A 72089-nucleotide genomic window follows, 5' to 3' on the forward strand; every position below is an offset into this window, starting at 1 on the left:
GCTTATTTTTCTTCTCTGAAGAACAACTGGAGAGAGATTCTTTGTCAATGGAGGTAGACTGCAAATGGAAAGAAGAAACATCGTTTTCCGAAGGGTGTATTTACTGGCCACTGTCGAAGATTTTTTAGATGAACAGACAGCTTCTACAAATTTAGTGAAAGGGTTGAGAAATGTCAAATGCGCTGGAAGTGTGATAATGCTAGAAATAAGTCTTGTGTTATGAGAAGTGTGGAAACTGAATTCCAGAAACATTTGGAGAAGGCGAGAAAGACAATCAGACTTCAATGTGAGGATCGTCAAAACGTATATGTTCCACATAGAGAGATTCTTTGTCAATGGAGGTAGACTGCAAATGGAAAGAAGAAACATCGTTTTCCGAAGGGTGTATTTACTGGCCACTGTCGAAGATTTTTTAGATGAACAGACAGCTTCTACAAATTTAGTGAAAGGGTTGAGACGTTGTTTCAGGGTAGGGTATGCATTAAAAGAACAATCATCTTTCATAACCATCTGTTTTTATGTAATTTGAAATACGTTTAAATTAGCTTGAGCTTTGGCAGAAGAGCGGTTTATGTGCCGTCCGCCTGCCTCTTATAGGGCGACCAAAATATCAGCAAAGAGGTCGACATTCTTGCATACAGATGCTAGTACTACTTAGTTAATCAACACCTTCGACCACAGTAGACTGGCCTTGCTGTGCAGAAGCTATATGGATGCTGTGGCTCCCACATAAACCACGTGACTGTTGGCAAAACGTGGCGGGATTTCAAATCAGCGGTCTGCCGTCCTATGTTTGAACCGTATTTTCCCCTCATTTCTGCCACACGCTTCCAACAAAAATTACTTTTTTATTTGCGAAAAATTATGCCAGAACTACATTTGACCTGGATTTGTTCACAGTACCATTTATAAAATCTAACAAATACATCGAACGCCTCTCTGGTGGGCAGTGGGACGAAACTACTATAAACTATCAATTAAAGTAAAACGTCGTTAAAATTCTTTTAAACAGTAAGAAGGGGCTCATGTCAAAACTTTAAACATTGGATTCGCCGCGTTTTGAGCTCTAGTTACTTATAAAAGAAAATGGGATATGGGAATTATGGCAACTATAGGTGCCAAAATTGTCGACTTTAGGAGCAGGTCCACTTTAGAGCATCAATTTTAGGACTTCAAAGGTTCAGTTCCCACTATTTTTACAAAACTTTAAACTATCAGCTTAAAAAATTATATTTTAGATGAAAGGTGAGACTTTGAGGTTTCAGAAAATAATTTTGGAGCCTACATTTATTTAATAGTATTAGAAGGCAGAAAAAAAGTCTCTTCATGTGTCAGCTATAGCTCTTACCTCATTATAACCTCTCTTGTATATACACATCCTTGGTATCTGTGGGCTATTAAGTGCCTCATAATGAATAATGCATATACCAAAGTGAATATTGTGCACTGTAGTAAAAGCTGTCAATTATGACTCAAGAAACACCTATACACTTTCAACTGAAACAGTAGTTACAGCTCTCAATTTAACCAGGGCAGGCCATAAATTAAAAGTTCCAAGAGACTATGCAATGATTTTAATTTTTTACAGGTATTTCTTCACAGTTGATGAGAACAATATCAAGAAAAGCTCCTTTCAAGAACAAAACACTTTTGTCAATTTCTGTCTTAAGATAGTCATTCTGTGGGGAAACAAACTGCAAAATAATTCCCACAATGAACTGTGACAGTATATAATTTTTTAAGAAAACTATCTAAGGGATACTTCCCACTGCTAATATTGCAAAACTGTACCGACGCTCATCCAGATTAAGAGCTATTTTCCAGGGCACAAACACGTTAGAGCTCATCTGCCGAAACAAAATCGGTCTGCTTACATTTGACAGTCTCTCAGTACAACAAGAATAGGGGCTCTTATTTTAGAAAAATAATGCCTGTACAGTGACCTGATTTTGTTCTGACACTGTGTGGGATCATGAGGAAATTTTTCCTTGCCTCTGCATAATAATCATGTGAGCATAAGTTAAACTCCCCTTTAATTACATATTGATGTTTATCATTGCAGTTTGTGAACAATTTGAATAGCTTACTACAAATCCAGCAGAAGACAATTAGTCAACCTAGAACTTAAAAACTTACTCTTTTAACAGAAATTTTAGGCTTACCTTAGGAGTAACATTTAAAGATAGGAAAAGTTGTTCTTACACTGAAAACGGATGTGTTTTCTGCAGAGTTCATAAACTGCCAATGCCATGCACAATTTCACATTTTCATGACGTTTTGTACCAAATTTTGGAAACTGTTGCATATGAATGAAATATACAGACCTGTACTTGCTTCACTCAAACACCATTCTGAATTTTTTATTGCAAGCTCATGCGACAAATCCTTAATACCTGGTGTCTGCAGTGGACGTATTTTGCCAGAGGTGAAAACTATCCATTGCAGTAACAACTGAGATAATAGAAATACTTTTGTGCTTGACACTCCAATGATATTTACAAACATGCACTGCCAACGCCATGCACAATGCCACGTTTTCACTAAGTTCCGTGGCAAATTTTGAAAGCTGTTGCATATGAATGAAATACATGTACCTCTACATGCTTCACTCAGAGCCTACTGAATTTTGTATTACAATCTCATCTGACAAATCGTTACTACCTGGTGGCTATTATGTATCTATAGCAGACACATTTTACCGAAGTGAACACTATCCATTGCACCAACTACAGTTGACTAAGAATCAAGAAACTGGTTTAAACTTTTACGTGAAACAACTATTGGGGGTTTGAGTTTCTATAGATAACAAGAAAAGAAGTACATGTTGATTCTTCCAAGTGCTTTTCTCATTTTAAATTTATTACACTTTTTTCTCAGTTGCTGCATGTATTCAAAGATAACTAACATCTCTTGGGAAAAAATAGATATGCAGAAAAAATTAACTCAATACTTTATTTCACAACATTACTTTATTTCTTACAAAATTTTATTTCACATTTTCTTTCTTACAACACAATATTTTCCAACAGATTTATTTCTTAAGCCCATATTCTAAGAGGGCAGAACAATGTTTAACAGATAAAAATTTATAGAAGACACTGACAAGAGAATAAATGTAGAAAAAATATAAGGGCCCAAACAAATTAACAACACAACATACAGATCTAGAAGAAACAAAAAATAAAAAGTACTTAAATATATATTCTGTTAAGAGAAAAAGAATATCTAGGTTTACATAAAAGAAATGAATCCAATTGGTATGAAAACAGAAGTAAAGTCCAAACATATACTGAAAAAGGCTTTGTGAATGCAATATGGGCACTTAGAAAGGCTAAGAACTCCAGGTACCTCTGTCTGTGCTTTGTGTAGACATCAAGGTTCAAACATTAATAATAATAAACAACATCACCTTGGCAATTATTAACTCTAATGTAATAGGGATCAGGCATAGAATATTTAATGTACCTTAAACAACACAGTTTTTGTGTATAAAGTCCTCACACAACCTTTCTGGAATGTTTCTGTCACAGTCTTTCCAAAATGGTGATTTCTAATTTTAAAATACTCAAATAAAATTGATTTAATTAGAGCATTTCTGTGATTTTCTGTGGACTCAAAGTCCATAATATGTTCGTCAATGGATTGAAAAACACTACAATCAACATCTGCCATAGCACATGAAACAAGAACAAGCATAACATTTTTCTTTTGCAACATTCCCTTTACCTGGTGCAACCGATGAGCTTGCTCTGCTGCTTTGCAATTTTTAATAACGTCAGCAGAAGTCGTAGCCAAACCTCCCACATTCTTTCTTCTGATTAGTCCAATGTCACTGTCCACTGCCCCACATAAGGAATTTGCACGTTCTACAGAATGTACTGACTTAGTCAATTTACGTACAATGAATCCTTCTATGTATGCAACAACATTCCGTACATAATTTGACAGCTGTTCAAATGGGACAGCAGGAATGCTGTATGAGTGATCATGACAGACTGATGCAACATCTAGGCCTAACTTTTCTGAATTACAATTGATAACTGATGTAAATGGGTTAGATTGCGTCACATCCAGTCCAGAAGATGCACTGAGAATGGGACAATCTGCAGTATCAAAAGTAGAGCCAAATTCTGACCCTCTTACCTGCTGATGGATAAGCAATAGTTTGTAGGCTGCTTTGAATTGAGCTGCTGTGGGGTTGTTGTTATCACCACCATATCTTCTGACTGAGCTGAAAAATATCTCTCTGTTGTCCTGTAGCAATTGATACGTAAGCAAGAAATTTAGTTTTGGTTGAGAGCTGTTTATGACAGAAAAATATGATTTTCTTAGGCTCTGTATACATACAAGAAAGCCAAGGAAACCAGTCTTTCTGTTAGTATACAAAATAGATGGCCCATTAGCCTCAAGTCTCAGCTTCTGAATATATTTTTCCACTTCATCAAGAAATGGTAAAATATGGCCAGCTGTCTGCATTGACAGAGGTGATTTGGACAGGAGATTCCTACTACTGAAACAATCAAAAAAGTTGTTCATTGTCCTTATAAATTTAACTGTATGTTAACAGCCTTTAAAGTCAGCTAGCTGCAAATCTTTGTCAAGGAATTCTAGAGCATTAACTACACTACCACTAAATGTTTGCACAGCAAACCTTACATTCATTTTATGACGATACCACTGAACGTGTTTTGTTCTTACTTTTGTAGCAGTCAGAAGTTTCTCCATTTTTTGCAGCTCATGTAATTTTAATACATAATCCCATTTTATTGGATTTCTATTTACAACAAAAATGACACTTTTACCAGCTAATGTATTGCATATTAACTTGAACATGTGACATGGATCAAGGAATATGCAAACATCATCCTTACATAGAGTGTGTTTAAAAAAAAGATTTCATTCTGCACGTTGAAAGACAGGTCCCTAGCTTGTCTACGATTGCAGTGTTTACGTGAGCACCATCAAAAGTACCAGAAATTACTTCTACTCCAGCATCAAATGTAAATTTCAATGCCTCTTTAAGTAGGTTTGATTTTTCAACAGCACATAGGCCATTCACTAAAAAGTAGCCAATTGGAATGTTCCATGAACCATTAACAGCAGTCAACATGAACGTTATTGCCTCATTTGCAACAGGCATATTGTCATTGTCAAGATATGTACCATAATCTATGTAACCAATAAACTTATTGCCACGAATTTCAACATGCTTCCTTATGGCAATCTCATCAAATGACAGGGTACAAAGCAATTTCTTACCTTAACTAATGAGTTACTGACTCTTTATTCTAAGCACTATTGCTGCTTCTTTACTGAAACCAGGACCCCCATCAACAACACTGTACCACTTTCTTAATGTTCGTGGACAGGCAGTGATGTTTTAAGATTTTTCCTTACATAGCTATATACCTTGCTACTGTGAAAATTTAGTGCTAGAGCAAATGTCCGAAGAGCTGCTGAATACATATTGGCTTCTTTACCTTTACTGGCATGTTGGAGCAACTCTGAAGTACCAGGTGGTAGCATCTGATAGCGAAAAGCCACAATCATTTAAGCATAAGTATTCCAACCTGCAATCAGTCATACATTTTAATAACGACAGGCATTCTAAATATACTTGCCTTTAGTAAATTAGCCAGGGATTCATTTATAACACGATTATTTTCAAGATTATTTATCAAATATTTCAAAGATAAGACTTCCTTCTTCATCCCACGAGATGACCGCTGCAAGTTCTTTAACTTTCTGGCTTTGGTGCTAATCTGCCGTTTTGCCACACCTACCACAGTTTCCGCTATGCCAGGAGTACACAAATCGCTATTCGAAAAGTCCCCAATATACCTGGAACTTTTGTTTTTCGGGGCTTCGTTTCCATATCGCATAACGTCACTGTAAACAAAACAAAAATGCATGTTTTGAGGTATAATTTGTAGGCGAAGCATGTCCGAAATGACACTTAACGTAACGTGTTACAGTTCTATTCTAATACAATATTTTACTAACTAGAGTTATCACAGACATTCTAACAACATTCAGACGTACAGGCATTGGAAGCACAGATTTCAGAAGACCAGGCATCATCTGACGAACGCCTTCTAGTGTGTGATTTACGGTGTTTAGGCCTCTTCGATTTCATATGCTCTGGAAAATCAAAAAGTGTTGGGATAGCATCACTACTTAGCCAGTTCCCTCCAGTTTTAGCCCTATAAAAACATCAGGTTTAAAAATGACAGACACTGTAAATATAAATTATAAATATACATTGTAAATAATAACTAACCTATCAAAACACTTCTCCTCGAAGTGCTTCGACCAAAGGCGCGTATGTGCAGACGGCTTAAAGTTTTTTCCGTTTCAGGGCATGTATCCAAAGCTGCCTTAGGTTTTCATCCTTAGCGAACCTATGAGTAGGAACGAGAAACAGTTACCTTACTTCCGTAACCGAATTATCACGGATACTTTCCAAAATGTAATATGAGTATGACTTTACAGGCATCACTTTCTACACTTTAATTTACATGATACTCTATTTCAAGTGTAAAAAACATATAAAAGTCACTTCAGCAGATTTCAATAAACGGATCTGCACTATCCTAGAAACACTTACACCTGAAATGTAATGCCATTTCCCCCGACAAAACGCAGAGTACAGACATAAGCGCAACACGAAAGAACCATGTTTTGCCAACATTCACGTGATGTTGGAGGCACGAAAATGACGTCAGGGCGAGTCTACCATATTTATGGTCGGATATCAACACGTACTGCTGTGAGCAAAGGACCGGCTACCGCTCTGCCATCTCTTGGCGACGCCCGGCAACAGCTGTGTGGGGCGCCGTCCGCCGACCAGTAGCAACAGACAGCTGGCAGTCGCATTTAATTCGAATTTTGACGTCTTGTCGAATAGCATCTGAAGTAACGCTAATCTCAACAACTGTATATACTTTGTTCTGTAATGACGTTGATGTAAATGAACGAAGGTTTACAATACTTCTTCCAAGAATGTTTAATACTCGTTCTGCTAGTCTGTGGCAAATGCTATACAGTTTACAGTAACTTCAACGTGAGTCAGAGATTGTCAACTCATAACTACCATTTATTTTTGAACGGCACAGATAGAGTAAAATTCTGTGCCGCACAATGTATGGGATAGATGGTATTTAAATTCGGCAGGTCACGTCCATCACAAACTGTGAATTTACAAAATGAGTTTCAGAATTTTTGTGTTTCTTGAATGTATCTGGGGCAGAGAATTTTCGGTATTGGAATATAATTTGATAAATGAAGAACTTCGGCCCATTAACATAATGTTCATTTGAGGGCGATGCTCGAACCACCAAACCAGGCAGCCCAATGTCACCTTCAACTCTGGACAGCCAGGCCTGCAGAAGAGAGCAGGGGGCTCAACCCTCACCCTCTGATACACAGGACTCACGGCGCAACTGTGAGGTCACTGCCTCTAGGTCGCTGCTGCAAACAAGCAGCAGCGCAAGAGCGCTCACTTCTTTCCCGAAAGTATAACGACTTTGTTCTCGACTGTCAATCGGTGCGTCATTTATGAAGAAATGGTGCCGATCTTTATCATTTACAAAGAAACTGTACCGTTGCCGTATGCTACGATGCAAAAATGCACTAAGCTACACTCCTGGAAATGGAAAAAAGAACACATTGACACCGGTGTGTCAGACCCACCATACTTGCTCCGGACACTGCGAGAGGGCTGTACAAGCAATGATCACACGCACGGCACAGCGGACACACCAGGAACCGCTGTGTTGGCCGTCGAATGGCGCTAGCTGCGCAGCATTTGTGCACCGCCGCCGTCAGTGTCAGCCAGTTTGCCGTGGCATACGGAGCTCCATCGCAGTCTTTAACTCTGGTAGCATGCCGCGACAGCGTGGACGTGAACCGTATGTGCAGTTGACGGACTTTGAGCGAGGGCGTATAGTGGGCATGCGGGAGGCCGGGTGGACGTACCGCCGAATTGCTCAACACGTGGGGCGTGAGGTCTCCACAGTACATCGATGTTGTCGCCAGTGGTCGGCGGAAGGTGCACGTGCCCGTCGACCTGGGACCGGACCGCAGCGACGCACGGATGCACGCCAAGATGCCGGGTGTTGGCCCTGTGTGCCTTGGTCGTATGCAGTCCTGATTGTGGCGCTCACCTGCACGGCGCCAAACACGCATACGACCATCATTGGCACCAAGGCAGAAGCGACTCTCATCGCTGAAGACGACACGTCTCCATTCGTCCCTCCATTCACGCAGTGCCGTAGGGGACCGCACCGCCACTTCCCAGCAAATTAGGGACACTGTTGCTCCTGGGGTATCGGCGAGGACCATTCGCAACCGTCTCCATGAAGCTTGGCTACGGTCCCGCACACCGTTAGGCCGTCTTCCGCTCACGCCCCAACATCGTGCAGCCCGCCTCCAGTGGTGTCGCGACAGGCGTGAATGGAGGGACGAATGGAGACGTGTCGTCTTCAGCGATGAGAGTCGCTTCTGCCTTGGTGCCAATGATGGTCGTATGCGTGTTTGGCGCCGTGCAGGTGAGCGCCACAATCAGGACTGCATACGACCAAGGCACACAGGGCCAACACCCGGCATTATGGTGTGGGGAGCGATCTCCTACACTGGCCGTACACCACTGGTGATCGTCGAGGGGACACTGAATAGTGCACGGTACATCCAAACCGTCATCGAACCCATCGTTCTACCATTCCTAGACCGGCAAGGGAACTTGCTGTTCCAACAGGACAATGCACGTCCGCATGTATCCCGTGCCACCCAACGTGCTCTAGAAGGTGTAAGTCAACTACCCTGGCCAGCAAGATCTCCGGATCTGTCCCCCATTGAGCATGTTTGGGACTGGATGAAGCGTCGTCTCACGCGGTCTGCACGTCCAGCACGAACGCTGGTCCAACTGAGGCGCCAGGTGGAAATGGCATGGCAAGCCGTTCCACAGGACTACATCCAGCATCTCTACGATCGTCTCCATGGGGGAATAGCAGCCTGCATTGCTGCGAAAGGTGGATATACACTGTACTAGTGCTGACATTGTGCATGCTCTGTTGCCTGTGTCTATGTGCCTGTGGTTCTGTCAGTGTGATCATGTGATGTATCTGACCCCAGGAATGTGTCAATAAAGTTTCCCCTTCCTGGGACAATGAATTCACGGTGTTCTTATTTCAATTTCCAGGAGTGTAGTTACAATTCACAGTGATTTCTATGTGTTCTGCTGGGGGTCACATGCAAACTTTTACTACTTGCTAAGAAAAACGTTACGACAGAAACAGACACCATAGCCTGTAAATTACACTAACAAATTTACTGTGACAGTGGTATCTACACTAAAATTTAGTAGATAATATGTCGTAATTATTCTGGTCATTGTAAGTTTAATTACTTCGACAAAAATGTGATTGACTGGGACATAAATGACTCATTCACTCGGCGAAAGTAAAATTATGTTCTAGTATAATTTAAAAAGAAAACAGCTTCAAATATCTACCGAAAATTTCGAAAAAAGAATATAACAGACATTTTAAATAATAATAACTAAAATAAAATAATATAAAATAAAATAGTAAAAATAAATTATAGAAAGTCAATAGCAAAAAAGGATATAAAATAAAAACATCGGAACTCGACATAACCGTTTTGATATAAATATGTCGATATGTCGTTGTTGAATTCATGTCGGTGAAAATCGATATATTTTGGAAAGGATATCGATATTTTAGAAACAGCTCTACATTTTATGGCCGCACTCCCTTACCGTTTGGCAGCTGTTTCCATTTGGCAGTTAGAGCGATACTAGCGCCCCGAGGAGTGAGAAAGCAATCACATATGGAAACAGGACAAGTGTTCTGAACTGTGAAAAAAAAAAGTACAAACAGGGAACAGACAAGTGCAGTATTGATCTAGTTAAGTGGTCATAGTGTTGGAGTATCAAGTAAATGGGTCATGTTGCAAACTCCCTCGTGCCATTTACTTTTGCTTCTTTTTCTCACAACATTATTAACTGTACGTCCCGTCAATGTTTCTCCTCTTTCTGTTGGTTAAGCAGTTGTCATACCATACGTTGGTTATAGAATATGAGTCATGTGGTAAGAATACGTTACCATTGCAAGTAAACGTGATGAATAGTGAGAGCAGTTGAGACACCACACACACGTCTCACAGAAATGAAAACAACAAATAAACGGGTGTGAACTATATTACAACAAGGGAATTCAGAGTCAAAACTTCCAACATGGAACGCAACTTAAAAAACCGCTAAAAACGTATGTTTTGACAGAGCACAGAGAAACTGTGTGCTTGTGAAACAGTTGCGTTGATTTGTTGCAGTTTATGTGACAAATTATTGTATTTTCAGCACTTCCTTGGAAGTGATTACATTCATATGAACACCTATACCGCGCAAGGAGGCATATCTCACTCACTCATCAGGCATACAAATTAGGTGCGTCGGTAAGAGGTTCTTATCACATGACACACGTACTGTGACTAACGCCGTGGATGACACACCAGACGTGTTTTCGATGGAGGATTCGGTTGCCTTGTCCTCAAACGTTTGCAGGTCCCATTCGAAAGCCAATTCCTTTCCGCTTCTAATAGAATACTTGTGCGGAATCAACTGTCCCTTTCTTTAACGCTGTGGTTACAAACGGACGTTACACCACAACACGGACACAAATTTGAATGTAGCGAACAGCGGAAAAAAAAAATAATAATTATCCCGAGGTAGGTTTGAACAATACTCTCCCGCCGTGACGGTGAGCGCAAACCGAGACTCGTACAGCACGTGTGACGTCACACGACACTACAGCGCGACGCGCACGTTCCACACGTGTCGCGCGGATCCTACGCGTACTGAGACGCGTACACATACTTTGCACGCGCCGGTTGGTGACGTTCTGCGCTGACAGAAACGAAGCGCGCGCACACTGTATTCTTTCTAAAACTATTTTACAGAAACTATTCGTAGCGTTATATGTCAGCTTCGTGGCGAAGTGCACATCATCTCGCTAACGTTCATACTTGTGGTATACAAATTTTAGTAAGAGGCTACGCAAAATTCTAAAAGCTTGCAATGAAAATTAGAGGTCGCTATGATTTTGCGTTCTGTGCGTATTACACCATATGTTGCTGCATATGAAATTTAGCTAACATGCTGAATTTTTCTTTAGACTTGGAAGGAGGTCCCTATCTGCATCCGATCTCGAGAAAATGCATCCTGTATAGCGCACTCACGCCCGCGAGAATTAAATATTCAAAACATCCCTGATATCTCCTAAACGCTGGAGACATCGAAACGAGAGTTTGGCGAATGACGGCACACGAACGGGAGAGTGTCTCGCCAGTTAGTAAACACACGGAACATTCTTATATGTGGCGATATACCAGTAGTTACACACCCTTTCTTATTTTTTTCACTCCAGTGAAATTTTTTAAGAGTTATCGACAACTAGTGGAACGAGAGTTGCCGTGTATTAAAATAAACATGAAATCTCTTATGTTACTGCAAACCGACGCTATGAAGTTTTTCGTAAGGTCTTCAGCTCTCTGATTGCTAGTTACTTGTTTAATGAGTGGCTCTGTTTCAGAATTCTGTCCCAATAGCTGCTGTGAGATGAGTTTGTGCAAATTGTGCTTTTTTTTGGCAAAGGAAGTACAGTTAAACCTGTCAATAAGAGATATGTGTCCATTACTCATAAATGCTGATGCTTCTTCGAATGGGAAAAGGTTAATAATTGACACAAAAATAAACTGCCAATTCTGCTGCAATTTTGGTTGAATCCTCGTAACCAATCGTATTTTTAACCCTGAACGACTAGGGCGGAAACTTACGAAAGGATTTTCTTCCTTTTCTTCATCTGAGCAGTATTAAAATAACGACGAACTTACCCTTCAGGCGGAATGATAGGCACATGCCAGATGCTGGTTACTCACCTATGCACGGCTAAACTGACAATGTGTGATTCGCGGATACAGTAGTAGTTACTGAGAAAGGTAAACAATTGCTACGTGGCAGGAGACTGATGACCTCAGAAGTTAAGTTCCATAGTGCTCAGAGCCATTTTGCTACGTGGCACAACACAATGGTCCATGTATTGTTCAGCAGCCGAGAATAGTGCGCGCGACAGAATGCGGAAGTTAGCCAAGTGTGCTTTGTGGGAAGAAGGGTTCACGTCGTTCGTGAAAGTGGATCTGCCTTTGTCAGCAATACATTTCGACAAATTAAATGTATCAAATCACCACACACTTTCAGGATACTGATACTTTCGGAATAATAGCGATCACTACTTCATTTGTGTAGCCTGTTGTATAATTTATTTATGCTAATAGTGTATATACAACCACTGAAATGCTTTTTCTCGTCACGACGAGCCGATTAAAACGTCGTTATTCGTGAGGACTTGTCGACTGTTTCTAGCTTGCAGTGGAAATGTTACGTCCACATGCAAATAGTATAATGTCTCTCATTACAGCCGTATCCAGATAATGATAGTGGAACTTACGTCAATCTTGGACGATTTTCGCCAGGAGCACAAAGGGGTCATATCTGTAGCAATTACACCTCTTCGACTTTTTGTAACAGGTCGTAGAGATACGTCAGCACAGGCGACAAGTACATAACCTTGTTTTACTTTCCTGCCTTGCTTCCAGATCACATGATTTTATAATGCTCCTTACTTCCTAATTAACTACCCTTACAGTAAATCGTCTGTCCCTTCTTACCATCTGAAAACATTGTGGAGGCAGAAGATATAATCCCAGTGGCTAATGGCTCACCACTGAGTGAACTGTGCATTGGTCTTGCGAAAACAGTAAACAAAAGGAAAGAACTGCACAGATGTCTGTAAGTGAAAACTATTACGTACTAAAGAAAAGAGATGGGGCACTTAAACGTCGAAAATCGAAACACTACTCAGTGAAAATAAACTTCAGTACACAGTAAGGCCGTATTTTTCCACTGCCCATATGCGCCGTGCCGTGCCTAAGCAAGCACACACAGCCCCCCCCCCCCCCCCCCCCGCTCCCCGCCTCACCTTCCTCACGAGTCGAGAAACTGCTGGCGCAGGGTTGTGTCGCGTGGCGTCCCAATTTGCGCGGCCCCATTTGAACCTGTGAAGTTACAAACATGCGCGATGCGCTGCGCCCTGCCACACTCGCTATACGTATCACAACTTGTGCTTAGCGTGACCCTACTTTTTGTTTTTCGTTGTTCGTTGCATTTATTCGGGGTCGATGACCCATCACACACTTCCTAGTTCGTCATTGATTGATTCACTCCATTTTACTACAGAGGGCACTTAATCCTCTTCCCAACACACTCCCTTACTACACTGAAGCGCCAAAGAAACTGGTATAGGCATTCGTATTCAAATACAGAGATATTTAAACAGGCAGAATACGGCACTGCTGTTGGCAAGACAGCGTCTGTTGCAGTTGTCAGATCGGTTACTGCTGCTACAAAGGTAGGTTATCAAGATTTATGTGAGTTTGGGACACAGCTTCTCCGAGGTAGCGAAGAAGTGGGGATTTTCCCACACGACCATTTCACGAGTGTACCGTGAATATGAGGAATCCGGTAAAACATCAAATCTGCGACATCGCTGCGGTAGGAAAAAGATCCTGCGTGAAGGGGACCAACGACGACTGAAGAGAATTGTTCAACCTGATTGAAGTGCAACCCTTTCGCAAATTGCTGCAGATTTCAATGCTGGGCCATCAACAAGGGTCAGTATGTGAACCATTCGACGAAACATCATCGATATGTTCTTTCGGAGACGATGGCCAACTTATGTACCCTTGATGACTGCACTACATAAAGCTTTACGCCTCGCCTGGGCCCATCAATACGGACATTGGACTGTTGATGACTGGACACATGTTGCCTGGTCGGACGAGTCTCATTTCCATTTGTAACTAGCAGATGGACGTGTATGGAGACAACATCAAACCATGGACCCTCCATGTCAGCAGTGGAGCCTTCAAGCTGGTGGGGGCTCTGTAATGGTGTGGGACGTGTGCAGCAGATGGGATCCCTGATACTTCTAGATACGACTCTGACAGGTGACACATACCTAGGCATGCTGTCTGATCACCTGCATCCATCCATTTCCATTCTGCATTCCGACGGATTTCGGCAATTCCAGCAACACAATGTGACGTCCCACACGTCCAGAATTGCTACAGAGTGGGTCCAGGAACACTCTTCTGAGTTTAAACACTTCCGCTGGCCAGCAAACTCCCCAGACGTGAACATTATTGAGCATATCCGGGATGCCTTGCAACGTGCTGTTCAGAAGAGTTCTCCAGCCCCCGTGCTCTTACGGATTTATGGACAGCCCTGCCGGATTCATGGTGTCAGTTCCCTACAGCACTACTTCAGACATTAGTCGAGTCCATGTTACGTCGTGTTGCGGCACTTCTGCGTGCACGCGGGGGTCCTACACGACATTAGGCAGGTGTACCAGTTTCTTTGGCTCTTAACTGTAGTTACAAGAAGTTTGAGCATGCATTACTGGCTCAATTATTAAAGAGATCAATAAAAATGTACCGACTTTTATGCAGATGTCAAATGTATTTTGGATGTAATTATACTGTAAATTATCGGGATTTCAGTTTTGAAAGGAAAAAAAAACAAGTTTTGACAAGTTGAAGACGATGAAAAGAATGCACATGAAATCCATTTCGCCAAGGATAGCCCTGTAGCTTGCAGTGAGCTTCGTAGTATTGATCTCACTGGTAGCTTGTCACTGTCATTCATCTGTCTCGATTGTCGCTGGGAAGGAATAGAAGTTCTAATGCTATCAGCAAATGTGTTGCATGCCTGGTCTGAATCTAAATCTGGGACTACTCTTCTAGACATGAACGTAATGCTCTCGCCATGTAAAGTCCACCTACTCTACGTGTGGGTTCTTCTGCTTCGTCACAGTGCATGGCATGTTGCGAGTCTTAAGGGAGGAGTGGAGGTGGTAACTACATTGCGCGTTCTTGAAGTTCGATTGTCAACGTAACAGTTTAGTCTTGCGTATCCAAACACATGAAACGTACATGTATAAACGTGAAATACACGTTTATCATCGTGGAAATGTGACGAATATGTAGTGCAATAGTGAGTCTGCCATTTCGCACGGAATTTCTCAAGGTCTACAAATTATAATATTAAGAAATAAAGTCGTTTCTCGATCGAGTAACTGATCATGTGGACATCTATCGCAATTTAGCGTAGTTTAGCAATTTGTATTAGAGAATAAGTTTGTTCTTTTATTCGTATCGTTTGCTGTGATGTCACTACAACCTCAGTCTAATACAATCGCGACATTCATTAGTGTGAAAATTTTCACTGTCTTGACAGTTGATGCGACACTAGCGCCCCAAGCGATGAGAAAGGAGTCGTAAAAATAAAGTAGGTTTTTAATTGCCTTTATAGTTAATTAGCGAAATAATTGCTACATTTTTGCGTTCGATGCATTAGTAAGCTATCAAGAGACATGAATGACAGTGAAACATATACAGAAACAACCGAATTATCCTGGTTCAATGACGTAACCTACATCTTAATGATGAAGTAATACTGTCGAATACGTGTATAATTGTAGCTTACTCTGCAGAAAACAAGAGAACAGAAATATATATTTCATGCATCTTGTGTGTTCTAATTACAACAGGCGCTTTCCTTGACGCGTAACGACCTTCTAAGGAGCCGAATGTTTCGCATAGTCTTACACGTCACTCGGCTGTCTAATACATAAATATTTTTGTAAATCTTATATTCTTCAAAAGCAAAACTGCTGAAGATTCATGCTGTTTCAAAATCAGAAGCAGCAACAATTGTGAAGTTGGTTTCCTCTGTGTTGGGAAATAGTTTTATTCCAGAATAACAGTTTTATTGCTTTTATTCTTTTATTGTCACTCGAGTCTGGTTTTTACTTCAACTACAGTTGTGGTACTTTATATCTGCTACTTAAAATAATGTAGGTATTGCATTCGTTACATGTTTCCTACATTCCACATTTACTGATTAGACTGGAAGTGTAGTGAACGAAACTTCACGTTTTTGAGTAGATATATATCTGCATCAGGGGCGACGATTCTAGAAGTCTGTCGGTGGGGGGGGGAGTAAAATTTGGTGTTGCTCAAAGTAGTTTTTGGTGACTGTTTTGAAGTTCAAGGTAAAAACGTTGCAACGTAACGTTCCAGTACTGGTGGTGGTAAAAGTCTACCTAAGTAGGCAGATTACCGTCGCTTTGACATGTCCTACCGCTCCTGCAAGCTACCGTATGTAGTAATTGGTTTCTTACATTCGTGTGGTCCACGAAATTACTGACCCCCGCGAGTTATTGCTGGGTATTAATAATTTCTAGTGGAATGTTTTAACGAAATGGTAAAAATTTGAACGCTACGGATAATGCATTTTTTTAACCACTACAGAAGGCACCTACACAGGGCTTAATAGGCAGTATATAGCTTTTATTTGCTTTCATGACCCAGAATTAGACTGTGGTACTGACTGCCACCTATTCTTTATGATGAAAGGAGTAAATAATCAGTCGACGGTAGAGATTAATTGATATTTATTCAGTACTGATGGTATTTCAACAACTAGTCGTGTTTCTCTTATAATGTTCATCATCAAAACCGGTCTCTAGTTAACATTAGTTTCGCCACGTAATTATGCAATGGGACAGAGGAGCGCAGACCTGGCTTCAATGTAATTTTATATAACCGCACAATTATACCTAAACCCTCGGTTATTACATTCAGTTGCTTTAGGTTACTCAGAACAAGTTCCGCAAAGACAATACAAGCAAAACTAGGTCAGGGTGGAAGAGTATTTCGCAAATGTTTATCAAATCAGTGGGCATTAAAATCCGATACTTTTCCTAGTGGCACGAGTATTTTACTTAACGCACAACATCGCCAACAAATCAACTCGTTATGGGGGTGCACAAGAAACAACACTTCAATGCTTTTCAACCCACATGGCCAAGTTTCAGTAGCCAACAGAAACCCAGAAAAAATATGGACACACACGATTATTCCTTCCCTATTTTACACTCGCTCACTATCGTATGATTATTCATCGTGTACAATATATTTTCAGACCGAAACTTCAATTTATCAATAAGGCGGTTGTTCCAACCGACCACGTGGTGCGAAAGCAAGTTCATAAAGAAAACATATGGAAAACAAATAAAAATCCCCAAAATATTACTGTAAATGGAAGAGCAGATTAAAATACATAGAATGGGTGAATTTCCGTTAAGCACAGAGCAATAACGTGACCGTGAGCTTAAGGCACATGGTGCGTTGCCTGAACAAGGCACTAATGCAATGTCAATTGAAATACGAGTAAATTGAGAAAATCAATTCCCTTATGGAGTTCAGTGGTAATTTCTCACCTGATTTCAACATCTGGACTTCATTACAGAGCAGATTCCAGACCATCTAATACCTATGTTAACATTACCAAAACGAGAGCTGCGTCTCCATGTCTGCCCAGCACCACGACCCTGGAACAAGTGCTCTTCCAACCGAATTCGCCTAACTGTTCCGCTTACAAACGTGGTGGGGGTGGCGCGCCAACCTGACAGAGCCAATACGCGCTCCTTCGTGTCATCTTTGCCCTGACCTGCAAACTTGGTCTCTGCTAAACTTGTTCACGCTTTTGGGGTTGGTACTACCCTACCCCAGAACGACCATTCACGGAGTGTTACAATCTGTGCCTAAGGCTTTCTGCTAGTTCACACACTCACTCATTTATACCGTCCAGGCCGCACAAAGGAACCGAAAATGGGAAACGTGGTACACAACAGAAAAAAATTCAATTAATAACCCTGTTTAGTCCATTCTCTCCTTTTGGACACCAGCTAATGGTATTACCTGCAAGAGAAGAAACTCTTGCTAATAATTTCTGCGTGCTAGGAATTTAATAAAACATTTGAACGATACTACAATTTCCGTTTCATCACGCTCGGGTGTCTTACAAGAAAATGGACTTGGGGCTGTCTTTCCGATGGAACGACAGTCCAGAACATTTTTCAATTGATGCCACGGGGAGGAGACCCTAATCTCCACGCTGCACCAATACGCTTTATATATATATATATATATATATATATATATATATATATATATATATATATATATATATATATATATAACATGCTATGCTAGGCACTGTTCAGAGTACAACATTTGACAGTTAGTCTGCCAAGACCGCACAATATAATCTCATTGACACAGTGACAATTGCCACAGATATTCTCATCATTGTGAATGTTCTGTAAGTGAAATCATCTCAGGTAATTAATCTCAATCATATAATACAGATGGGTACACACTATGCAAACACAATGAATTATTGCAACAAATATTCAGACCATCCTTGAAAGTTCTAGAAACGATATCACCTTAAGTAATTAATCACAATTGTAGAATACAGATGGTTACACATTATGGAAGCACACTTAATGGTTTTAACACACTGTGAATTGGAACACTCATAACAAGGGTGGCAGTTAGCGGTTGTCAATAGGCATCACAGAAGTTCCGTTCAAAATATTACAATGAGTAAATATTCACGTAATTACAAATACAAATATATACACATAGTTGAAAAACTCTTAGTTATGTCAAGACACTGTGAGATTAAACATTTATAGCAAGGGTGGCAGTTACTGTTTAACAACACATCAAAAATGAATAAACAATCACTTAATAAAAATATATCGCCTTCAGGGGCTGCAAAACATTTTCTATTATTCGTCTTATCAGAAACTCTAATAAATACTCTAATTTCAGTTTCATTAGTTATTGAGTCTGCTAGCCTATAACTAAACCCTTAATAAAGTATTCTCATTATTTATTGCAATAAAGCTACGTGGGCCATGAAAGCAATGTTATGAACAATTACATAGTCACAAATAGCTCACAAAACAATATCCCTTTACACATGTCTTAGGTCCAGTTAAAATAAAGTATCTTATCTCTGCTACACCGAGGCTTATGGCCGCATTGTCATGACACACGCTTAATTCTGGCCAGACAGGATTGAGAGAAACATTGTCGACCTAGGTTCTGATTAACTCATTAGACGTACATCTTGCTTTGGGTCAGAAAATTTACCTCATCTTACATCCCCAGTTTCAGACTGGTAGATGACAGACTAACGACATGCACCTTACTATACTTCTAACTTAGAGATAATACTTCATGTTAAAGCCAATGGTCCTCTCCTTTTCCTCTCTGCTCAGAATCCACTAAGAAGTCATCAAAGAAGGATACACTAATGACACGACTAACCTAGGGCAAGTAACATTTTATACATCTTACTCATTTACATGAATAATATACAAGATTCTCTCTTGAGTTTAGAGTGGCATGATACAGAAACACTTGAAAGAAGGGGCTAGCTCTCTGTTTAGGTCGGTTATCACTGGCACTTGCTACACTTAAGCAGTCACACGCCACTGCTAAGTCACACGCACACAATCTACGGTTATCTTCGGGGAGGGCTTCCTTCCAAAGTAACTTGGGGGGGGGGGTAGCCTATTACACTCTGCCGACTCTCCTTCCTCACACGCTGTCTCCTTAAGTTTTACTGCGCCCAGCGCAATTGTCTTCTGGGAAATTCTGGCGGGAAGCTAGTCGTCCGTTGGCGGTGAACACACAGTTAAAGCGGTTGCCTTTGTTGTCCTGCAAGCACCCTGACTAGTGGAATGGGCTGGACTAAAGGTACTGCAGTTCCCGTAAGCCCACTTAAATCACCTGCCATACACTCGTTCTGAACGTTTGTGTCCCTTTATGGCTTGAAGTTTTCCTACTGTCCTCATTCAACCGCTAAGTTATTGCGTGGCAGGTTTACTAGCGTTTATTGTCTTAATTTTCGGGGGCGAACAGTTTGTAGCTCTCTCACCAGGCACTGCAGGCAGTGTCTACACCTCAACGTCATGGATCACTGAAAATGCAAGCGATGTTCATCACAACACACTTTTCTTAATTAAATATTGGTGGGTCCATTTCCTCTTTACGTCAAAACCTATCATGGATCACGAAAAGTGCGAGTGAAGTTCACAATGATACCATCTACTTAGTTAAATATCGGCGAGGTTATGTCCTCTTTGAGTTCGAAACCTATCATGGATCACTAAAACTGCTAGTGTAGTTCATCATGATCTAATTAAATATCGGCGAGTTTATGCCGTACCTCTAAGTCCGCAATCCGCTGTCTTTATATTGCCAGTCTTTCACGGGTTCTCCCTCATTTCCGTGTCCATAGTCACTACAGGGGTTACCTACGAGACTAGGAGCCTTCAGTCTGTACCCCATCATCTCTTAGCTCCGGAAACAAACCGAACAGCAACCTACTCCTCCACCTGACAAGTTCGGTGACGCTAATGGCTTCTGCTAAAGTCATTACGACCGCCGCCTCTTGCGTCCTGTCATAACATCATGCGAGTCGCCGCCTGGCAAGATGCACCGGAGCGATAACATCAGGGCCTCTTTAGTAGTTACAGGCTTAGTCGCTCCGCCTGGCCGTGAATCCCCGCAGGTAGCTGCCCGAGGCCGTCGGCGCGTGCCAGCAGCTGAGAGTGCTGCGTCAGCGCGGGCCTCCGTGGACGACGAGCCACGCCCCGGCTTAGCCCCGTGGGACGAGGGTGGGGGGGGGGGGGTGCAAGGCTCCATTCATACCGCCTGGCCCGTGCGTGCGCGCCCTTCCACACTCAGCTGTAGCACCGGGACAGGTTCTCCCCTGTCCTTGCCACCTGGACTCGAAAAGTCGCCCTTTTCTCGCCATCGCCTTCCAACATTCAGACAGAACAATTGTCATTCTCTTAAATTTTAGTGGTCATCACCTCCTCACTTGATTACACCAAGTACGTTTCTCAATTAACCTACAGTAAACAAAACTTAATTATTTACAGGTTTCACCAGGGCTCTACAATGGATGGCAAATAGTTACTAATACAAAATAATTCTTAACCTCTACATATTACATTTCGTTTATACACAGGCCTCTCTGAAATCTCACGCTAATCTGTTTGGCAATTTACAGTAACTGAATTCAAATACAGGTTTCTTCATTCCTGAATAATAATTACGACAAAGGAAAAAATGCGTCTCCAAAAGGCGTTACTGCGTGGGAGACGTTTTATAAAAATTGCTAGCCTATTTTTTGGTTACAGGTGATTTACTTCTCTCTGACAACTGTTAAATTCTTATGGTTACTTCCTTAGATACTAATCATATTTGAGTGCCCATAAAGGAGCAACCCTTCTGTCTCGATTGTGGAGTAGGGCAGGTATCTTGTGTTTTGGGGACTGTTGTGTAAACCACTACACCACCACCACGATCTACCTCTCTATCTTCCTTCCTTCTTGCATGCTAGCATTTCCAAACTACTCGAGTATTACTCCAGACATTCAAATGTCACCACAACGTTTTAGATATTCCTTTCACCATCAAAATTTTCTAATCTACTATTATGAGAGATCGTTAGCAGTACTGACAGATAGCTAGAAGCATTATCCCAACGTTTTTTTTTTTTTGTTCCTTTAACACACAGGCAAAGCCAACACAGGCGATGTAACTGCTCATCCATTAGGTATGACCAGTTTAGCACACCATCAAACACTGAGTAGCTAGTTACACATCACAAGAAAAAACACTGAATAAAAGTTCATTGGAACGATACCACCTGTAGTTATTACCTCTCGTTACAGTTTCATACTTTACCCGAATCAGTTACTTCCTCTCCGTTTTGTCGTTCAGTCAGCCAAGAACAAGTTACGGCTGTTTTTTACTTGGAAAAGACTCACAGAACATTACACCAACAACTTTCGGTCATCACATCAGTCCTCTTTACTCGCAATTTCATCTGAGGCCATTCTTATCAGAATCTCGTCCCTTTTAGTGTTATTTATTCCCTGGGAACAAACATTCAAGCACAGAAACCGCATACCACTACTAATAGTTATAAATCTAAGGGAACACTTTACATCTTACATCTAGGGTGTCATCATCTTACGTCAAGGAGATATCATTCATGACTGCAACCGGTACTCCCTCCTGTTACCTCTCTGGGGCTTCCTCTCCACTCAGTCGTGCCTTCATTCCTCTGGATCGTTTACCCCCAGGAACCTTAACTTGCCTTCATCTGATTATCCTTGCTATGGTCTGTCACATACTCCTTACCAAGTTCAGCTCGCTCTCGGGGTCTCTCAAAGTCATCACCGCATAAGTCTGTAAGACTTCATAGCGCTGCGTCTCTGCACAATACTAAAACACAAATACCACAAGCACACAAAAAATTCGGTGCCTTTTGCAACCGACAACTGGTCCTGTCGCTACCTCGGCGCGAGCCATTACTACCACACAAGCGCATCTATGGCGCGTTTCCCCATCAATATACTTTGCAAAGGGTTACCTTTCCCAGGGTAACTCCTTCTAGTTTCCCTTACGAGTGATCCTCGCTTCTCCAGAGCTAATCACCACCATAGCGTACGAATATCTTCCTTCGACACTCGTTTTATCCACTTAGCTTCTAGCTTATGACCAGGCAAGAACAGCAAGAAGAGTACCAAATCCATTGCCTAAGATGTTGTGGAGTACTACGATTATACTAAACTAAATGGTTGCCTGTAAAGGATGACCCTCCTGTCCCTTGTTCTTACTCTATCCATTTTTTGATGTTGGATATGTGGCGCAAGCCTCTTGGTTTACGAGACCTGACAGTTTCGATTTCAATGGCGTTCTGATGTGCGACACGTCTCCCCCTAAAGGGTCCTGAATACACGTTGAAAAACTTACTGCTAATATGCCGGTGTCTTTTGGATAATCTATGAGTCCTCATGAGAACTTTATCGCCAATTTCCAGTACTAATTGTCTAACGCGTCCCTTTTGTCGCCTTTTTCAACTTAACGCCTCCTTCCGGATATTTGCAATTCCTAACTCTACCACTACCCTGTGTCGTTGTCGCCTTTCTGGTGGCCAATCTACCAGTTCCCTAATTCTGTTGGGAGGTGCCTGATTCTTCAGGACCAGTGTAGGACTGAGCTTCATCGTCCCATATGGAATTTCGTTCACGATTCCTTGGAAGTCTGCCAGATATTGATTCCCTGTTTTCGCGTTCCGTTTTAGCGCGGGAATTACGTGGCTCCTCTGGTCTCCCGTCCGCTACGTGCCGTGAATTCTGCTCGTTACGGTGGAACCGCTCTTTCCTAGAGCGTCCCCAGCCTCTGTTGCGTTGTCGTGGGCTCCAAGAGACACGTTCACACCTGTCATGTCCACGATCATGATTATTATTACCGGAAAAAAATGGGGTCTCCAACTCTGGTTGTGCCTTCACCCGACATTCTCGTCGTGGTTACCTTCAAATCCAAATACGTTTTGCTGCTCACTTATATTTCTTTCGGTAGCCAACTCTTGCAACACGTTCTGAAAGCCACTAACTTCGTCCTTGCCTCTTCCTGCAATTGTAATTTCTTTACACAGTTCGCTCGGGAGTTTAGTAAGACATATTCTATTGAGTTCGTACGGATCATACAGTGCATCAAGGAACTGATTGCTCTTGACCATGTCTTTGTAGTACTCTACCGGGTGTCTGAACGTACTGTCAACGTAGTTCTCTCGCATTAATATGCCCAATTTCACCCGCTCTTCCATGCTCCGGGACCAGAACTCGCTGAGGAAAGCCGCCTTGAAGTCCTCGTACATTCGACAGTCCTTCAGCATTATTTGCATTCGGTTAGCCGCTTCACCTCTCAGGTGGCTGCACGCGAATTTTATTCTTAGCACATCTCCCCAGGAGCGAGGCAGCGACTGTCCAAATTGATTGAGCCACATCGAGGGCGCTACGTCGTGGGTCGGGTCGGGGAAAAGAAAATAAGATTGCACTGAGACGAAGTGTCTCCTGCATTCTTCCTCATCAGTATCAAAATTCATACCATGATCAGTCGTCCGAGTAGGCGGCTCCGGATTACGCCTTAAATTACCGAGTCTCTCTTCAAAATCACGGTATTCGTCTTCTTCTCTACATCTACGTTCACTGCTGGAACTTTCTGCCCCATTACTAACAGAATTACTGCCGTTGGCGCTTTCATTTTCCTGCAGCTTATTATGCAGGTCAGCTATCATGTCCCGATTACGTTTGTTAATATCCGCCTGTACCCTTTTAAACTGAAGAAGAGACTGAATTTCTGCGGATTCCGCAACAGGAACCGGCTGTGTCCTATCCGAGTCCGTTTCCTTATTCAGCGCGATCTTCTCTACCGCACTCGTCAGGACGCCTACCTGATTGATGACTTTATCAATCTCGTCTGCTTGCGCCGTTAGCTGCTTACCCTGAGCGGCCACCTGTTCGCTCATACGGGCAACCACTTCTCTCTGTTCTGTGCAGACGCTCTCTAATACTTCTCTAAATTGCGACTCGGAAGGAAGCACTATTTCTCGCAAGGACAGATCACTTTCAAGCACTGTGACCCGATTTCCGAGTCTGCTTGTGGCCTCGCTGACTTCGGTTTGCACAGACTGTATCTGCTTTAGCATGAGTCAGCCAGTGCCTGGTTTCCAGCAGTCGGTGTTTCGACTCGGGTTTCTAACGCTTCTAGGCGTTCCTGTTGGTGCCCTAGCCTGCGTTCTTGTTCGTCGAAACGGGTATTAATTGCGCCTATCTGTTCACCTGATTTTCTTGTTAGTTCCTCGTGTAGTGCCTTATTTGAGTTATTAATTTGTAAGGTCAAATTCTAATGCCTTGTTTGAGTCTAGTAATGCCTAGTTTGAGTCTTCTTGCTGCTTCATGAACTGCAAAATACTTGCTAACAGTGGGTTGTCTTGGCCCATATTTCCCGTGCTAACCTATGCCGTGAAAGTTGGCACGGGCACATGTTCCTGAGTCTCTCCATCCCTCGTGCTGGCGGCTTCCAAGGTCGCCCCCACACTACTTGCCTGGGGCCCAAGTCCCGTTACAAACGCACTGGACTCCATTGTTTGTCCGTGGCCCGGAGTCAGCTCACCCTAAAAGTTCATCGCCCCGGTTTGGTACTCCACACCAGCCGGCAATCCCTGCTCGCTGCACACACCACCGCTTTCGTCGTGCAATGTATCCATCTCTGCTATGCTTTTCGCGTGCACTCTAGTAATAATCTGACTCATTACCTATGTTTACGGTTTTAATCACTGTCCCCTACTCACTACACAACGTACAATAAAATGACCCAGAAATATCTAATTAACTGATCGATTGTAACAAAACAAGCGAAAATTCAACAGTAGGACAAGACACAACAAGAATACAACATAGACAGAAGCAACACTGTATTCAGCACAAACAGAATTGTGCTTCACTATACAAGAAAAACAAATTATTATTTCATTCAGTTTTGTTAATTTAATGCAACCTAATTACTGATCAGAAAGACCTGTGACTCGAAATCCATGGCAGGATCGCCATGTGCAACGTAACCTTCCATTACTGGTGGTTGTATAAGTCCACCTAGTAGGCAGATTACCATCGCTTTGACATGTCCTACCGCTCCTGCAAGCTACTGTCTGTAGTAAATTGTTTCTTACATTCGTGTGGTCCACGAAATTACTGGCCGGTATTCAACCGAAGTACCGCCGGAGATGCCCTCACCTTCTAATTCTGTGTAACCTGGAAATATTCAAGATGTCTTGCAGTCAGCTATACAGTTCTGATTTAGCTCTGTCCATTTAGGAGAAGAAAACAGCACTACTTGTGGCACATTTTCATAATTTCCTCTGCAACGAGGCACACAACACATATATCAGCTGTGTAAATAAAACAAAGTAAGTAATGGATGCAACTGTGAGAACTTCAGTAGGTTAAGACATGTCCCTGCATAATGTTAGGAATCGAAATCAGTTACAGCTGGTGCTGCCATCGAACGGCGCGCCACGCAACTACCCCCTGCTGCAAGCCGTCGCCACAAGATGGCAGCACGGTGGGCAGCCTCACGCTTGTCGTGAGCGATCGTTACTCGACGTGCAGTTTGTAGCGTAGAGCTCGCCGTCTTCAGGTAACGCCACCTAGCAACAAAGCCTCACAGCGTGCGCATAACGTCATACAGTATTGGCCATTTGGCAGGTCTTGCAACACGGACTGTCCAATTAAGTGAATGCACCATTACTTCCTGCGTCTTGCAAAATCTAGTAGTAGAAGTAGCTTTATTCATCCATAGATCTCTTTTTACAGGGATATAGGACATGTCAAAGTATTTAGAAATTTACATCAATTTAAAATAAGTAAGTTAGAGACTAACACACACAGTGGTTACAGTTACTACAAGCCACACCACAAGTTGGAAAACGGGGCCAAATTTCTAGTAGTTTACTGTTGAGTTGAGATTTTCACATATGCTTTATTCGTATCTTATAGAAACTAGCAGTATGGCAATAAAACGCCTTTTAAACACGCCGCTAATGGCACTCAAGTAATTTATAGCATTACAACAGTTTTAAAAAATAATAAAAAACACAGAAACTAGCAGTACGGCAATAAACTACTTTTTAAAACACACCGCTAACGCCAATGAAAGTAATTTATAGCAAAACAAACATTTTAAAAAATTTAAAGAACATTAGTAAACAGGCTACTAAAGTACATACAGAACTTTGTTAATAAAGTGCGGTGAGGTAGTGAAGCTACCAACACCACCATTAAACAAATTAAACAGGTCTCAGCAAACATACGATTAATGGCCATAAAAGGAATTTACAAAATTGGAGGAATTTCAAAAAATTTTAAACAAAATGGTCCTGGAATATCATTAGAACATAACAGATATGACGGACCCGTGTAAGGCGGCCACACATCACCCACTCTGGGATGCTCAGGCTAGGCAGAATACTGACCAGTTTAAATACGCCTGTAAACACAATTGCCACTCTCAGGCTGGTCACTGCACCGACTTTTAGCCAGCGAAAACTTGTTATAAGATGGCTTAACTTGCTGACAGAATTAGAGCTAACCTCGTGCAAGGAACATTACACCACACAGTCCTGAACGAGCGACCACATGATCAACCAACAAGGAGCACGAATTTACTCATAACCCACGACAGAATAGCGAAACAATTAAATTGCCAAAACTACACCTCCCATCGGCCAATAACGAGAGGAGGAGGAAAGATCACTGGATACTAGTGCCAGGGACAGGAAACCCGGTCGCCGGAGGCCACAAGGCAGAAGAGACGCTGGTTACACAAACTTATTACTTAATGATTAAACTTTCCACGAACTTAACAAGCAAACGATTGAAGTACAGAGGCAACAGAACGGGGACTTGTATCATGTACATCCATATTTCGAATGTAATGTGACGTATATAGCTTTTTCTTAGAGTAGAAAACCCTAAAGCGATAAATGTTATAGTGGCATGGGGCCTATGTTGATATATATACGAATTTTACGTTTATGAGTTTTTTTCACCTTCGCTGGTTTTAGTGTCAACTGAAAATAGGATACTAGTACTAGCGAACGCGAAGAAAGGGACGAACATAAAATTTGTATCCTGTACTTCAGATGAGTTACATAGTCCAGTTGAAGAATGCGATACTAGTACTAGCAAAGGCGATGATGTACTATTATATATATATATATATATATATATATATATATATATATATATATATATATACACACAATTGAAGAATATGATACTAGTACTTGTGAAGCCGATGAGGTACTAGCATCCTATATATATATATATATATATATATATATATATATATATATATATGTGTGTGTGTGTGTGTACACACACGTACATATGCGCTGCTGCTACGGTCGCAGGTTCGAATGCTTTCTTGGGCATGGATTTTATATATATATATATATATATATATATATATATATATATATATATATATATATATATATATATATATATAGTACTTCATTGCCTTCGCTAGTACTAGTATTGTATTCTTCAATTTATATATATATCATCCATGTCCGAAAAGCATTCGATCCTGCGACCGTAGCAGCAGCACATACGTACTTCATCACCTTCGCTAGTACTAGTATTGCATTCTTCAATTTATGTAGAAGAATATGATACTAGTACTAGCGAAGGCGATGAAGTGCTATTATTTTTTTTTCCTTTATTGTATTTCAATTCCCCATCGGGTCGGGCTGGCAGTAGCATATACGCTGTTCTTCAGCCGAAAGACATAGAACAAACAGTAGCAGACATTTAAAAATAACATAAACGAGAAAACATGGTGTACATAGATATTAAAAAGGGGAAACATCATGGAAGACAATAGGAAAGAAAGGGGCGACTGTAACACGGAGCTAAAAACTGTAAAAAGATAGCACACACAAAAAACCATATACTGGTACAATTAAAAGGACACAAGGGGCAGTATGACTGGAGTATAAAAGTATAGATGGATGGCGTGGCACATAACAATCACTGACAGTAACAGTAAGTACAAGGCCAGCACACAATTAAAATCACACCTCTCGAAGCACAGGAGAGCAGCACTAAACACAACACTGACGTGGCACACTGATGATGATCAAAATGGAGGATCTGCCAGGCGCAAGGAGATGAGAGAGGGAGGTAGGGAGGGGAAGAGAGGGGAGAGATGAGCAGGGGGCGCGCCGAAGAGCGCCAGGAAGGGAGGGAGGCATGTGGGAGGGAGAGAGGCGAGGATGGGGTGCAGGGTCTCAGTGTGGGGGGGGGAGGAAAGTACGCTCTGGGAGTGAAAAGGGGGCCCTGGGGAGGAGGGGAACAAGGCCAGGCTATAGTAGGAAGGAAGGGTAGATGTCACGGCAAAGTTCATCATCTGGGAGGGGGAGGCACTGGAAACTGCCCTGAAGAAGGAGATGGAGGGTGTGGAGGTGAAGAGAGGGGGAAGGAAGTACTAGCATCCCACTCATATATACAGGGTGGTCCATTGATCGTGACTGGGCCAAATATCTCACGAAATAAGCGTCAAACGAAAAAACTACAAAGAACAAGACTTGTCTATCTTGAAGGGGGAAACCAGATGGCACTATGGTTGGCCCGCTAGATGGCGTTGCCATAGGTCAAACGGATATCAACTGTGTTTTTCTAAAATAGGAACCCACATTTTTTATTGCATATTCGTGTATTAAGTAAAGATATATGAATGTTTTAGTTGGAGCACTTTTTTCACTTTCTGATAGATGGCGCTGTAATAGTCACAAACGTATGGCTCACAATTTTAAACGAACATTTGGTAACAGGTAAGTTTTTTAAATTAAAATGCAGAACGTAGGTACGTTTGAACATTTTATTTCGGATGTTCCAATGTGATACATGTACCTTTGTGAACTTATTATTTCTGAGAACGCATGCTGCTACAGCGCGATTACCTGTAAACACCACATTAATGCAATAAATGCACAAAATGATGTCCGTCAACCTCAATCCATTTGGCAATACGTGTAACAAAATTCCTCTCAACAGCGAGTAGTTCGCCTTCCGTAATGTTCGCACATGCATTGACAACGCGCTGACGCATGTTGTCAGGCGTTGTCGGTGGATCACGATAGCAAATATCCTTCAACTTTCCCCACAGAAAGAAATCCGGCGACGTCAGGTCCGGTGAACGTGCGGGCTTCGACGACCAATCCACCTGTCATGAAATATGCTATTCAGTACCGCTTCAACCGCACGCGAGCTATGTGCCGGACATCCATCATGTTGGAAGTACATCGCCATTCTGCCGTGCAGTGAAACATCTTGTAGTTTACATCGGTAGAACATTACATAGGAAATCAGCATACATTGCACCATTTAGATTGCCATCCATAAGATGGGGGCCCATTATCATTCCTCCCATAATGCCACACCACACATTAACCCACCAACGTCACTGATGTTCCACTTGTCGCAACCATCGTGGATTTTCCGTTGTCCAGTAGCGCATATTATGCCGGTTTACGTTACCGCTGATGGTGAATGACGCTTTGTCACTAAATAGAACGCATGCAAAAAATTTGTCATCGTCCTGTAATTTCTCTTGTGACCAGTGGCAGAACTGTACACGACGTTCAAAGTTGTCGCCATGCAATTCCTGGAGCATAGAAATATGGTACGGGCGCAATCGATGTTGATGTAGCATTCTCAACACCGACGTTTTTGAGATTCCCGATTCTCGCGCAATTTGTCTGCTACTGATGTGCGGACTAGCCGCTACAGCAGCTAAAACACCTACTTCGGCATCACCATTTGTTGCAGGTCGTGGTTGACGTTTCACATGTGGCTGAACACTTCCTGTTTCCTTAAATAACGTAACTATCCGGCGAACGGTCCGGACACTTGGATGATGTCGTCCAGGATACCGAGCAGCATACATAGCACACGCCTGTTGGGCATTTTCATCACAATAGCCATACATCAACACGATATCGACCTTTTCTGCAATTGGTAAACGGTCCATTTTAACAGGGGTAATGTATCACGTGATACCACGTACTTATACGTTTGTGACTATTACAGCGCCATCTGTCACAAAGCGAAAAAAGTAGTCCAACTAAAACATTCATATTTCCTTACGTACTACACGAATATGTAATAAAAAATGGGGGTTCCTATTTAAAAAAACGCAGTTGATATCCGTTTGACCTATGGCAGCGCCATCTAGTAGGCCAACCATTGCGCCATCTGGTTTCCCCCTTCAAGCTAGACGAGTTTCGTTCTTTGTAGTTTTTTCGTTTGATGCTTATTTCGTGAGATATTTGGCCCAGTCACTATCAATGGACCATGCCCGAGGCAGGATTCGAACCTGTGACCGTAGCAGCAGCGTGGACCCGGACTGAAGCGCCTAAAACCGCTCGGCCACAGCGGCCGACTTCTTAATATCACTTTCATTTATTTATAGTTACAATTACTACGTTTCGCCACAGAAGGTCACCGATGTATTACCTATGATTCGAAACTAAATAAATATCGATGACTAAAATATGACGTCATTGGTCAAAGCCGACGAGTTTTATATCATTCTTCATTTGACCCTTACCACCTCCCAAAATATGGATAGCAAAGAGCTGCAGTAGAAGAGATTTGTTTCTAGCATCTAAGATGACGAAGTGCTCATAGCTGTTAAGGTATGTATGTTAGAGCTCATGTTTCCTAGACATTTTTGCTTCTAATGATCATTCCTGTAATATATCCGAATATTGGCTGTTGCTCCTGGGACTCCCCGTATGTAGCAGTAGCAAATCAAAACGGTTATCACAAAAGAACTTCAACTATTTATCGAAATGCGAACGAACCAAGTACCGCAAAACAAGGAAAGACTACAGCTGCGGCACAGTCTTAACATGGTGATAAACATCTTAGTAAATTAGCTTACTACGCCTATTTTCACTCATTGCTTTCATATGGCATCATATTTTGGGGTAATTCATCACTGAGGTATAAAATATTTATTGCACAAAAGCGTGTAATCAGAATAATAGCTAGAGTCCACCCAAGATCATCCTAGAGACCTAGGGATATTCACAGTAGCTTCTCAGTATATATACTCTCTTATGAAATTTGTTATTAACAACCAAACCCAATTCAAAAGTAATAGCAGTGTGCATAACTACAGTACTAGGAGAAAAGATGATCTTCACTATTCAAGATTAAATCTAATTTTGGCACAGAAAGCGGTGAATTACACTGGCACTAAAGTCTTTGGTCACTTACCAAATAGTATCAAAAGTCTGACAGATAACCAACAAGTATTTAAGAGGAAATTAAAAGAATTTCTGAATGACAACTCCTTCTACTCCATAGAGGAATTTTTAAGATATAAATTAAGGAAAAAAAGGTTGTTATATTAACTTAAGTATGTTGTTAAATTAACTTAATTATGTCATGTATTGGAAAATTTGACTCGTTCCACATCATTACGAAATATCGTATTCATGATCCATGGAACTGGTATAAATCTAATTTAATCTAATCATAACAGTCACGGTGCTCCATTTCTTTCTTGTTACCTACAGCGGTTGCAGCGCACCAAGCGGCCAGGAAGTTACACTGTTGAGTTCGGTGAGATCTTTTAAAAGCGAAAGCGTTGCGTAATTGTTTATATTGGTCTTTAGAATGGTTTTCACAAACGGAAGCGTATGTAGCGCTGCACATTGGAACAACAACAAGAAGAAGACACCACATTTTTCTTTTTTTAGTTTCCTAGCATACCTAGCAGATGTGAACTGCTACATTATGGAACAGTTCATTTACAATTTTCGTGTAACCTACAAATATTTCCTAGAGAATGTCGTGTTGTTTAAGAACAAAAACATCGCTAGTAAACAGAAGGAGACGTGACAGCTTGCAGAGAGGCATTTTCGGTTGAGGCGGAATCTTCTCACGAAATTTCAATCACTAGTTTTCTGCTCCAAATGCGAAAAAATTTTGCTGACGCCCACCTACATAGAAAGAAACGATCATTATAATAAGGTAAGAGAAATCAGAGCTCGCACGGAAAGATATATGTATTCGTTTTTTCCGCGCACTGTTCGGAGATTGAAATAATAGAGAATTATTGTGAAGGTGGTTGGACGAACCCTCTGCCAGGCACTTAAGTCTGATTTGCAGAGGATCCATGTAGATGCAGTGTCGGATACATACGGGGTCGAACCCCCCCCCCCCCCCCCCTTGCGGGGCCGATTCGTTCGTTGCTTTCGGCAGTAGACTCGACTGAATCGAGATATGAAGTAGTTGCACTAAAAATAAAATAATTATGCTTGCATAAGGCTGATTTCCAAAATAACCCAGTTTTAGTTGTACTTCCCTATGTGGCAAGCGCGATCATATTTTATACGTTTAGGCCTGGCACATAAATAGCTAACACACATCTACGAGTAAAGTCGCGACCATTCTAGTAATCTCGATTCGTTATCCTGTTTGGCTTTTGTTCAAGAAAGTCGCGAATATTCTACTGTTTCCTTGTACAGAGAACCTTCGATACGTAGCGTTATAAATACGGACTATTCGCCGAATAGGAAGCTAGTTTACATTCAGAAGCAGAAATATGAATACTGAAGAATGAATAAGTAAAAAGTCCTAGTTGTAGCAAGTGCAAGTGTGAAGGCTAGTCAAGAGTGAGAGTGATCAATTGATTGTGAAGTATTAATAATAGTAATTCGTAGTATTTTCTCAGTAAAAATAATGTTATGAGACTCGTAACAACATTTTTACCAATGACATAACAATAGTTTCCCTTATCTAACTCGTAATCTATGGTAATAGCGATTTTCGAGAAAGTGCCTAAAAGCGCATTTTTATTACAGTAGAAGTAGAGGGTAGCTCAATATATTTATAGCGCCCCATCCTTGAGGTTTTTCTGTATCCGCCACTGTGTAGATGTAGATATATATCTACTCAAAAACCTAAAGTTTTCTTCACTGCACTTCCAGTCAAATCAGTACATGTGGAATATAGGAAACGTGTAAGGAATGCAATACCTACGTTATTTAAAGTAGCAGATAAACTACCGCAACTGTAATTCAAGGAAAGACACGACTGGAGTCACAATAAAAGAATAGAAGCAATAAAACTGTTTCCCAATACAGATGAAACCAACTCCGTAATTATTGCTGCGTCTGATTCACAAACAGTTAGAATCTTCAAAAATTCGATTCTGAAGCAAAAGTACTTAGATTTACAAAAATATTTTTGTTTTAGAAAGCCAAGTGACGTGTAAGACTATGCGAAACATGAGGCTGCTTACGAAGTTGTTACGCGTCAAGGAAAGCGTCTGTCATAATTAGAACAGACAACAAAACAAATATATTCTTCTCATGCATGAAATATACGTTTATATTCTCTTGTTTTCAGCAGAGTAAGCTACAATTATACGCATATTCGAAAGTATTACTTCATCATTCGTTTGTAGCTTATGTCATCGAACCAGGTTCAAATGGCTCTGAACAGTAGGGGACTTAACTTCTGAGGTCATCAGTCCCCTAGAACTTAGAACTACTTAAACCTAACTAACCTAAGGACTTCACACACATCCATGCCTGAGGCAGGATTCGAACCTGCGACCGTAGCAGTCGCGCGGTTCCAGGCTGAAGTGGCTAGAACCGCTCGGCCACCCCGGCCGGCATTGAACCAGGAAAATTCGGTTGTTTCTACATGTGTTTTACGGTCATTCATGTCTCTTGACAACTTACTAATGCTTCGAACGCAAAAATGTAACAATTATTTCGCTAATCGACTAGAAAAACAGTTAAAAACCAACTTTACTTTTGCGGTCGCTTTCTCGTCGCTTGGGGCGCTAGTATCACACCAGCTCTCAAGACGGTAAAAATATCCACAGTAATGATTGTCGCAATTGTATTAGACTGTGGTTGTAATTACACCACGACAAACGGTATGGATAAAAGAAAAAGCTTATTCTCTAATATAAATCGTCAAACTACGCTAAGTCTCGATGGATGTCGACATAATCAGTTACTCCATTGAGAAACGACTTGATTTCTTATTATAATTTGTAGATGTTGATTAATTCCGTGCGAAATGGCAGACTCAGTATTGCACTATATATTCGTCACAGTTCCACGATCTTAAACATGAATTTCACGTTTACGCATTTACGTTTCAGGTGTTTGGATACGTAAGACGAAACAGTTACGTTGACAATCGAACTTTGAGAAAGCGCAATGTACTTACCATCTCCTTTCCTCCCTTAAGACTCGCAACATGCCACGCATTGTGACAAAGCAGAAGAACCCACACGCAGAGTAGGTGGACTTTACATGGCGAGAACATTACGTTCACGTCCAGAAGATTCCTCCCAGATTTAGACGCAGACCAGGCATGCAAAACATTTGCTGATATCATTAGAACTCCTATTCCTTCCCAACGACAATCGAGACAGACGAATGACAGTGACAAGCTACCAGTGAGATCAATACTAGGAAGCTCCCTGCAAGCTACAGCGTTATCTTTGGCGAAATGGATTTCGTGTACGCTCTTTTCATCATCTTCAACTTGTTAAAACACGTTTTTTTTCTTTCAAAACTGAAATCCCGATTATTTACAGTATATTTACATTTAGAGTACATTTGACATTCACATAAAAGTCGGTACATTTTTATTGATTTCTTTAATAACTGAACCAATAATCTATGGACAATGAAAGCTCGAACTACTTGTAACTACACTGAAGAGCCAAAGAAACTGGTACACCTGTCTAATATCGTGTAGGTCGCCCGCTAGCACGCAGAAGAAGTGCCGCAACACGACGTGGCATGGACTTGACTGATGTCTGAAGTAGTGCTGGAGGGAACTGACACCATGAATCCTACAGGGCTGTCCATAAAACCTGAAGAGCACGAGGGGCTGGAGAACTCTTGTCAACAGCATCCCAAATATTGAAATAATGTTGAGGTCTGGGGAGTTTGGTGGACAGCGGTAGTGTTTAATCTCAGAAGAGTGTTCCTGAACCCTCACTGTCTGGGGTGTCGCAGTGTCCTGCTGGAAATGCCCAAGTCCGTAGGAATGCACATCGGGAATGAATGGATTTAGGCGATCAGTCAGGATGCTTACGTACGTGTCACCTGTCAGAGTCGTATCTAGATCCCATATCACTCCAACTGCACATGCCCCGTACCATTCCAGAGCCTCCACCAGCTTGAGCAGTCCTCTCCTGACACGCAGGGTCCATGGATTCATGAGGTTGTCTCCATACCCAGACACGTCCATCCGCTCGATACAATTTGAAACGAGTCTCATCCCAACCAGCGACCTGTTTCCAGTCATCAACAACAGTCGAGTGTCGGTGTTGACGGTCCCAGGCGAGGAATAAAACTTCGTGTTGTGCCGTCATCGGGGATACGCAAGCGGACTTTCGTCTCCGAAAGCGCATATCAGTGATATGTCGTTGAATGGCTCACACGCTGAACCTTATTTATGGCCCAGCACTGAAATCTGCAGCAATTTGCGGAAGGGTTACACTTTTGTCATGTAGAACGATTCTCTTCAGTCGTCGTAGGTCCCTTTCTCGCAGGATCTTTTTCCGGCCGCAGCGACGTCGGAGATTTGATATTTTACCGGATTCCTGACATTCAGGGTACACTTGTGAAATGGTCGTACGGGAAAATCTCCACTTCATCGCTACGTCGGAGATGCTGTGTCCCATCGCTCGTGCGCCGACTGTAACACCACGTTCAAACTCACTTAAATCTTCCCATTGCCATTGCAGCAGCAGTAACCGATCCAATAACAGCGCCAGACGCTTGTCTTACATATGCGTTGCCAACCGTATTGCCGTATTTTGCCTGTTTACGTAGCCCTGTATTTGAATACTCATGCCTATACCAGTTTCTTTAGTGCTTGTAGTGCAGCAATGGCGTTGTGGCCAAGGGCTGGCTGGCATGGTAGCTCAACATGTTTGGGGAGAGGGTTAAGTGCCCTCTGTGATAAAACTGAACGGGTGTCATGGGACATCCGCTCCGAAAAAATACAGCGAACAATAACGTAAAACAAATAGTGGCATCACGGTGATGGGCCGCCACGTGGGAGAGTGGTGTTCAAACCCACCTCGTGCCAACTTGTTTTTTCTTTGTTCGCTATATTCAAATTCTTGTCGTGGCGTAACATCCGTTTGCAACAACAGTGTGTAAGAACTGGACCTATATTGACAGTTGATTCCGCACAGCTACTCTATTAGAAGCGGAAAGGAATTGTCTTTCAAATGGGAACCGCAAACGTTTTAGGACAAGGCGACAGGTCAACCGAATTCTCCATCAGAAAACACGTCTCGTGTGTCATACACGGCATTAGTGACAGTACGTGTGTCATGTGGTAAGAACCTCTTATCGACGCACCTAATTTGTACGCCTGATGAGTGAGTGAGATATGCCTCCTTGCCCGGTATAGGTGTTCGTATGAATGTCGTCACTTCCAAGGAAACGCTGATAATAGTTTGTCACATAAGCTGCAACAATAGAACGCAACAGCTTCACAGTCACACAGTTTCTCTGTGCTCTGTCAGAACATACGTTTCAACGTCTTTTTAAGTTGCGTTCCATGTTGGAAGTTTTCACTCCTTTGTCGTAATACAGTTTGTAAGTAGGCTGTTTATGTTTTCTTATTGGCAACGTTACGTAGCGCTCTGTATGAAAATCACTGGCTGTGCTGTGGGCAGTCTGTGGCTAGTTTGCATTGTTGTCTGCCATTGTAGTGTTGGGCAGCTGGATGTTAACAGCGCGTAGCGTTGCGCAGTTGGAGGTGAGCCGCCAGCAGTGCTGGATGAGGGGAGAGAGATGGCGGAGTTCTGAAATTTGTAACTCTGGTTGTCATGAACTGCTGTATATATTATGACCTTTGAACACTAGTAAGGTAAATACATTGTTTTTACTCTATCAAAATCTTTCATTTGCTAACTATGCATGCCGGCCACGGTGGTCGTGCGGTTCTAGGCGCTCCAGTCCGGAGCCGCGCTGCTGCTACGGTCGCAGGTTCGAATCCTGCCTCGGGCATGGATGTGTGTGATGTCGTTAGGTTAGTTAGGTTTAATTAGTTCTAAGTTCTAGGGGGCTGATGACCACAGCAGTTGAGTCCCATAGTGCTCAGAACCATTAATTATGCATATAGTATATGCATAGTTAGTGCCTTCGGTAGTTTGAATCTTTTATTTAGCTGGCAGTAGTGGCGCTCGCTGTATTGCTGTAGCTAGAGTAACGAAGATTTTTGTGAGGTAAGTGATTTGTGAGAGGTATAGGTTAATGTTAGTCAGGGCCATTCTTTTGTAGGGATTTTTGAAAGTCAGATTGCCTTGCGCTAAAAATATTGTGTGTCAGTTTAAGCACAGTCTTGTAATAATTGTTCAAAGGGGACGTTTCATAAGTCGACCCTTAGCCGAGGATACCTCACTGAAATCTTCTGATTTTTTCTTGTAGTTTGTGTAATTAGTGTAGCTTTTGTTTATTGCTAGCGCGTAATTATAGAAAGAATTTCCTTTGTAGTTGTAGTTTTTCATTGTTGTACAGTAAAACAGTTGTGGCATGCATGTAGATTTGCAGCAAGTATTTCGCAGCTGCCCTTGCAGTTAACTAGATATTATTTTCAGTGCTATGTTAATGTGTTCCCCTATTTTTGCTCTTCAAATTGTGTTTTTCTGTGTTGTCGTGTGAAATATTGTGACAATAATGGCGTGTGAAAAACGTAACACTAGGCTCCAAAGTAAACTGAGAAATGACAGTGAAGACGAAAGCAGTGTGTTAGCGCCACCGTGTAATGAATTAACTAATGTTCAACATAGTAACATGGTAATTGTGCATAGGGAAATGGAGCGGGTGGCAAACAATGGCGTAGGCAGTGAAACAATTAGTGAACAGGGAAGCATTATCGATCGATCGCTCGGCAACAGCTCGCCTCAGGAATCCGAAATGACAGGACACAATTTTGCAAATACTGTACATTCAGGCTTTGCGTCCTCACCGTTTTCTCAAATAAGTCAAGACACATTTTCTGCTCGTCAAAATGTGAATGTTGCCGGTGCAAATGCACTGCCGAAAAGTGTAGAGGAACAGATTCCAGACACTAATGCATTGTTATTACAGCTAATGCAACAAATGGAACAAAATCAGAGACAAACACAGCAAAAGCTTCAAAAGTTAGACACAATGGAACAAAATCTTCAAAAGTTAGACACAATGGAACAACACCAGATACAAACACAGCAACAGTTAGAAGCAATGGAACAAAAAGTTCAAAAGCTAGACACCACACTTGAACAAACACGTGAAGATTTAACTACTGAGTTACATAAAATCGAATAGAAATGTCAAAAAGTCTGCGATGACGTAAAAACACAAATTTGTGAGCATTTCCAACCTATTTTTTCGCGTCATGAAAATGCATTACAGAATCACGAAGCAGCCATAAAAGAACTGCAAACTATTGTTCATGAAAATCACGACACCCTGCAAGCTAAAATTGACTCAGTTGCATCTACCGATTTGGTTATGCAAATTGCAAAAACTCAGGGAAACTTAAAGGATACAGTAGATACGATTTCAACACAAATGGACACTCTGAAACTTGGTTCAGAAAAACGCACAGAGGAAATAATTTCACTAACGGATAAAGTAGCCGAATTTTCAGATCAGTTCACTAACTTATCTACAAAGGTAGATGATGATCTGAATGACACAAGACCTGTAGCCATCACGGACACAGAAGAGTATGAACAAATTAAGAACTTCAAACAAAATCAGAATCAAATTAATACGCAACACAAAAGAGAAATCCCGGAAGTACAAGATCAGATGGCACAAGTAATACAAAAATTACATATGTCAGAGGACACTCGCGCTCCAACACGGGAAGAGGGACTTAGAAATACGGAACAATCACAAAATAATAACACAGGACACTTCGGAAATTATGAAAGAAATTGGCAAGGCACACCGAATTTGGAGATGGAACCACCGAAACGACGTAACAATGACCGACATGTGACTCGCCGACATGATGATTTTGACTATAAGCTGTTCATTACCACACGTAAATTCAAAACATTTAAGAATTGTGGCAACGACATTCATCCACAAGCATGGCTCCATCAATTCTCTCATTGTTTTCCTCCCAACTGGTCGTTAGAGCACAGATTAGAATTTATGTGTGGCTACTTAGAGAATGAACCAGCTGAAAGAATGCGATCGGTCATTCACGATTGTCACAGTGAAGGAGAATTTTACCACGAATTCCTCTCAGCATATTGGTCTCAAGCTACACACGACCGAGTAAAACATAGCATCATGATGATGAAACATTTCGAACAATCTGAATTTTCCAGTCTTGTCAAATATTTTGAAGACATGTTGCAGAAGAATCAGTACCTGTCAAACCCATACAGCCCCTCAGAACTCATCCGAATTTGCTTAATCAAACTACCTGAACATTTACGACATATTATTTTGGCAGGACGTTGCAAAGATGACATTGAAGCGTTTCATGGACTGTTACAAGAATTGGAAATTGACACTGACAATCACGGGACGCGAAAACAGGAACATAACAATTACAGGTCACATCCGTCACGATTCCGCGATGAAAGAAATAATTACTGGACACGACAAAGCCATTCTTACAACGTAAATCGTGACCAAAACAGGCACCACCCGTATGACAACCACTGGCAGAGTAATAGTTACAGAGAAAGATCACATTTCCGTAGTAATGAATATGACAGAGACAATCATAGAAAGAGACAATTTGGCAACCAGAACTATTATTATCACCGGAGACAGAACAACTTCAGACGCAACGGTCCACCGTGCAGTGATAATTCAGGGAGAAATTCTCCACCACTTAACCGAGAAGAAAGAAACTACAGGAACTACCGACATGACGACAGACGATATAATCATAACGACAGACGTCAATTTCATCAGAACTAGCGGGATTCTAACACGGCTGGGCCCTCTCGGCAAGGCGAATCTGTAGAAGTTAGGTCTCCTAATCCCAGTAACGACGCGCGCCAACAAAGAAACAGACAATGACTCGCACCGCAGGCAGCCACGTGCGCCCGCTGGCTCAGGGAAAAATAACACAGACGCTAACCTTGAGAAAAATTCCAGTATTCTTTACCGAAGTATACCACATGATAATTGCGTTAAAGTTGAAACTCTGCGTACTAGGAAGAGCAAAGGGTTACACCACATTTCATATGTAAAACCATTTATTGAGAGATAATCTGCTTTTTAACTTAGTCTTTGCCATAAAACTTTTCACTCCACACTACTAGTACAATTTGTCACTCTGAGAAACTGTTAACAGGCAACAATGTTTGAAGTTAAATATCCAGTCAAGAACCAAGAGAATTTATTTCAACAGAAATTACGAACGCATTGTTATAGTGAACAGACGACACAGTGTTGTTATTTGTACATTCTTGCTTGTTAGTTGCATGATTACATAACGACTATAAGGCTCACATACTTAGAACAATTACCAGTACTGCTAATGAGATTTTAATGCAGCATTTTGGTTTACTTGAAAATACGTTCTGGATTTAAAGTACTTTCAGTGAGATACCAGATGACACAGTGGTTAGTTTATGTGACAGCTACACGATTTTATCACGACGCTACTAATGAGTGACAATTTACAATGTTACTTTTTCAGTGTTTCTGTTTTATATCTGCACAGTTTTTCTGTATTGTTCTGGAAAGTAAAACATGTTTTAGTAGTAACTTTTGTGGTATAGCTACAATGAGACAGCCTTTTCTGTAGCACAACAATACATTACATTATAGTACTTTCTTGATCACGGTAAGGTACGTAATAACTACGATATCTATATGCAAAGCATTTCTCTTTCGTTTATGATGAGGTAAGTACATTGACTTCAGCAGAACTTTGCTTACAGAGGACGATAACTACGACAGTTCCACAGAATTATCTTACAGCAAGACGCACATTTAGCGCTACAGGACACGCATTTGAGTGATTAATTTTGTACTTAAACCATTTATTTGTCAAGATTTTTGAATTACAAAAAAAGTTTTCCCTGATACATTTCATTCCATTGCAATAATCTGTAACACCTGAGGGTATAATTAAATTAATCCTCATGGGGGTACACGCCTACTTTCTGTACCATCTGTTTGGCAAGCACAAGGAGCCATAGCTAATATGGTATTTGCTTATACAACTTTACACATTGGTACCATATTTCTCTAACACACAAATTACACAGCTATCTGATCATTTAACTGAGAGAGGCAAACATATATTTTACTACATCAGTGACAGATGTTTACGCAGTTACACAGTTGGATAATTTCACACTTATGAAATTGTATTTTGTCTGTACTTCGTGAACTGTTCATATCTTCTTGGAACCATTGTGATACTATGAGAGCATTGAATGATGTATTTGGTATGGGATCATGATTTTTTAAAGTACATTTGAGGTAGATGACACTATTGAAATGAGCATAGAATTTTTTTTAGGTTTTGAAATTATTGGAGGAAACTACGACGATTTTGAGAGTTGACTGAGGTGTTATGATGTTATTATCACGATGACTATGTGTATTATGCTGTTGCGGTATGTTTATGATCAATAAGCTGACGCTATATGAGTTATTTGATTATAATACGTATCTGTTATGATGAAATATTGAAGAAGTGTCGACGAATAAGGTAAGGAATTATGAGTAGTGGTTAGGGACTCTGGTTTGTGTAAAAGGTTGTTGGAAACCAAGAATCGTACTTTAAGAGTTATGAAATGTATGTAAATGCGTGAATGTATTACAATGCCGACGAAAATTTTTTGGACACTGTTATATCAATAGGATTTTGTTTCTACAGATTTGTAACGCAAATTCTTGACCTGTGAAATATTTTTATATGAGACTGTCACTGTAGCAGAAACTGCTGTCTTAAATATTTCGGTAAGAAAGCTAAGTGACCACCTTCACGTAATGCGTCGTGGGCACCCAGCTGCGCGACTGACGCCCAGAAAAAAGCCATTAGTGTGTGCCTTTCAGAGGCACGGGTGGAGGAAAAAAAAAGGAGGCCATTATCCTCGCTGTTGACATTCCTTTGTAGAAAGCATCGTAAATACGACACCCTCAAACTTGAAAACATGATTACACTGTAGGGTTCTTAATTTATGATATTTACTGAAATGAAATGATGAGAAACCTTTCACATCTATTGTCTTGCTAGTTGAAAGATTGTTTACTGCATTATGAAATGCCATATGGCTAGTGAATGACGTTTCACGCCTTGATTTGCCTATTTTGTTTAATATCTAGTTTCTAGCTGCACTGCAGCATTGGTTAAAATAAAATTTTATAGATGTACTAATATAAATATTTTCTGTCTACAGATCGAGTAAATAATAATTTTAAAAAAAATGGGGGAGCACAAAAAAGACATTTACCTTCGCAGGAACTGCATTCATAATTTTCTTTTCAAGTACTTGGTAATTTATTTTGTAGTATAAGTTGTGGTGCACCACTTTAATGACATAGATATTAAGATGTGAATAGACATTTCCCTTATCTGCATTGTTGTCTTTAGTTTTTTCTGCTTGATCTTTGCCATGCTTAGGTATTAGTTATAGCATTTGCTGCTGCTGTTTGCCAGGCATAATGTTACTGAATTTGACTTTGTATTACTCTGTTAAGCCAGTTTTACTGCGGATTTATTTTTCTTGTTTGCTGCGCATTGCCTTATATTAGTTGTAATATTGCTGCTTGCTTTGACAATTTCCGTTTTTTTTTCTCATTGCTGTTTGTATTAATTGTTTTATGCTGCTGCATTGCCTCATCCCTTAGTTTAGCATCTGAGCTCAGTAGATTTAAGGTAGCTTAAGAGGGTGTAGACTATATAAGTGAATGAGTTGCGATGAATTGGAAGAAATGCATTGAGAAGTTATATGAAAACGATGTGGGCCAAAATGAGTATTGTACAATGAGCCATAATTATTTTGAAAGAAATGTGGTTAGAACATAGAAAAGAGGTATAGATAGGACTTTTTGGGAATAATGATGAACGAAGGGAGATCTCCAAGAACAAAAAAGGTTTTGTTCGCAAAATACTGCAGTACCAAATGTTACACTGAAAACGAACCCTGTCCTTTCCACTGTGTTATCCCCCTATGTGTTTGTGAACCCTTGTGTATATTGTTTTCTTCCTGTCTCTGTGTACTGTTTCACAGAATTTTTTTCTCTTCTAATACTAAGCTACATTCACTATGACGAGGAATACTGTTCTCAAAAAATATAATTGGCATTAATAATATGTTATTTACTTTGTAAAGATGTTTAGACATTATTTATCTGTTCTGTTTTGTTGCTCATGTGCGAAGTTGATGTTTCAAAAGTTATTCTGATCTTTTATGTATGTACTTATGTCATAATTCCTGTGACACTGATGCATATGTTATTTCTATTATTTTGTAAAGCCCATGTTACTACAAATGTCATCTGTATTGTTATGTTCTTTAATGATGTATTTTGTAACTTCGTTATTGTATTCTCACGTTATAAAATTGTAATTGACACCAGTTCATCAAATTAAGTAACTTGTAAGTTACATTTCACTGCACACATTTCTGTTGGTCATAGTATATGGACAATATGTGAGAAGTAGGGACTGACAGTGTTTGCACGTGTGTTAATAATTCAGCAAGGGACTCGTTAACAACATTGCTGGTTCTAAGTACAATTAGAAAAAAACTTTGTGAGTGCACAAGTGGTGGTTTATGGACTTGCTATATTGTCCGCAAGACTCTTCGATGGTGATTGTGCACCTGCACAGTTGCAACAGATGGCTGCAGGCCGTCTCTACAAGGACTGAAGTGGGTCTGCACCTTTGATGATCCAGCAAGACCATTATTTCTACAAGGACTACAGTGGGTCTACACTTTTGCTGACTCACCAGTACCATTGTTTCTACAAGGACTGCAGTGGGTCTGCACCTCTGGTGGCCCACCAGTACCGTAATCTCTACCAGGACTACAGTGGGTCTACTCTGTGATGACCGACCTACCAATATTCTTCAAAACTTCGACTGACTCTGCGGAAGGTTTGCTCTGTTGTGGACCATTACCTGTCTGCATGTCAAGAGTCAGCACTGTCTTTCCGTTGAAAGGACAACACTACTTCTTCAAGACTGCATGGAAATCCACTACTTCCTTGTGCATTTTCTTTTACTGCTGAGACTTTGAGAAAAACACTGCAATTTTACTGTGATGAACGATCAGGACTGTCTTTATGGACTGTGAGAAAATTTTAGCTTTTGACCAACATTGTATCAATAAGTGTGTGCATATGATTTCTTTGTTATTGTAATTGGGAAAAAATTTCAACAAATATGTATTGGCCAGTGCCCAAAACAATTTGTAAAATTTTTTGTGGGGAGCATGGGGGCTATGTAAGTAGGCTGTTTATGTTTTCTTATTGGCAACGTTACGTAGCGCTCTGTATGAAAATCACTGGCTGTGCCGTGTGCAGTCTGTGGCTAGTTTGCATTGTTGTCTGCCATTGTAGTGTTGGGCAGCTGGATGTTAACAGCGCATAGCGTTGCGCAGTTGGAGGTGAGCCGCCAGCAGTGGTGGATATGGGGAGACAGATGGCGGAGTTCTGAAATTTGTAACACTGGTTGTCATGAACTGCTGTATATATTATGACCTTCGAACACTAGTAAGATAAATACATTGTTTGTTCTCTATCAAAATCTTTCATTTGCTAACTATGCATATCAGTAGTTAGTGCCTTCGGTAGTTTGAATCTTTTATTTAGCTGGCAGTAGTGGCACTCGCTGTATTGCTGCAGCTAGAGTAACGAAAATTTTTGTGAGGTAAGTGATTTGTGAAAGGTATAGGTTAATGTTAGCCAGGGCCATTCTTTTGTAGGGATTTTTGAAAGTCAGATTGCCTTGCGCTAAAATTTTGTGTGTCAGTTTAAGCAAAGTCTTGTAATAATTGTTCAAAGGGGACGTTTCAAGTTCACACCCGTTTATTTGTTGTTTTCATTTCTGTGAGGCGTGTGTGTGGTATCTCAACTGCTTTCACTATTCACGTTTACTAGCGACGGTAACGTATTCTTACCACATGACTCATATTCTATAACCATCGTATAGTATGACAACTGCTTAGCCAACAGAAAGAGAAGAAACATTGACGGGACAGACAGTTCATAATGTTTTGAAAAAAAGAAGAGTTTTGAACATGACCCGTTTACTTGATAGTCCAACACCATGACCACTTAACCATAACACCGTGGCTACTCAAGTCAATCACTTCTCCGTTCACTGTTCGTATTTTTTTTTTTCCACAGGTCAGAACATTTTCTTCCTGTTTCCATGCTTGATCTGTGTTCATTTTTAAACGGGCTATCCACCGAGCCACCAAATCTGATGGGGCTGCCATTGGGGGTTTCTGTTGTAAGCACCCTCGGCGGTATGAAGCACTACATTACAGGGCAGTTTATTTACGATTCTCCTGTAACAAGAAAGTCCTAGTAAACTCCTGAAGACATGACCTTCTGCAGAGATATGTCTTATATCTACCCAACAAAGCAAAGTTTTATTCCCTACGTTTTCAGCCACATCAGTAAATGTGGAACGTAGGAGACGTATATGTAATGTAATACCTACATTATTTAACGTAAAAAATGAGCCCCCACAACTGTAGCTTATGGGAAAACGTCAGAGGTAATAAAACTGTTTCTCGACACGGAAAAATTCATTTCAAGAATTATTTGCTAAACCTGGGCCGGGAACGGCAAGAATCTTCAACACGTGCGCTTTTGAAGCAAAAGTAATTACAATTACAAAAATACTTGTGTATTAGGAAGTCGAGTGATGTGTTAGAAAGGGGCAAATCGCGAGACACCATAAAATTTTTTTAAGTGGTTCGGAAAGTGCCCACGGCAATAACAACAGAAATATGTGCTACTCGTGCATGACATATGCGTTTACATTCTCTTTCTTTCAGCGCAGTACGCTGCAAATACACGTATTCGAAAGAATTTCTTAATGAATTAGTTATAACTTACATAATTGAACCAGTGTGGTTGGGCTGTTTTCACATGTATTTGATGATACTTCACGTCTCTCGATAACTTACTAATACATGGAACGAAAAATGTTACAGCTGTTTCCTGAATTAAGTAGAAAATAACTATCCTTAATACGCATGTGACTGCTTTCTCACCCCTCGGGGCGCTAGTATCGCTCTAGCTGTCGAACGGTAAGGGAGTGCAGCCATAAAATCTAGAGCTGTTCCTAAAATATCGATATCCTTTCCAAAATATATCGATTTTCAACGACGAGAAATTCAACGCCGACTTATCGACATATTTATATCGAAACGCCTATATCGAGTGCCGATTTTTTATTTTATATTCTTTTCTCCTATTGAATTTCTATTATTTATTTTATGTTATTATATTTTATTTAGTATTATTTGTATGTCTATTATATTCTTTTTCACAATTTTCGGTAAATATTTGAAGCTTTTTTAAAAAATAATAGTAGAACATAATTTTACTTTCTCTGTGTGAATGAGTCATTTATGTCTGAGTGAATCAAATTTTTGTCGAAGTAATTAAACTTACGATCACCAGAATAATTATGACATCTTATCTACTAAATTTTAGTGTAGATATCACTGCCACAGTAACTCTGGTAGTGTAATTTACAGGCTATGGTGTCTGTTTCTATCGCCACACCTTTCTTCGCACGTAGTAAAACTTTGCATACGACCTCCAGCAGAACAGAAGGAAGTCACAGTGTATTGTAACTAGCTTAACATGCATATAGCACCTTAGCATACGGCAACGACACAGTTTCCTTGTAAATGATATAGAGCGGCACCACTTCTTCGTAAATGACACACCGTTACACTTTCGGGAAAGAAGTAAACGCTCTTGCGCTAACGCTGGTTTGCAGCAGCGACCTAGCGGCGATGACCTCACAGTTGCGTCGTGAGGCCTGGATATCAGATGGTGTGGGTTGTCTTCTGCAAGCCTGGCTGTTCTTAATCTAACTGCTACTTTGTATCATACTAGGTCAAAATCGTGGTTTGCAATGAAAGTGTCTACTATTAGATTACGAAGACCATCATTCTCATTCATTGCAGTGCACAGACTCTAATGCGGTCTGTGCCTGACAAAAATTAATGTTAGTTATTGGTTAAGTTGACACAATGCTACACGAAGTTACTGAACACTATATAGCATTTGCCACAAACCGTGACAACGAGTATTAAACATTCTTCGAAGAAGTATTGTAAATCTTCATTCATTTACATCAACTTCATTACAGAACAAAGTATATACAGTTGTTGAGATTAGCGTTACTTCAGATACTATCCGACAAGACGTCAAAATTGGAAATAAATGCGATTGCCAGCTGTCTGTTGCTACTGGTCGGGGACGGCGGGCCGCACAGCTGTTGCGGGGCGTCGCCAAGAGATGGCAGAGCGGTAGCCGGTCCTTGGCTCGCAACAGTACGTGTAGTCGTAGTAGTAGTAGTAGTATTAACACCTGTATGCAAGAATGTCTACCTCTTTGGTAATACTTTGGTTGGCCAATAAGAGGCAGGCCGACGGTAAATAAAAAGCTCTTCTGTCAAAGTTCAAGCTAATTAAAACGTATTTGGAACTACTTAAAAACAGATGTCTATGACAGATGATTGTTCTTTTAATGCGTACCATACCCAGAAACAAAGTCCATATCATCTCTGGCTCTATGCGGAACAAATACGTTTTGACGATCCTCACATTGAATTCTGACTGTCTTTCTCGCCTTCTCCAAATGTTTCTGGAATTCAATTTCGACACTTCTCATAACACAAGGCTTATTTCTGGCATTATCACACTTCCAGCGCATTTGACATTTCTCAATCCTTTCACTAAATTTGTAGAAGCTGTCTGTTCATCTAAAAATCTTCCACAGTGGGCCACTAAATACACCCTTTGGAAAACGATGTTTCTTTTTTCCATTTGCAGTCTACCTCCATTGACAAAGAATCTCTCTCCAGTCATTCTTTGGAGAAGAAAAATAAGCCACATCTAAAGACTGCATAAGGCTAGTACCGTTCGGTGGAATGCAAATGAAATTTGTGTTGTTTTCCTCACACAGCCCCGTAGTTTTCATTAAGATGTGAGAAGAGGGATTATCTCTAATAATTACTCTCCGTCGTCCTTTCTCTGGGGCAAACAGGAGGAAGTGAGTCTGAAACCAACTGTCAAACACACTCTGTTCTAGCCAATCACTCAAATGTGTTCATTTGCATTCCAGGAGGCAGTGTGCGATTTGCAGGGGGGGGGGGGGGGCATTGGGGGGATTTCACCCCCTCTGTATCAGACCATCCCCTCCTCTGGCTTTAATTTATGCATCCCATCTGGGATGTTCATTTCCCACGCACTGGAGTAAAACTTTACATGTAATTTAAATTTGTGGAGCTGAACACTGAAAGTTTTTAATACAGTCTTACTATTACTGTGTTTCCTCATTAATTGTGAAAAACTGTTACGTAGTAGTTAACCATTTCAAAACATTTAGAACTAAATCATCATTCCCATGCCGTCATTGTTGCTTTCGTCTAAGGTGCGTCATCCGTTTACTTTCGAGCTTGCGAGGGAAGTAGTGTGGCAGTCATACCGCAGGAGTCGTACCGCAGAGTTGGGTGAGCTGGGGGCTGAAAGTCCCACCCCAGGCCCTGATACAGGGTGGTGACCATCCCGGTACCTGTGCGAACATTTACCGTTAGGCCACCTTTTGGCAACGGTATGTCGCGGACTAACGCGCCTGGGACGAGAGAACACATTACTAAATACCGCACCATCGTCTGCATCTACTTCCTGGGATACTATTTCGTGGATCTTCTTTAAGTACTCTTCGCTTCCACCATCGTTTTGTTTTTCTTTGGTTTTCATTTCCGTTGTTAGCTGCATGTGCAAGCACCAAGTAGGCCGACGCTGCGATACTTTATCATCCTTTATACTGCAAGACCGACACACGTGTGGCACAAATTCTGTTGCTTTCGTATAAATTAACCTGCCGCATGCAACATACGCCGCAAGATGTTGCCTGTTGTAGCATGCTACAAGACGTCGCCCCAGCGTAAACGAGGCTTTAGAGCCAGGTCTGTATTGTATGATGGATGTGAGGTGTTGCGTACGAAACTACTACAATCAGATTCAAACGTCGTGGAGAACTGTGAAGAGGTGTCATCCTGCAGCAACATAACGCTCGCCCACATTCTGCCAAACGGACAGCCGACGCAATAAAGGAGTTGAGATTCGAGGTATGAAACTTCCAGGCAGATTAAAACTGTGTGCCCGACCGAGACTCGAACTCAGGACCTTTGCCTTTCGTGGGCAAGTGCTCTACCATCTGAGCTACCGAAGCACGACTCACGCCCAGTCCTCACAGCTTTACTTCTGCCAGTATCTCGTCTCCTACCTTCCAAACTTTACAGAAGCTCTCCTGCGAACCTTGCAGAACTAGCACTCCTAAAAGAAAAGATATTGCGGAGACATGGCTTAGCCACAGCCTGGGGGATGTTTCCAGAATGAGATTTTCACTCTGCAGCGGAGAGCACAAATTCTGTATGACACATTAAGAGCAAACATGTGGGTTCATCAACAAACTAGTTAACATACCACAGAAAAACCTAATTTCAGAATATCATGTCAAGAACTGAAACTTCCTGGCAGATTAAAACTGTGTGCCCGACCGAGACTCGAACTCGGGACCTTTGCCTTTCGCGGGCAAGTGCTCTACCATCTGAGCTACCGAAGCACGACTCACGCTCGGTGTTCACAGCTTTACTTTTTGAATTCCTGTCGTATACCTGTATGTAGAAGAATTTTGTAAGTAAGTTTTACCTATAATGTACTTTTAAAGATATAACAAGGGATGGCTTTTCTGATAATGCATACGCGTGAATAGTGAGTTTCGGCACTAACATCTATTTATAAATAACTGTTTAACCACTGGTAACGCCACAGTCCTAGCTAGTAACATATGTAATTATACTAACCCCCTAAGACATCCCCCCCTCTGGTAAAAGCACAAAACGCACACTGCGTTGATGTTGTTTTTCCATGTGTGTGTGTGTGTGTGTGTGTGTGTGTGTGTGTGTGTGTGTGTGTGTGTGTGTATCAGTCATGTGGATCCCTAAGAATTTGGTGTGGTGAATTCAAGAATTCGACGTTACTGTCACTTAGTGTTACTGTTGGAGCCTGGAGAGTTCTGTTCTGAATGGTGTGGAAGGTTAGGCATACGGTCTGTTTTCCACTGAAGTCCAGTCCATTCGCTTCAAGCCATGAGTCTAGTTGGATTGTATTCCTTTTTACTGCTGACTGGATAGATTCATCTGTATTTGATGTAAGGACATCAGTATAGTCAGCAAATGGAAACGCTTTACTAGTGGATATGTGGGGGCAAGTAGAAGTAGTGAGGTACTAAAAACTGATCCTCATGGCACATCATGTTTAATGACTTGTCTCAAAGTGACCACTTCTAGGAGTCGTGATTGATTTTATTTATGTGGACGTATTGTATTCAGTCTTCCATGTGTGTGTGTGTGTGTGTGTGTGTGTGTATCAGTCATGTGGATCCCTAAGAATTTGGTGTGGTGAATTCAAGAATTCGACGTTACTGTCACTTAGTGTTACTGTTGGAGCCTGGAGAGTTCTGTTCTGAATGGTGTGGAAGGTTAGGCATACGGTCTGTTTTCCACTGAAGTCCAGTCCATTCGCTTCAAGCCATGAGTCTAGTTGGATTGTATTCCTTTTTACTGCTGACTGGATAGATTCATCTGTATTTGATGTAAGGACATCAGTATAGTCAGCAAATGGAAACGCTTTACTAGTGGATATGTGGGGGCAAGTAGAAGTAGTGAGGTACTAAAAACTGATCCTCATGGCACATTATGTTTAATGACTTGTCTCAAAGTGACCACTTCTAGGAGTCGTGATTGATTTTATTTATGTGGACGTATTGTATTCAGTCTTCCATGTGTGTGTGTGTGTGTGTGTGTGTGTGTGTGTGTGTGTGTGTGTGTATCAGTCATGTGGATCCCTAAGAATTTGGTGTGGTGAATTCAAGAATTCGACGTTACTGTCACTTAGTGTTACTGTTGGAGCCTGGAGAGTTCTGTTCTGAATGGTGTGGAAGGTTAGGCATACGGTCTGTTTTCCACTGAAGTCCAGTCCATTCGCTTCAAGCCATGAGTCTAGTTGGATTGTATTCCTTTTTACTGCTGACTGGATAGATTCATCTGTATTTGATGTAAGGACATCAGTATAGTCAGCAAATGGAAACGCTTTACTAGTGGATATGTGGGGGCAAGTAGAAGTAGTGAGGTACTAAAAACTGATCCTCATGGCACATTATGTTTAATGACTTGTCTCAAAGTGACCACTTCTAGGAGTCGTGATTGATTTTATTTATGTGGACGTATTGTATTCAGTCTTCAATATAACTGCTGAGACAGCCATGGGCAGTGCCCCTTACCCATGCAAATCCAAATTTTGTAAGAGTATGTTGTGGTTTACTGCATGAAAGGCCACTGTGAGGTCAAGAAAGACACCTATAGCTGGGAATTTTTCATCAAAAATATGTAGAGCAGTATCAAGAAATTCAAATTTTGTATCAGTAGCTGTTTTATTTTCTTGGAAACCATAATGGGCAGAAGAAAGAATTGCTGCTTAAAAAAAGTATAGGCATTGATCTGGGAAATACTTGAAAATTTTACACAACTGTGGCCAGAAAGTAGAAGTTAACATACTGATGGACACGTCCGGTAGCAAACACTAGCGATGTTGTTACTAAAAAAGCAGTTCTGCAAGGCATGATTACAACACTGCTCACAGGTGAGCATGCATAGCCTGACAGGCACTATAAACAAATTTGGATACAGATGTGGAGTGATAAGGTGGAATAAGGGGCATTGACATGGCATGAAAAACCCATATGTTGTAGTTACAACTGCATAATTATTAAGGAACATACCACTCGTGCACTCCAGAGAGACTATGCCAGAGGTGTAAGGAAAGGAGTATAAATAAGGGAGCCCAGAGGCTCAAAGCAAGTAGTCAGCTCACCAAACTTTGTGTCTGGAACCAGAGAGAGTAACGATTGTTGCAGGCCAACCGCAACAACCGTCTGGATGAATTTCAGCAACTGTCCCACTGAATGAACCGTCAGCTCTGCTATAGAGATGTGCCACAGTCGTGGCGAGGCAGGTCCCAAACTTCGTACTGCAGAGGTGTGGGCAGCAGGGGGCAGCCGTCCTTTGCTCTCTGGGCGATATCGTCCGACAGACTGCGAGCCACTGTCTGCACGGCGGAGCTGGGATGCGATATCGTGGCCTCCCCGATTTGAGGCTGTCCTGTCACATAAAGAGCTGCCCCGAATGGGTGACTGGAGCTGCTGAGGCTTTACTACAGTGACGGATGCCGGCTGTTATACTTCGGTGCTATATGCGGTGAACGCAAGGAATGCTCGAGGCAATAACCAGCCGAGCTCCAGAGAGCAGCCTGGGGATTTCGACTCGGCCAACACGTGCTGCTGGTCGTGCCACCCAGTCCAGGACAGTAGTCATTTCATGACAAGGATGGAGTAGCCAGGTGCTGTAGCAGCAGATCCAGCACTGGTGTTTGTGCCGACACATGTACACGTACTGCACCACCATCGTAGGGATCGACAGAGGCACTGTGTATTCATCAGCAGAATGTAAATCGATGCCTCTGCATGCCCCGTGCCAGTGAGCTGTACATTTTGTAATTTGTCCGGGCACAATTTCCAGTGTGGCAGACCTGTAGTAGCTACTTGTTCTGTGTGTAAGTAAACTGAACATCTGGCTAGTAGCTGTACTCAGTCTACATTCTAGATGAGCACTGATTCACCAGAAGAATTAATTAGTGGTTAGACTTTAGTGTGTGTGGAGAAGGGTTAAATGGGAAGTTTTCTTTTCATAGCAGTTGGCAATTGAATTGCGGTAGAAGTAAGAGTATGCAAATGGTGGAAACACTAGCTACTACTAGTGTGGATGCAGTTGCTGCTGTAATACAGTGACTACTCGTGTTAAAACATGAATTTGAGAACGAGAGGCAGAGAAAGTTCGAACTTAATCGTGAGTAGACACTGGGGAAGTGTCAGGTTCAGCATAGTTGGAATCAGCCGAAAGTAAGTCTGGGTTGACAGTGCCTTCTGCTCCGTATGACCTGGCAGTGTTCGCAGTAATTTGTTGCTTCTCAGACCAGGCAATGGAGGATGTGATGGTTTTTAATAGGACATTAGGGATGCTGTGGAAGTGCACAGGTAGTCAGGCAAAAGGACACTGTGTGTTTATAGTAGGCATTTGGCAGGGGACACTGAAGCATATGCTGTATATCGTGAGACATCCAGTAAAGCACAAACGTGTAAGAATTGCGTCTCGCAAGCCTGCAGGAATCGCTTCGTGGTGTCGTCAGAAAGCGTGACAGTGTTGCCTGGTATCTAGACCTGTAAGCAGCTCTGTTGACATAACTGACATCACCTGTTGGCCACAGCCTTTATACAAACTTGTTTCAGTTGTCGTTTTGGAATGTCAAGCCACTCCAGATTGTTTGAACGAGGCTTCCATAAAAAGAATTAAATGTAGAAACAATCTTTGAATGTGAATAATCTCGATTAAGGTGACATACTAATTCACAATATCGTTGGAGTTACATAATAGTCTTACGTGATTGATTGAAGCCAAATGATTACGAATTATTGGTTGAATGGCAGAGAGTTTTATAGTATAACAAATATTATGCATTCAGGACAATGTTTTATTTATTAAGTGCAGCTTACTAAGACATTTACAGCAAGAATTTGTCTTTGCACCCACACAAGCAGTACCAAATGTGGGAAAATGGATGAAATGTAAGGGATATGTAGTGAAATGCCTCTTACATTTTTCCAGTTTGTGTATGATATTTGTACTTAATATGCATCAAAACACACGTCGGATGCTTGCTTATTTTCTAATATATATTTTAGGGCTTGACCTAGTAGCTTTATTTTTTATTATGAAAATGTGTCAGTTATGGGAAAGTGCATTTAAATATGGTGCAAACAAAGTATTAGGCAAACACAGATATCTGACTGTTATCACAACCTTTATTTCTCATCCACTGAGTTCCACAATTCCAGTTATCACTTTTCAACCTAATGTAGGTCTCAGGCTATATTACAATTAAACTTGTTACTCCAGCCAAGCATTCAAGGAAAAAGGGGCAGGGGGGCATGAAATCCAATACAGTACTCTAGCTCAGATATGTGCTCTTACCCAATCTGTGTTACCGATACGCTTAAATTTAGATCGTTGTTGATCTGTAAACAAACAGCTATATGTCAATCATGTTTTCTTCAAATCCAGTTTATTTTTATGTGACCTTTTGACAGAAAGAGATGAATGAGGGATTTTTAATAGTATCTAAGCAATACTGAGATCTCCAAATTGTATGATTGTTATAGTTGCAAGTCACTGATTGTCAGAGTGTATCAGGTAGAGATAAATGTGAAACAAAACATTTTAAATAAATCATGAAGCGTTCGGTCAGTTTCAACTAATATTTTTTATGTAGTAGGCAGTCACAATTTTCTTCCGTATTTCGATATATATACATACTACACAAACAACCAAATGATACATGGTATAGGGTACCTTGTACCACTACAAATCATTTTCTTTCCTGTTCCACTTACAAGTAGAGTGAGGGAAGAAAGGCTATCTATATGCTTCCATACGAGCCCTGATTTCTCATATATTCTAAATTTTCTCAGTAGTGTTGTAGAAAAAGAACTCTGTCTTCCCTCCATTCTCATATTAGTTTGTCAAGCATCTTTATAATACTCGCACATTATTTGAACCTATCGGTAACCTTCGTCGATCCATAATGGAAATTTACCAACAGCCGTATGTATTGTAGAAATTTATTTTATTTTATGAACTTCTATGTGCTACCCCCCCCCCCCCCCCATGAACCATGGACCTTGCCGTTGGTGGGGAGGCTTGCGTGCCTCAGCGATACAGATAGCTGTACCGTAGGTACAACCACAACGGAGGGGTATCTGTTGAGAGGCCAGACAAACGTGTGGTTCCTGAACAGGGGCAGCAGCCTTTTCAGTAGTTGCAAGGGCAACAGTCTGGATGAGTGACTGATCTGGCCTTGTAACAATAACCAAAACGGCCTTGCTGTGCTGGTACTGCGAATGGCTGAAAGCAAGGGGAAACTACGGCCGTAATTTTTCCCGAGGGCATGCAGCTTTACTGTATGATTAAATGATGATGGCGTCCTCTTGGGTAAAATATTCCGGAGGTAAAATAGTCCCCCATTCGGATCTCCGGGCGGGGACTACTCAAGAGGATGTCGTTATCAGGAGAAAGAAAACTGGTGTTCTACGGATCGGAGTGTGGAATGTCAGATCCCTTAATCGGGCAGGTAGATTAGAAAATTTAAAAAGGGAAATGGATAGGTTAATGTTAGATATAGTGGGAATTAGTGAAGTTCGGTGGCAGGAGGAACAAGACTTCTGGTCAGGTGACTACAGGGTTATCAACACAAAGTCAAATAGGGGTAATGCAGGAGTAGGTTTCATAATGAATAGGAAAATAGGAATGAGGGTAAGCTACTACAAACAGCATAGTGAACGCATTATTGTGGCCAAGATAGATACGAAGCCCACACCTACTACAGTAGTACAAGTTTATATGCCAACTAGCTCTGCAGATGACGAAGAAATTGAAGAAATGTATGATGAAATAAAAGTCCACAGTGAAGTCCCTTGCAGGCAACATTGCTGGTACAGCAATGTTACTTTACAGAAATGTTACCATAGATAATTATTTCACAAGTGTACCATTGGCAGAACATCTGTTGAGTAAAAAGCTGATTGCTGTGGAAACAATGAGGATGAATAAAAGAGAAATTCCAAAATAGATGAAGCACAATTGGTGCATAGCAGTAAAATGGTTCAAATGGCTCTGAGCACTATGGGTCTTAACATCTGTGGTCATCAGTCCCCTAGAACTACTTAAACCAAACTAACCTAAGGACATCACACACATCCATGCCAGAGGCAGGATTCGAACTTGCGACCGTAGCGGTCAAACAGTACCAGACTGAAGCACCTAGAACCGCACGGCCACAATGGCCCGCTGCAGAGCAGTAAATTCAAGGCCATTTGCAAGATGGTTAGCTTTTCATCAAATAAAAACACATGTGTAGCCCTCTTATGCTCCATACATCATGATAAATCTATAGAAGAACTGTATCCAAATCTGTTGAGTAAAAAGCTGATTGCTGTGGAAACAATGAGGATGAATAAAAGAGAAATTCCAAAATAGATGAAGCACAATTGGTGCATAGCAGTAAAATGGTTCAAATGGCTCTGAGCACTATGGGTCTTAACATCTGTGGTCATCAGTCCCCTAGAACTACTTAAACCAAACTAACCTAAGGACATCACACACATCCATGCCAGAGGCAGGATTCGAACCTGCGACCGTAGCGGTCAAACAGTACCAGACTGAAGCACCTAGAACCGCACGGCCACAATGGCCCGCTGCAGAGCAGTAAATTCAAGGCCATTTGCAAGATGGTTAGCTTTTCATCAAATAAAAACACATGTGTAGCCCTCTTATGCTCCATACATCATGATAAATCTATAGAAGAACTGTATCCAAATCTGAAGCCTGAGATTGTGAAATTTTATAACCAAAAGAATCATAGTGTGGATGTTGTGGGTCAACTAATGCGTGATTATACATGCAAAATACTAACTAAACGCCGGCCAATGGCTCTCTGTTGCAACATAAGGGATGTACACACTCCAAATGCCTTTACTCTTTACAAAACACAACACCCCATGTATCACAAATGGATTTTGAACAAGAGGAGACTTCATCAAAGACCTTTGAGTCGAGATGATCCAACAGTTTATGACCTGAAGATCGCCTAATCCCCTTCTATGGAACTCCATATACGTCGATATGGAAAAGTTCATTACTATTCCTAAAAGACAAAACAGCAGTAGTAACAACAACAGCACAGTGAGTTGTCAGAAGGTACGGCGTTCATTGTGGCCTGCTTCGAAGGACAGAAAAAGGAAGACAGTGTGCTGTAAATGCAGAAAACGTGAGCCAGGAACGTAGCAGTGTGGTGCATAACAATTGTAAAATTATTGTCATCCTTGTTTGCTTATTGAATTGTTCTTTGTGAATATCATAGCCACTGATCTGAGAACAATTTGTGTTAATACTGGTGGCTTATGTTTCAGTGAAAGTGTTAAAAATGATCTCAGCTGTCTTATATTATATTGATAAACATTAAAACCAAAAATTTCTGTATGTTAAAATCCACAAAATACTTTTTGCATTTAAATTTTCGAATTAGGCATAACAGGTCCATTGGACCCAGGGTATGCAAATGTGCAGAAAATATAGGTAATGCACAGAAGGATTAAATAACTAAATTGACATCATAGATAACTCAGAAAACTTCACCAGAAAGAACAATAATACTTAAGTAACAATCTTATTAGTATTCAGAACCAATTATTTGAAAAAATTGTAAATTGTTTTGATAAAACTGAAAGTAGCAACATTAATTTTTTATGTGAGCAAGTGAATTTAATAGGTGTCCAAAAGAAGTATTACAGATACTCGCCAGATTGTATTATTTTTTGTACTACTTTAATTTTCAATATCACCACACACTTACGAGTTTATAAGGAGCACAAATTGTCTTGCACTACCCCTTCCTATTGCAATGCATGATGTACGTGTGCATTTTCAAACACTCAGCAGCTGGGGCAATTTACTGTTGTATACAAATCAGCACTTAAAATTGCTTTGTAAATCACTTCATGCTGTTCACTGATTACTCTGTGTTGTGACAAAAATTCAATTAACAGGCGGGCCACATCATCCTTTGCTTCGCCTTCTCAACTGTCAATTGCTTACAGCTTCCCTTGTAATGACAGACAACACCCTTTTTAGTTTAACATTCCGTTCATATATTAAAATGTGTCACATACAACTAGATCAATAAAGAATATCCAATTCAGACAATAAAGTACCCACAGTTTGAAACTGTTTCAGAAAGTACGCAACTGATTATGGCGAAAATTTCCGCAGTTAAAAAGCATATGACTTGGAGTGTACACAGATGATAAACTTTTGCCACAAAACTTAATTTAAAGTTTTTTTTTTAATAAAAGCAACCTGGAGTGCAAAATGTCATACCTGTGATTAATATTTCCCATGAGAGGACTGTTCAAGGTTTGTTAAACTTGGGGAACATAATTTTACTGAAAGTTTTGAGAGCACTGTTAAATTCATCAAAATTAATTTGTACATGGTGGAACATTTTAAATATTAGCTGATTTGCTAGAGATATCCGTTTCACGGATGTACTGCAGAAATTACTTTCCAGCACAGTATCAGATATTTCCAAAGATTTTTGTCATGGCTGGACGTATGGAAACGTCCTGATTGCACATTTGAATTATCCAATGACACTCATTTGTGCATATCTTGTACCACTCTTCTACAAATGACCAGGTACTGTACTGAGGACACGAATTTGAAATATCTTTTGCCAGGAATGGTTTAAACAGAAAGAAATTGAAAATATCGAATGATGGCAGTATGTTACTATTTGCTATCTCTGGGACAGGTATTTAAAATTGAATCCAAGCTAAGAATTCAGGCCCCGCTACCCTTGAAAATTCCATTATCTGTTCTTGGAGAAGTTGGAACAGATTTAGATTCTTTGGAAGCCGACTGTGTAGATGATGTTACCTTATCTTCAGCACGACCAAACTTTGACAGTATAATGGATTTCAGTGAGGACCAAATTTAGTCTGTTCAGGAATACTTGCCTTTTTTTACACATACTTGTCACGGTACTGTGCCATTGCTGCTCTTAAGAAGCTGACACGTGAGACATGTAAAACATATTTAGAGCGAGATAAAATATTATCAGCAAGAGAAAATAATGAAGGCTTATTCGGTTGGTAAAAACTTGGTCTCTGGAGAACACCAACACAGCTTCATTAGATGCTCTTCCCAGAGGCGTTTAGTTTTTAAGATTAACTGTTGATGTAACTAAAAAAGAGGACTTCTTCCTAAGGGAGTTTTCTTATAGTCACATATATCACACAGACGACAGGATTCTTGAATGGGTAGTATACAAAAGCTGTAACTACCATAGTTTATGCATATGGGTGGATACGATTATGGAGTTATTGAAATTTATGCTTTGGCTAGCCTAGATTGTAATGGATGTAAAATAAGCTTAAGTATATCCATATATATGTAACAATTCAATAATTGAATAAATATTTCAAACTAATTATGTCTCGAAGTAGTAGTTTGACGAAAGCTCAAGTTGTTATCGTAATTCGAACAAATTAGCATTTTTCGATTACCAAGCGTAATTGCTTCAATTTAATTTATACCAATTATTCTTATTTATTTTTCAATATGAGCATGACATTGGTTATTTTTATTACTTAAATATCACACACAACATCATATCTCCCATTTCATCTTCATCTACATCCTCTTCCATTTCCATAATATTGTCCTCAAGTACATCGCCCTTGTATAGACCATCTATATACTCATGCCACCTTTCTGCTTTCGCTTCTTTGCTTAGAACTGGGTTTCCATCTGAGCTCCTGATATTCATACAAGTGGTTCTCTTTTCTCCAAAGATCTCTGTAATTTTCCTGTAGGCAGAATCTATTTTACCCCTAGTGACAGATGCCTCTACATCCTTATATTTGGCCTGTAGCCATCCCTGATTAGCGATTTGGCACATCCCGTTGACCTGATTTTTGAGACGTTTGTATTCCTTTTTGCCTGTTTTATTTACTGCATTTTTATATTTTCTCCTTTCATCATTTAAATTCAATATATCTTCTGTTACCCAAGGATTTCTGCCAACCCTCGTTTTTTTAACCTACTTTATCCTCTGCTGCCTTCACTATTTCATCCCTCAAAGATAGCCATTCTTCTTCTACTGTATTTCTTTTCCTCATTCCTGTCAATCGTTCCCTAATACTCTCCCTGAAACTTTCTACAACCTCTGGTTCTGTCAGTTTATCCAGGTCCCAACTCCTTAAATTCCCACCTTTTTGCAGTTTCTTCAGTTTTTATCTACAGTTCATAGCCAACAGATTGTGGTCAGAGTGCACATCTGCCCCTGGAAATGTCTTACAATTTAAAACCTGTATCCTAAATATCTGTCTTACCATCATATAATCTATATGATATGTTCTAGTATCTCCAGGATTCTTCCATGTATACAATCTTCTTTTATGTTCTTGAACCAAGTGTTAGCTATGATTAAGTTATGCTCTGTGCAACGTTCTACCAGGCGGCTTCCTCTTTCATTTCTTAAGCCCAATCCATATTCAGCTACTATGTTTCATTCTCTCCCTTTTGCTACTATCGAATTCCAGTCACCCATGACTATTAAATTTTCTTCTACTTTCACTACCTGAATAATTTCTTTTATCTCGTCATACATTTCATCAATTTCTTCATCATCTGCAGAGCTAGTTGGCATATAAACTTGTACTACTCAAGTAGGCATGGGCTTCGTGTCTATCTTGGCCACAATAATGCGTTCACTATGCTGTTTGTATTAGCTTACCCGCACTCCTTTTTTTTAATTCATTATTAAACATACTCCTGCATTACCCCTATTTGATTTTGTATTTATAACCTTGTATTCACCTGACCAAAAGTCTTGTTCCTCCTGCCACCGAGCTTCACTAATTCCCACTATATCTAACTTTAACCTATGCATTTCCCTTTTTAAATTAGGAACTTGTAAAGTGTCACAAAAACCTTTGCTTCCCTGTTGCTGCGTCTGTCTCGGTTGGCTGCTACTGCCTGACATACAACGGCACCACCTGCGAACGGGATTAAAGAGCTTCCATGTGTAACAGTATCACGTGAGGGCTACAAAAGCTCTCGTGCACTACCTAGTCTGACACTTTATCCACACATGCAACCACAGTGGTGCACAGCGTAACACTGCAACAGCAGACAGGGGAATGAATGTTCGAAATATCGCCTGCCACAATACGTACACGGGGAAGCACAGACCTGCTACGTGTGATTTACGTGTGAAAGTCCAGTGTGTCACCCCCACACTTCTCGTAACTGATTTACAGGCGACTTTCTTACCTCGCGTCTCGTAAGGGTTGCCCCACTAGGTTTCTTCTCCACCTTTAACGCTTGAGCAGTAAACAGTCCATAATCATTTGAGGACTGTGTAGGTTTAAATACTAATCGTAATAAGAATCTTAAAATGTTAGGATGCCAACTAATTTCGTTTTACTTCACCAATCGTAAACTTAGTGAGACGATTTCTACAGCCAGTCTATCGTTAATATCCATAATAAGATTCCCGCTCATTAATTATTACTTCACGAGCACCGCTAACGTGTCGAAAATGCTTCAACGATTCTAGAATGAACATGAGATAGTACAGAAAAATGAAACAATGAACTCTGTCTTTATGTGGGGCTGCACTTTTCACTCTAGTTCGCGTGTTGCCACTTTGGAAACCGCTCGTAGACCACTCGTCAGCTACCTTAAAAGTTTGGCGCCTACCTCTTGGACCATCAATTCCATCAATAAGCACTGATACCAACTAAAATTAGTAATAAGCGTTTCCTCAATAATTGAGAGATATTGAAATTATTATTAACAAGTTCTCGCTGCAAATAATGTCATCAGCACCGCTGGAGCTACGTATTAATACTTGAATATAGGTGACAAAAGACTCGCTTCTTGGAGCAAAATATTCCTGTATCGTGCGTTAAGACACAGTAACAAAAATGCAGCAAAAGACGGCAGGGATGTGACATAAACCCGAAGCGAAGAATCCTACTTCACCATTTACATACTGTGTAAATATAAGGCCTGACACTTCCTTTGGGTACTGCAGAAGTAACCGCTACATCTGCCCATTTTGTACCGTTAAGAGCCACCTGTTGAGTTCTGTCCCTACCAAATACTTGTATCTTTGGTATCTTGAGACAGGCATTTGATATTCAGTTCAAGCTAAGAATTCAGACTTTGTTGCCCTGGAAAATTCCATCACCTGCTCTTGGAGAAATTGGAATAGATTCAGATTCTTTTAAAACTGACTGTGTACATGATCTGACCTTATCTCCATCACCACCAACGAAGTTTTACAGCGTAATGGATTTCAGTGAGGAACAAATTCAGTCTATTCAGGAATACTTGCCTGTTTTCACATACTTGTCAGGGTATTATGCCAGAGCTGTCCTTAACAAGCTTAGATGTGTGACATTAATACTATATTTAGAGCTAGATAAAAGACTTTTAGTAATAGAAAATATAAGAAAGGTGGACAGAAGTAGGTCGTATTGTCCTAATAATGAGGTTATTAATGCTGTTATTTTTACTTAATTGTTTCCTAAAAACGCAGCCTCATGAGATGCTCTCCCCAGAGAAATTTACTGTTGATTTAATTAAAAGAGAAGATTTCTTCCTAAGGGAGTTTTCTTGTAGTAAGGTAGATCACACAGACCACAGATTTCTTCAGTGTGTAGTAGATTTGGTGTGTAATATGTTTCTTAGTAATTATATTAAAACAATTAACGTAGCCATACCGGTAGTAACAGCTAAGAGAGAAAACTGTCAACTGTAAAGTAGTTTGGAATAAGTTTTGTAACACATAAGCATACATTTACATTTGTCATTTTCCCCCTCTCTCCTAATTTTCTCTACTTGATATGCATAATTGCATTTTTAACCCTGAATGTGCATAATACTAGGCCTATCTTTTACTTATACAGACGTCGTTTCATTAAGGCAGTATTCTGGTACATATTTTTCACACTTCTGATGATACGGACAGAAGGAGGTATCAGATTTATGAAATCTCTTGTCTTGCTTTGTTGGTTAAAACTTGGTTACATGAGGGTTTACAACTAAATTAATCTCGGGTACAATATCGATACGATGTCCAATGAGTCATTAATGTATCAGTGAATTACGGTTTTGTCAAAGTACTTACGCTTATGAACACCAGAATAATTACTGCATTTCGTCTGCTAACTTTTACTAACACTATCTCTATCACAATAACTCTAATAGTGTAACTTACAGGCTGTGGTGTATGTCGGCTTCACTCGCAACGTTTATCTTAACAAGCAGTAAAATTTTGCAAATGATCTCAAACACAATAGAAGGAAATCACAGAGTACTGTAACTAGCGTAACATGCATTTTGCGGTACAGCACTTAGGAATGTAATAGTTTCTTTGTAACTGATAAAGAGCGGCACAGTTTCTTTGTAAATGGCACACAGACTAACAGTCGAGAACTAAGTCTGTCACGTTCTCACGGAAGAAGTACACGCTCTTGCGCTGATGCTGGTTTGCAGCGACAGCCTAGTGGCGGTGACGTCACAGTTGTGATTTGTTTCTTGTGTCTTCGTTATCATACTCTTTCTTGAAGGGTTAAACGGTTGATACGTTACTAACTGACATTTAATGACAATGGTAACTTCTTTGCGATACTTTTTCAGTGCCTCGTAACCTTGAAACGGCAAATTGTGAATTATAGAAAACGCGTGTTTCATGTTTAACTTGTAAATTATTGACGATAACAACCCACTCCCGAGAGCACTCTTATACGAAGACATTAACCATCGACAAATCATTATGTGACTCTCATTATAGCAATGATTATAATAAATCATTCCAAGAACGACATGTTTTGGTAAAAATCCCGACGCGCACATGCAGTCCTGTGAGAGGCCCGTTTCGAACGGAAACGAAATTCGACAGCCGATGACGCGGTGGCCGATTTTTGCGTATGACGTCACGTTTGCGGGAGGTAATGTGAAACGAGTGTTACCTCATTTCTTGTGAAGACATGCATCTAAAAATTCGAAAATGCTTATTCTAATTACCAAAGAAACTTCTGGTAGACAATTACACAATTTCCGATGTCACTTGAGAGGAAGCAAGTTGAGTATTCCGTCCCATATGCTATGTTTTTTAGGTTCCCATAAACTTTCTAATTTTCTTTTGCTAGACTACAATAATGTTAATGATACTGTACATAGTGCCTAGTGAGTGGATAGCAATTTCAGATTCATAAATAAGCTTAGTCCTACTCTATTTCGTTCTCATTACACGCTACTTACTAATGTAGTTGCAGTGATCTAATTAGTTCACTCAGAAACTTTGTTAACTGAAAAAGTTCATACAGTATGACTGTGCATATTTAGCGCATGGTTGGGAACATATTTCAGCATGTTAATAACTGTCATTTGATAGTATGTCTTTCAACTTTTCCACAAGGTATCTAAAATTTTCCGAAACTAATTATCTTCCGAATTAATTATCATTACAGCTATAGACCATTGCTAACTACAATTACAAACTATATAAAAATTGCTGTTGGACTCTGAACTGGGGCATTATAATTATGTTAATGAATTTTTTATGTTCCCCTTGATTTGCAGCATTTGTTAATTAAGTAGCTAATTACTAAGCTCAGTATTTTGAGGAATATAAAATATTTTATGCAAATTGGCTGATTTCAATCATGAGTAGCGTAGAACATATTATTCATAGGCGGAACTAAGTGCAGACCTAGCACAACTGAGGTCAGGCAGTCTGTGGCTGAGGGTAAATGGAGCAACACCTGTGTCTCTGGTGGGCAGTGTGCTGTAGTCCGATAACTAACATTCTGAAATGTTTTCTTCACTCCTGGGCTTAATTGGTGACTTTTGTAAAAGTAAAGTCTTCCAAATAATTCGAAAAGTAACGTGGGTTCAAACAAAGTTCAATTATGAATAAAATTAAATATTCATTCTAAGCCGCCAATTAGACACGAATTAAAATAGTACTGAAGGTTTAATATGATTTCTTTTACAGACCACGGGATGACAGAAACGTCCAAAGCAAGGTACTAAGGAATATGGCACGAAACCTGTTATTCAAATGAAAATGAAGAAGATATCAGAGGAAATTACTTCTTGACGAATTGGACAGAGGGAAGCTACAAGGAAATATGACATTTAAAGACAAACCATTGTGAATAAATTGAAAAAGAAGAATAAAGTAAAAGCTGGATGGCCCATTGTTCTTACTGAGACTGAAGAAAGACGTTTTGTAAAAGGATGCATCCTTGTCAATGACATGGGTCTTCCAATATCAGTTTTTGACTTCAGGTGCGTGGTTAAATCATATCTTGATACCTGAAAAAGAAAAGTAGACTGCCTTGCTGATAATATGCTTGGATCGGCCTGGGGAAAGGGATTTTAGAGACATAGTTATGAACCGTCTCACAAATTTACGGTCAATATTTCAAGGAAGGGTACTGCTGTAAATGTGAATGTAATCAGTAAGTTTTTAGAGAAATACAAAGCCGAGGTTGAAGGCGTTCCTTTTGAAATATTTTCAGTTTTGATGAAACTGGATGTCATGACATACCTGCAAAAGAAAGCCCTTGTTTCGTCGGACATGTCGACGTCCTGAGAAAACTGAGGGCACCTAAAAATTGCTCTTCACTCTCATGTTGTTTGGGAAACAGAACAAGAATTCCTCCCCCCTTTATTTATTGATAAAGGTAAGCCAAAATGGACAGACTGGATATAAAGTCACCTCCTCCAACGCAAATGAACACAGCAGGGTGGGTGACTATAACAGAGTTGTTTGACAGTTGGTTTAAAACTCACTTCCTCATGTTACCCTCAAAGAAAGAAGGAAGGAGAGTAAATATTGGAGATATTCCTTCTCATCACATTTCAATGACAACTTCGGAGCTGTGTGAGAAAAAGAACATAAAGTTAATTTGCATTCCACTCAACGCTACTAGTTTTCTGCAAGCTTCACATGTTGTTTATTCTTCTTCTCTGAAGAGATTCTTTGTTAGTGCAGGAAGACTCAAAATGAAAAGAAGAAACAGCGTTTTCTGAAGGGTACATTTACTGGCACATTGGCGATTGTTTTGCATTTGGCTGAACAGACCGCTTCTACAAATTTAGTGAAAGGATTGAAAAATGTGGATATCAAATGCGATGGGAGTCTTATAGTATCTCCCTGTTATGCTAGAAATAAGTCTTGTGTTATGAGACGTGACTTCGAGGAACATTTGGAGACGGCGAGAAGAACAGTCAGTTTTCAATGTGAGGATCGTCAAAACGTATATGATGTCCATAGTACCAAGGATGATACCTACGTTATTTCGGGAGGGGATATGCATAAAAAAACGTATTTCATAGCCATGTGTTTAATTAATTTAAAATGCCTTTAAATTCCCCTGAACTTTGAAGAGCAGTTTATGTGCCGTCAGCCTGTCCTTAGTAAGTAATGTATCAGTAGAGAAGTCGACAGTCTTGCATACAGGTGTTAATACTACATGGTTAACCAACACGTACTGCAGTGAGCAAAAGACTGACTACCGCGCTGCCATCTGTTGGCGACGCCAGGCAACAGTTATGTGGCCCGCCGTTCCCCATCCAGTAACAGCAGACAGGTTTAATTCACATTTTGACGTCTTGTCAGAAAGTATTAGAAGTAGAACTCATCTCAGTAACAGAGTATCTCTTGTTCTTTAAAGACTTTGATATAAGGGAACGAAGATTTAGCAGTACCTATTCCAAGAATATTTAATACTTGTTCTCGAAGTTCGTGGCAAATGCCATATAGCTTATCATTATTGCATTGCCAGTTGAACCAATTCGAGGGTTGGATTCCCTCACTTCCTCGTCGAGGACTCGCACTGCCTGGGCTACTCTCAGGGTGAATCTTCGACGTGGAAGAGCCCCAACCGTGCCTGTCGCGTTGTTGCCCGTCTGCACGCCGTCACTGCTGCCCGCCGCCGCCATCGCCGCCGCCGCCGCCTGGTCGCCGTCTCTCGGTGCTCGCCGCTTCTTCTGCCGCCGCTGCGGTCGCCGCCTGGTAGCCGCTTCTTCTGCCGCCGTCGCTGTCGCCGTCTCTTGCTGCTCGCCGCTTCTGCCGCTGCCGCTACCGCCTGCAATCATGGACGCCCCAACTACCACCATAATCTACACCTCTCCTTCACCTGCCCACACCGTAACGTCATGGAGGGCTTCCTCTGGGATTCACCGGTCTCATGCATCTCCCCTACTCACAGTCTCCTCCCAATCTATTTCCTCTCTATCGCTGTATCCCCACCTGTACGTCACTCCTGCTACTGCCCCTGCTGCTGCTCCCGCTCCTGCCTCTGTCCCTGCTCGCAATCCCCCCCCCCCCGCTCCTGTAGCCCGCCGAGACGACTTTCCCCCTCTCCCCCCTGCGACTATCACTGCTTCCCCTGCCAGAGTCTCCGCCTGCCGCGCCACAGTCGCCGCCACAGAGCGCCCTACCCTCTCATCTGGTGCTACTGTCTCACAGAAGGGCCCTGCCTCCCACCACCTCCCCATCCATCCAGTCCCTCATCCCTCCTCCCAGGCAACACCCGCCAAAAAATCTTCCAAACGGCCCAGTGGTGACCTCTCCTCTACTCCTTCATCCAAAAAGCCACTGCCCGCCCCACCTCCCACTGACCCCGCTATGGATACCGCCCCACCTCCCTCCTCTCCAGCCCCCTCACTGTATACCTTTGTCCTAGCCAACCCTGATCTGAAATTCCTGGATGCCCGCACCCTCACCCTTGAAATCCGGAAGTACATCCCCAGTGCACCCATCACCCAACTTATCCCTCGCAGAGACTCTGTTCTCATCAAGTCTCCCTCTCTGTCCTTCCATACTGATCTCCTCCGGCGCCTTCCCCGCATCACCTTTGGGCCCCACGCATCCCTCACCCCATTCCTTACATCCTCCTATCCTCGTCAACCCCAACCGCCTCGTCGTCCGCCGACCCTCACTGCCGTCATCACAAAACTCAGCCATGTGGTCACGGAGGCTGAGGTGTTGGCGGAACTGAACGCCCACCCCTCCCTGGAAGTCCGCTCTGCCTGCCGTATTTACAACTCCTCTGGCCCTACTTTCCTCATGCGTATATTTACAGAGTCCGCCTCCTCCATCGACCACCTCCTCAAGCAGGGAGCCCTGATTTTCAACCACCGCCACCCTGTTGACTTGTCCCATTCCCCTCCTCAATCCTACCGCTGCCAGCGTTGTCTTCTGTACAATGACCACCTCACCCAAAACTGCAAGAACCCACTCACCTGCCCCCATTGTAAAGCCTCCCACTTCCTCAAACAGTGTCCCAACCTCGCCTCCCCCCCCCCCCATCCTGCAACACCTGCAATGAACCTCACCCCACCTATTCCTCCAAATGCAAAGCCAAGCCCCCTCCCACCAACCCTGAACTAACTGTCCCCGTTCGCCCCATTGACCCACCCATCCACCCTAATGATTCCCTCCGCCCTCCCCCTACTGCAGAAGACATCATTTGGTTCCTCACCGTTGTCCTACAGAACATCCACCCCTTCCAGCGCCCCCACACACTCCAGCAGATTTCCCTTGCCGCCTGCTCAGTTTTCCACTTAAACACCTATGCCACATACTCCCACAACCAGGCCCACTTTACCTACACCCACTTAGACACCCTCGTTTAAGCCCCTCTCTCCCCTTCCCACACCCTTCCCACCCCCAGCCTCATGGCGCGTCAACAGTATCATCTTCTCTACCTCAACATTCGCTCCCTCTCTGCAAACAAATATCTCTTCATGCATACCCTCTCCCAGCACCAGGTTGACTCCTTCATCCTTAATGAAACCTTCCTCCAACCCCACCATGTAGTCTGCATCTCCCCTTATCTCCTTCATCGCACTGACAATCCCCTTCCCCTAGCTCAAGGCGGGGTTGCTATAGGCCACCTCAGGCATCTCCCTGTCCGGCCACAACCCCTCCTCAATGACCCGACTGAACACCTTCTCCTCAGCCTATTTTTTCCCTCCCTCACCGTCATCTGTGCCACTATCTATATCCGCCCCGCAGCTCCTCCCCCCTTTTACTTCATTTCCCTTGTTGACCGTACCTTCTCCACCAATGTGATCGCCACTGACCTCAACATCCACAGCCGTGACCCTGCCACCCTTCGGCGGTGGTGTCAGTTCCTTGCCACCCTCCATGGTGACCTTGTTCCTCTCCCACAGCACACCCGTCCTGAAAGTAACTCCACCCCTGATGTTATCCTCGCTTCCCCCAACCTCCTTGGTCGCATTGCCGTTGATGTCCTCGATCCCGTCGGTAGTTACCATCTCCCTGTCCTTCTCACCATCTCCTCTACCCTTCCCGCCACTGCAGCCACCTGCCCAGCTGCCCCTCCAAAGTCTAGCCATGACTACCACCCCCTCACTTTCCACCACCCTGATGACATCACCCATGCCTCTTCCTTCCTTCAGAAGACCATCACTGACGCTGTGGAGGCTCATATCCCTACAAAACTCATCCACCCTCGCCGCTCTACACTTCCTCCACAGGCCATCCTTCTTCCGCAGGCTCTACCGCTCCTTCCTCCGCACTCGTGACCGGGATACTCACACCCGCCACCGACAATTACAGCGACATATCCGGAACCTCCTTACAGCAAAGAAACGCCGCGACTGGCGTCAGACATGCACACGCCTCAACTCCACCCTCCCTGTCAACTCCTCCAAGTACTGGTCAGTCTTCCACCGCCTTACTGGTAGCCATCCCACCCCGCATTACCCCATCCTCCATGACGATCGACCCTTTCCTGACAACCTCAGTAAGGCTAACCATTTTGCTTCCCACCTATCCGAGGTCTCCTCCATTCCTGACAAGCCCCATTTTGATTACTCCCTCTTCCCCACCGTCCTTGACCGCACTGACACCTCTGTCCCCCCGCTCGCCCCTAGCTTCCAGTACCTGGATCGGTTACCCCCCTCAGACATCAAAACTCCCATCACCACGAAAGACATCACACTCGTCCTCCGCTCCAAACACAACACCGCCCCTAGTCATGATGGCATCACCTACTGTCACCTCGAGGAATCCCCTCCATCCTTCCTGTCTGTCCTTGCTACCCTGTACAATGTCCTCCTCTCCACTGGATTTTACCCTGACCTGTGGAAGACTTCCCGTGTCCTGCTCTTCCCTAAGCCTAACAAACCCCCTCTGCTACATCTTCCTATCGTCCCATCTGCCTCACCTCCATGTTCAGTAAGGTCTTTGAGGCCATCCTCTCTCATCGTATTCACCGCCACCTTAACCAGCACCGCCTCCTTCGTCTTACCCAATGTGGCTTCCGGCCTACCTTCTCTGCCGACGACCAGCTCCTTAACCTTACGAATCTTCTTTCCCTCCAACTTAACTCCCATCGCTCTGCTATCTTTGTTTCCCTTGATCTCCAGAACGCCTATGACTGTGTCTGGCATCCCAGGCTCCTCTTCAAAATCTAGACCTATGCTCTCCCTATCAACTTCGTCCGTCTCGTTGCTTCCTTCCTCTCCCATCGTCCCTCCTATGTGACTATCCACAATTCCAACCACCGTACTTTCTACCCCTCTGCCGGCGTGCCCCAAGGTTCTGTCCTTTCCCCTCTCCTCTTTCTCCTGTACACTGCTGATATGCCCAAACCTCCCCCTCCTGTTCATCTTCTCCAGTTCGCTGATGACACCACCTTCCTAGCCCTTTATCCTAGCCTTCAACGGTCCCAACGTACCCTCCAAACCCACCTTGACCTATTCACCGCTTGGTGTAACCAGTGTTTCCTCCGTGTTAATCCCTCCAAGACCCAGGCGATCATCATAGGCCGCACCACCCGCTCCTTCCGTCTCCATGATTTCTACCTCACCATTTATGGCTGTCGTATCCACCTACCCTGAAATACCTTGGCCTCACACTCGACCGCCACCTCATCTGGACTCCCCATCTCCTTACCATCCAAAACAAAGCTCACAACCGCCTCCACCTCCTGAATCTCCTGTCTGGCTGGACGTGGGGTCTGCATCCTTCCACCATCCTTCACACCTACAAATCCATGATCCGCCTCATCTTTTGTTATGCCAGCATCGCTTGGATTTCCGCCCCTTCCCGGTTCTATAAAGCCCTCCAAATCCTCGAACGTCATGCACTTCGCCTCGCCTTCCGCATCTGCCTTCCGTCCCCCACGTGCATCCTCTACGACCTCATCCCCTTCCCCCACCTTCTCCTTTTCCTTGAACACATCCGCACACTATATATAGTGCGCCGCCTTGATCATCCTCACCCCCTGGTGTCTCCCTTCCTCTCCACTCCCAACCAGTTGCTGCGCCTTTACTGTTGTGTCCCTCCCTCTCTCCATCTCCACACACTCCATCTCCTTTCCCAACACCACTTCCACCATCTACCCCTCCCGGATGATGAGCTTCGCCCTGACATCTACCCTTCCTACCAACTTTAACCCCCTCTTCCTGCCTCAGGGCTCCCTCTCCTCCCTCTCCCTCCTTCTGAGCGGCTTTCCCCTCCTACTCCCCCTCCATATCTTGTGCCTCCTTTCAGTGTCTCTGCGCTCCCTCCTGCCCTGTCTTCCCTTTTCCTCTCCCGCCCCACGTGTCTCCTGCCTCTTTGTGAACCCACAG

The sequence above is a fragment of the Schistocerca nitens genome, chromosome 11 (genome assembly GCF_023898315.1).
Source record: "Schistocerca nitens isolate TAMUIC-IGC-003100 chromosome 11, iqSchNite1.1, whole genome shotgun sequence".
NCBI classification, from domain to species: Eukaryota; Metazoa; Arthropoda; class Insecta; order Orthoptera; family Acrididae; genus Schistocerca; species Schistocerca nitens.